This window comes from Pagrus major, chromosome 4 (genome assembly GCF_040436345.1).
Source record: "Pagrus major chromosome 4, Pma_NU_1.0".
Classification (NCBI taxonomy): Eukaryota; Metazoa; Chordata; class Actinopteri; order Spariformes; family Sparidae; genus Pagrus; species Pagrus major.
In genome coordinates, this window is record NC_133218.1 from 31,017,754 (window position 1) to 31,089,842 (window position 72,089).

Genomic DNA, 72,089 nt, shown 5'->3' on the forward strand with positions numbered 1-72,089 from the left:
TATTTGGCCGTTTACTTGCAAGCTTCCTGGTGTTCGGGTCACAGAGTGAGAGTTTAGATCAGATCGGCCATCATTATTTCCCTAAAACCTATAACCCACGATTCCCTGCCAAACACACACACACACACACACACACACACACACACACACACACACACACACACACACAGCCTACAGTCACTCGCAGAGAATACGATGCCCTCCAACAGCTCAGGTCGCTCCAGATTGCATCAAAGGTCCTTTAGCGTTGACTTTATCACTGTACATTTTAATAAACCGTGGCTGGGTTGTGGTTTAGGGTCATGGTGTGTATGTGTGTGTATTCATGTGTGTGTTGGGGGTTAGTCTTTTATCTCCCTGCGTATCTGTCCGTCCCGTCCCGCCTGTCTACCTGTATCTCCCCTCCCTAAAGGTATGCCTGTCTGTTAGGTTGCGTGTCTCTGCTCTGAATGTTTTAGGTCACTCAGTGTTGTCTGGCATGGCAGTTTGAGGAGGACTGAAGGAGAGAAGGTGAAGGATTCAGAAAAAGAAAGTGGAAAAAGTGTATCAGTAAAGCAAATGGCTGCTGGGAATACCCTTTGTGTTCTATCTTCACACAGCCATTACAAGGTTGTTTTATGAGTGACTAAGCCATGAGGTAAAATATAGGAAAATAATGAAAGCACACAGAGTTTATAATTTTTACTGTCTGATCAACGATGTCTCATCTTCTCACCTTTTTCCTTATATACCTCCCCTCCTCCTTTTGAGTCCTCCTCCTGAACCTTGGCGCCCCTCTGTCACCCCTTCTCCCTTTTACCTCGCTGCCCCCTTTCAGCTTTACGCCAGTCTCTCTGGTGCATTTTTTAAAATATCCATCTCCTCCTCTCGTATTGTTCATAGCTCTTTTATTTTCTTTATCGCCACTCCTCTCCTCGTTGTATAACCCCTGAAATCCACCACCCCCCTTCTCTCCCTCCCCGTTTACCTTTTTCCCTGACTTCCTTTGACGTTTGAAGGAGAGTGGGGATCCACTCAGCTGACAAAGAGAGAGGCGATGACGTCACAGCAGACATGATACACCAGCATCTGCTCTGGTCTAAAAATACACACCACAGGGCACACACAGTCAGTCTACAGCTGCACTCAGCATTTGTTTCCACCTCCACGCTCTACTGAGATGGCCCAGCTTTTACACAACTGGGGCTTGTGGGCACGCTGGGTTACATGCCGTTGGTCCACGACTGAGCAGCTTCAGTGTATTTGGATATTAAGGTTTAAAGACTCTCGGTGGATAAGGGTGGAGGTTTAGTTATATGAACACAGAGGAAGGCGAGCACGGTATATCCAACCTGTCATTTAAATGTTTTTACTGTTAATCACCTGTTAATCTGTTCATTGTAAATTCCATGAATTTAAATTAAATAAATAGAAAATACTGATCAAAAAGTGTGACACATATATGCAACACATAAGACATAAATACATTCTACATTCATGAATGGCAATACTTTATTTGATTTACCCTCAGAGGCACAGTTGGGACACATATGACCTGTCCGGTCTTGAGTTTTTAGTTTTTTAAATTTTACTCTTTTATAGCTAGCTAACATTAACTATAGCTGTGGACGAGCTGTTGCCAGAACTAAGTAGCAGAGGTACTAAGTAGCATAACTAGGAGAGATAGAGGCTAATTGCATGGTTGGTAATTTGATGGAAATGAGATTATAAACATTAAAAACTTTAAATGACATTAGTGTGGCATTAATTTAAAGGTGCAATATGTAAGAATCCTGTGGAATTCATACTACAAACAAACAAACGGGGCAGCATATCACCAGAGTAACCGCTAACTGCTGTTACATGAATCTCCCAAGCTCAGCTAGTATCACCTTTTAGTCCTCAGCCTTCCTCAGTTTGTTTCTCGTCACTTCTCTTCCTCTTCACAGCTTCCATCTATCTGCGTTGTTTGTGTTTTGTTGTTGTTGAATCGAGCTTGTCGAGTACCGGATGACAGTGGCTCAGTTTTGTCGACCGGACAGTCGCAGCAATATGCACTCTACCTACAGTAATCGCTTGTCTTTGAGCAAGGCAGCGTACCTGCAGCTCCTCTGCTCCTCGGCAGTGGACGATTGTGTGAGTGCTCAGCAGCTCCCTGCTGCTTGAGTGGGTGTTTGTGCGTAACCCTCTCTGACCCTGCGTTTACTCCCCGAGGCCGTCACTGTAAATAAGAATGTGTTCTTAGTGAAGTTGCTGGGCTGAATAATTAGTCTTTTTTATCTGCGCTGCTTTTGTGCTCGTACATTTCCGCTTCTTCAAGAAAAACCCCGTCTGTCCTTTTCTTCCCCTGCTCCGTTATCTAGGCTGCATCTGCTACTTTTATGATAATTGATGCATGTCATTATGTTGTGGTTTTGATATTTAAACTATTGAAATTTTTACCCAAAAATGGTAAAAAGGGACGGCTTTTTCAAGACATTTAACCAGAGATTGAAGCTAATGTAGCATCTTTCTTCCTGTAAGTCAGACGATTAAATTCATTTTAACGGTGTATAATAATTCTTTACACATCCTACAAATCATTTCAAAGTAATGTATGTTTTTTTTCTCTCTATTCTGTCTCCTTCTCGTGCTTGTGTGCGTGTGTGTCTTCTGTCTGTGTGTTGCTGGTGGTGGCATGTAACTAGGGAAGTGGAGCAGGCAGGTCTGTCAGACTTGGAGATCATCTCCCAGCCAGTGGAGGATGAGAACCAGTGCTTGGCTCCTCCGGTCCAGCTGGTGAGTTTTGGCTACAGAGATCTGCCCCTCGCAGCTCTGGACCTCTCGCTGGCTGGCTCGCAGCTCCTCTCCAACGCAGACGAGGATGAAAACAGGGACGGGTGAGTGAAACTTTTGTCGTGTAGCAAGCCTTGTTCTCGTGATGGAGTTTGTTTTTTGATGTGTGAGTGACACACAGGTGGTATTTTTATGTACTGTAGTTGACTTTTCTGAAATGATTGTTAAGTGGCACAAACACACTCACTGTCAGTGTTGAGTCAACAGATTCCTGCATCTTCTGAGCACTGGTTTGCTTTAGGACCCTCAAAAACAACTTTAAAGCCCCACTGAATGTAACGCTTCCTGCCTGCCGGTGAGCTTATAATGTGAATATGTTTGTTAGAAAAACTGACCAGATTTTTACCTGCACAGCTCTTCTTCAATTACCCCGCTGGCTTCAGATCCCCCCTTTCTCTTGATGTTCACTTTTACTACATTATGTTTTTAGAGATTTCACATAATAGTGTATCCAAGCTACTAAAGATGTATTGACTCTGAATTTGATATCAACAAATGAACAGCCTGCCTTTGAAACATCTTTCACATCCTTCTTCTGATGTGATTCAAAGAAATATTGTGGAGTTGATTAGCAGTCGATTACCAGGTTAACTGAGAAATTTGCATTTCTCAGTTAACCTGGTCATATTGTATCGTCCTTGTACAACCAACTGCACAGTAACAGACGGACATGAGTGAGTGTGATTTCTTGTGTGTGTGTTTGGTTTGCTCCAGGATTAATTCAGCTATTTTGAATCCTAATAAGACTCGTTCAGGCCGTTTTGTTCTTGACTCTTGATACTTTTTGCTTTTTATAACAGTTGAGCGGCAATATGTAAGAATTTTTGTTGAAAATGTTCAAAAATTGAATAAATAGAATGGGTAAACAAATAACAGTTTTAGACAGATTTTGATGATGTTTATGTATTGTGTTGCAAAGTTATCTACTGAAGTTAGCACGCTAACCAGCTAGCCTCAGCCCGGCCGAGTCCAAAGCTCCAATGTGAACACCAACACTCTCCTTGTGCTCCAAACTCCCTGTCTAACTGCACAGTTAACTGAGCTAATTAGCTAACTGCAGCTACAGTTAGCGTCAGCTAGCGGTAACTTTGGTGATATGCTACCACCTATTTATTTTAAATATGAATTTGAGTGGCCAATTCTTACATATTGCACCTTTAATGTTATTTATGAAGTTAAAAAAATTCACTCAGCTGCTATGAGCAGCTCAAATTAACATGATCATTTTGCCTATACATTGCGATAATATCTAATTAAACAGCGCCTATTATTTTCATTTTCTAAACATAACAACATCCATCAACAAATGTTAGTGTTGCGTGTTGAGACATTATTCTTACATCTGCTGTCAGGCATGAATCATCACAGATGTTAAACAGGGTGAAATGCAAATTCATTTAAATGCGTTATAACTGCAGCATCATCTGATTCTAAATTAAATATAAAGATTAATACGTTTTTCTTTTTGCACGTGGATGTTGTGGAAGATCTGTATGTACCCTAATGTCAAAGACTGTTGTTAAAGAGTAAGTACTTACATACAGGATGTGAAAAATGACTCAGAATAAAACGGCTCTCTGACACATATTAGTACTCAGAGCTCGTCATGTTCACCCTGAGGTCATTACATTGGCCACAACATCAGACTGAGGAGCCAGTGACAGCAGTGGCCAAGCCGTTCATTCTCACCGGTCCTATCTGAACATACAGCTCTATTATGAAGGCGTCCATCTTTCAAATTCTCCTGATTATGAGTGTACTGAAGACTTGGTTGGTGCAAAGTAAACTTAACTGATCTTCCCACTGTCAGCAGTATACCATGATGTTATATTTCTTTATGAATTGCTGGCACAAAAAAACTTAGAGGGACAACATGTTAAAGTGAAAACACATCTCCAACATGGTCCCGGGATGTTAAAATACCAGCAGAAGCTCGGAGAGACAGCAGGCACACAGGTTGTAAATTCAAAGACAGTATGCATCATACATGGATGGTGAACCACACTGCTTTAGTGAAACTTCAAATGACTGGAGCTCTGCTGGAACTGTCAACTGAATGGATGGGCAGGTGTTCAATACCTTTACCTCTGATGATGGTGAAAGAGAAGTAGACACATGGCTGCAGTGAAAACATATTGAAGAAAGATTATTTATGTAACATTTACTCCACCAGCTCATCATCATGAGCAAATAGGAAGCATGGGAGAGCTGCAACCTCCAGGAGAGACTTCACTTCACTTCACCTTTTATATGTGTCACACACATGTTGTGACCCCAGCTGTAACAGGCAAGGCTGAATTATAATGCATCAAAATAAGGACTTTAACTACAGCTACAGTAAAAGTAAACTTTTAGATAAAGATTGTGGTGATGTTATCAATATACTAAACCATATTATACAATACAATACTATACCATACAATATAGTAAAATATACTATATATATACAAATATTTCCAGAGTAGGGCAGGTCTATGAAAAGCATTATGAGTTGCATTGTGGGAAATGTAGTGCCCAGTATTTATGGAGTTTGCTCGGACACATGTAAGGGACTTAAAGTCAGGACATTTTAGCTCCATGTGCTTTTATTTTGAAAGTTCCTATTATAATCTGTCTCTTGTAACCCATTTTTATGTAAATGCAATTTTTTGCACTTTTTGCAGTGCTCTGACTGCACTCTATAAAAACTAAAATATTTCTAAACCCTCCTTGTTGTAAATATTTAGTAATAGTCATTTTTAAAATAGTTTTTAGTAGTTTTATTGGTCAGTATATCATAATAGTTTTATTCTCTATGGTACTGTATATGTATGAACATGTCTACAGTACACATTTGTAAAAGGGGTGTCATCATGTTCTTGGCATGAACAATCTTTGCTCTGTTCAGAAGACCATGATAGAAACTCTGTGGTGGCACAAGAACCTGAAGCTGTTATCTGCAAACATTTCATGCACACACACACACACACACACACACACTTTCCCCATCACACTTGCATTAATGCCACATAGTATGCATGATCATCATCCATCATGTGTTAAGTCTCCTTCCCCAAGTCCTTGACTTGCTGTCCCCGTTGCTCAGTATTACGTCCATTTATCATTAAGTGACAACCTCTGGGTTGTACAGCGTCCATAAGTTAACTGAGATCAATTCATCATTTCAGACTAAATACCGCCCTCCTCCCACCGCCTGCTGACAACGGGAGCCTTTATTGTAAGTGACATTTTGCGACGCATGTGCCAGAAGCCGATAATATCACACTCTTAATTTCTTGTAAGTCTTTGGTGCTGTCTAACTATACATGCCGTCACTTCCGATTATTTTATTTGGTGATCAAAAGCAGGCGGTTTAATGTTTGTAGTGCAACGTACCTCCAGTTGATGCCGTCAACGTTTTAAATAATTTTAAACCTACAAATAGTCACAGGCTGCTCTTGTGTGTTTTTAATGGCGTGTATGTAATCAGGCATCAACACTTGGTGCTCACTTTTTGTTTTTTATGATTTTATTTTCCTTTGACAGGGAATTCTGTCCGGATGCATGACGAGGAACGTTTACGTCTGCCTACATTGCGCCATGCAGGCTCAAAGCTTAGTCAATAAATAAACTTCAAGTTAAAGATTATGAAGAAAGACAAACAGCCAATAGACTAAAAACAGGCTACGCAGATTTCAGCGTGTCGTGACTCAGTTTTTTTGATTTAGTTAGTACCTGTTTTATTTTGGTAATATTATATTTCCCACTCTTTTTCTGTGTGCACCTGTGTCTCATTGGTTAATCACTCCCTGTGTATTTACGGCTGTATTTTCCCCCCATTCTTCGTTGGTTTGTCTGTTTTGTCCCGTGTCACCTGTGTTTCTCGGTCCTGTCTTCCCGTCGCGCTCTCGTGCATTTGCTGCCTGTGTCCTTGTGTTATTCTCACAGTCGTATCAGTCAGAGACACATTAAACTTATGACCTGCTGATAACAGGTCTTGTTTTTCCGCTTTACCATGAGTGTGAAATGCTGCGATGGCATATGGATATGATGACACATCACAGCCGTCTTTTTGATTAGTCACAGCCTTAACAGATTTCTTTGCCCCGTCGTTAAAACCTGCTCACCGTCCAGTCTTTCCATTCCGTCCAGTAACCGTGACTCAAACCTGGCTCTTTGCACGAGCTCTCACCAGGATGCACATAAACACCATAAGCTGTAGCACAGAATCCAATACACGTACGCACACGTACGCACACGCCAAATCCATACACGCCGCCTCATCCAAGTACTTCGTTTGACACCAAATCAGGTCTCACTCCATTGGTTCCCTTCAGTCATGGCCAGAAACAGATGGATTTAACAGACGCACCGTCAACAGAAGGCGGTGCCGACACTCACACTGCGCTTGTATCACAAGCAGTACACAACTTCATGTTTTCTGTTTCATATCGGGGTGAGTGATAGCATGTATTTCCATCCCTATGCATAATGGATAGAAGTGAGCGTGTTTACTGTGATTGTCCTCACTGTCTTGAAGTGATGAATTATGCACGAGACATTTCCTATTGTAGCTCAACCTGTGAAATACCTGTAAGTCTGAGAGTTGGTCAGTAACTGGGTCACAGGCCTGTTGTTGTCGAGTAATCAAAAAAAAAAAAAAAACACGAGACCACCAATATGTTCAAATGTGCTTGGGTCCGGGGTTCTTCCTCTGGTCCCGTAGAAACCCTGCTGCAAGAAGCACTAATAACAGCCTCACCAGTCACTGCGGTGAAGGTTATTTTACCAGAGAGCTCAATTTACTCAAACTGTGCTTAGTGCGATGGGGTCACTATTTCATATTCAAGTCATTAGTGTGAAATGTCTGCCTGTAAAAATGCTGCCAGTGGGAGTTGTAAAAGTCATCATTCTTTCTTTTAGCTCTAATGAAATCCCATTTAAATCCACCAGGCAAGAGCTCCAGTAATGTGTACGTTACATCTCCGCTATGCTTTAAATGCTATACTAATCTCCCACATTAATCACTATCACCGGGCCTTGTGTCTGGCCTTATATTGGGAAGTTTCACAAGGATGCTTCGACACCTCTTGCTCTGCGATAACAGAGGTGAAACATCAAGAACCCCCGCTGCTCATAGGTCTCGCATCACGTCAGGTGTTTCTGCCAAAAACAGCACCGACAGGGAAGCTCCTCTGACATTAAGGCCACGTCATTAGAACCAGTCAGATGTAGGCAGAGGGCGTCTCAGTGAAGGTGTCAGTCAGGACCCGATGCTATTCTATTCTGTGGATTTCAGCACCGCTGGGCTTTTCGGTGATTACGCCTGTGCATCAGTCTCCTCATTACCGTATCGATCCACCTCTCAAACAGACAGCGGCCATTAGCCTCCTTTAATGACATTCACGAGCACCACGCCCGTGCACCATCATCATGTTGTGCGATGGTCTCCCATGGCTCCTTAAAGGTGCACTATGTAGTTTTTGGAAAGAAATTTTAATCAGAAGAGAAACATCTTCACTGGCTGATTTTTTTTATGCCTAGACAAACTAAATAAACAAACTGTCTTCGTTTTTGTGACTGAATAAACAAACTGACCTTAAAGGACGACCTTAACCGCTTTACTTTGTTTATATGTGGCGGACCCTGCCACTTTTCTAGCTTCAGCCAGTGTTCTCGGGACCTTATTTTCCTCCGAGAACAGCTTGTTTATTCACTTATTGAAAAGATAAATATTTCTGAGTTTGTATTATTACATCATTAATATTGTTAATATTTGTTAATAATAATAGTTAGATTTTTTTCTCCAAAACTACATAGTGCCCCTTTAGGTCAGAGCTCTGACATTAGCTACCTGTGAGTTGATTTTGTCGGGTCATGACAGGATGTAAGCACCATCAGGCTTGTATTTGTATTTGCTGTCAGAGTGCAGATAGGAAATGCTGGAGAACGATTGCCAAACTCACCTAAAGGGAAATGGGGCGGAGGAAATGAACCTTTTTATGGGCGTGTTGAATGATGAAGTGTTGTAGAGAGAAGGCGAGACAGCGATCCACAGCCATCAAAATAAAAATGCATGTGGGAGAGGAATCTATTGACTGCTCCGCTGACTCTACCTGGAAAAGTGGATTGCCCCAACACCACCACCACCCCACACATACACACACCCCTCTACTCCCAGTCTGCATTAGCTGGCTCATTGGCTTTGAGGCAGTGAGGGAGCGTGATGGAAAAAAAAAAAAAGATGCGCGTGGGGAATGTTTAGACATGCTCCGTAGTTATGTTTGGCAAAAACGAGAAGGTGCGCTCCTGAAAGTGAAGTAGAGGTGTTTCATCAACATGGCGACGGCTCATTGGACGAGGCCTGGAAGTTATCTTCACCGGTAATGTCACTGTCAGCAAAACTTTTCTCCTCTACTCACTCCCAGGAAGAAGTGAACAGTTAAAAGCTGACATCAAATTTAATATACTGGCTTGTAGTGTGTGTTAAAGTTATTGAACTAATCAGTTTCGTCGACAAGTCCCTGAAATTGAAACTCAGAGAAAAACTGCAGGTAGAAAAATCATATATTTAGACAACGTGCTGGCAGTGTTTTTCTCCCCACACGTTTACAGATTAGATGGTAACCGAACAGAGCCTTGTGTTATTATGGTTTGCCAACACTGTAAGGCTGCGGCGCGTCTCATAGCAGGAAGCAAGCAAAGGAGGATTAATCAAGAGAAAAGGCTCCTGTGTCAAGCTGCCACTGTGTGATGAAGCACCTACTGTCAGCCATGTTTGCATATCATAGCCTGTAGCATTGTGAAGGTGGAGCTGACCTTACTGCTATCTCTCGTATAGTGCGCTGCCCTCACTTCACATGACGGCAAAGTAGTCACTCGCATAGAAAAAACCCTCTTCTCTCTCTCTCTCTCTCTCTCTCTCTCTCTCTCTCTCTCTCTCACACACACACACACATATTTATGCATGCATGAACCGAAACACAGCACATAGAGTATTTATACACAGAGAGAGAAGGAACGGGCCTGAAAAGCTTTCTCACTGCACTACATAGTGGTTGTTAATCTAATCCTCTGTAATCATGGTTCACTTCATATTCCAGTTTATACTGGGCTGTCACATCTCATTAGGAACAATAGTGTTCCTTCATTGATGCTTCTGCACATTTAGATCGGCTCTTCTTCCTCTCCCTTTCACCACCTTTTCTTCACATTTCTATATTTCTCCTGATTTTTCCCCTCGACGTTATCACTTCTTCGTCTATTCCAGTTTCACACTCACCGTCTCATCTTTTTCCATCTTTTTCTGCCCTCGATTTCACACAAAGCATCCCTTCCCATACTGAATACCAATCTGCACTGTAACTAAACTAAAAGCCAAGAAGCAGACCGTGTTTTCTCATCACTCCACGCAGTTGTCGGCGCACCACGCTGACCAAAACTACCGTAAGAACCTTCGCAAGCCTCCAGGAGCCTTTTAGGTTCGTCGTCCTGTGGCGAGGGTGAAGGAGGGTGGACAGGTTGGAGGTTTCCAGCACCCGTTAGCTGTATTGTTGCCGAGCACAGTATTCCTATCAGGAGAGACGTGGGCGACATTGTGGGAGGTGGTTGTTCTAGCTAGCATCAGGGGGCAGTTGCAGTGTTAGCAGTTTTGGCGTCATGGTAAGTGGACTGTAGTTATTAATAGAGTTGGGCCCATCCATCTTCCTGTCTAGGAAAAATGCTGGGAGGACCAAGGTGGCGTGGGCTTGTGTTCAGCACTTTCATGGCCGCCCACTCTCCTCCTAGTCATCAAGCTGCTTTTGTTTGTTTGCTCACTTTTTTTTTTTTTTTTTTTTTAGGTTGAAGAGTTCTTTTGGTGCATTTCAGCTTGTATTTGTGTAGGCTGCTGCTGGTGGAATAAAATAAAAAAAAAAAAAATAAAGCCAGTTTTAACAAAGAATGACATCAAGGGAGATTTGAAGGGCCTGGCCTCATCTGCGGCTCACACTGATGGTTTAAACTGGCAATTAAATGAATATTTAAATAGAGCAGCGGCTGATCAGAAGGCATATTTCGCTGAGTTTTGAAAGTTTATGTTAAATAATTAATTAATAATAATTAATAATAATTAATTATTTTGTAAGTTAAAAATTGTCACATATGGTACATCTCTGTCAGAGAAACGACAGGTCAAGTAATGGAATTTTGAATATAGGCAACGACAACCAAAGCCATGACTCTCTTTGAGTAATGTGACACTAAACTCTGAGCTACAGCCAATTAAAACACCACGTAACAGCCGCTTTTCAGCAAAACACCTGACACTCTGCAAGCTGCTGCAATACAGTGGCAGAAAATATCCTGCTGCCATCGCCTGTGGCACGACACACACATAAAAAGGTGTGGAAAAGGTCAGGGTGGAGAGTACGATGCCGACAGTGTGATAAGGGATAAGGAGAATTACCTGGGTTTATTATTGTCTGACGACAGGGGATAACACCTGGATAAAAGCACGCAGTGTAGACATATCTTAAGATTGAAGTTGCCCGACAGGCTCACCAGACCAACCCTCCCACTGCCATTACAAGTGCACACCTGAGCAGTGGAATGATGTCACCTCCCATCCCGGTGATGGGTGTATGGTTGCCAGACGCGAAGACAGAAGCATATGTTGCTGATACGGCTGTTCCAAATGTGCAAGGAGTCCAGGGTTAGGCACCGGCACCAGATGGTTCGTCTAAATCTGTAGTGAGCAAGGGGGTGAAAAGAGGAAAAAACAACTTCTCTCTGCCACCCACCAGCTTTAGGCCAAGGGTCCAAATGTTCCATTTTGGAAATAACTACTGGCCCATTTGCAAGTTTCATAATGTGGTTAAAGATGGAAAATACACATCAACTTTGCATAATGATCACAGCCATCTCTGGGGAATTTTGTGGCGGGCATGGAAACTCGACTTTTGTAACCCGGACATGAGCTAAATTATAGCATTTTTGCATAACAAGGACATTTGACGGACACACAACATGATGTCCCCCCGATTAAAGGGACATTGAGGAACTGCTTGTCGCATGTAGGCATGTTTTTTGGCATGTGGAGTTACTTTCAACATTGTATCTCTTTGTCAGTAAGGAACACTATAAAAGCCCAGCTGCTCTCAGGTTAAAAAGTTAATTGTTTTGTCATCTTGAGATAAAAAGCTTTGTTTTCTCAAGATAAGAGCCGTGTGGATGTCATGGCCCTCCTCGGCTTCCATTCAAAACCAAAATAAACCTGTATAACAATTTTTTGTGGGTCCACCTCTGCATTTTTACTTTACACGCTGCAACTTTGTAAGAGGAGGGAAATCAAAGTCAAATGTTGAAGTCTTGCATTTTGAAATAATGCATTCTCTGAAGGCTCTCACCTGGTCGAGCCAATTTGGCCTGATTTAATTAGAGAGCACAGGAAGTTGTCTGAGAGAGCGACCAGAGAGTGACCGGCCTCCCTGTTATCTCCCAGGCTCCTTAATTCCTCTGCCACAGGGAGGGCTGCTGGCCCATGTCAGTGTAGGAGCTAAATGTTCATCATTTGTCAAAGAGATGTTTTCTGTCTGTCTTCAGGACAAATGGACGTCAGAGATTCCCCAAATGATGAAAAAATACTGAAATAGTGCTTCTTTCTATAAATACACCAATACTTCAAATAGACCTAAAACTAAAATGCTGCATTATATTGAGTAATGTACAGTATGTCCTTGTTTACATTTAAATATCAAGGTAATCTGTTGTGTATTTTGCGTGCCCTGACATTAGCTTCATCTCACACTGTGTGTCCGCAGGCTGCAAAACCTCAGTATTGATAATATGGTAATGGTTACAAAGAAAGACCTGCAGAGCACCATGTGTAGCTCAGTTAACGCCCATCCTCACACCCGGCCCCTAAATCGCCTTCAGAGAGGAGGTGCAGAGTGGTGGCAGAGTGGTTGATATTCACACACACTGGTGTGAGGTGTGAGGCTGCTGTTCTGGCTATTAAGGGAGAGGGATCAAGTGCCGGAGCAGAAACCTTTTAGTGGAGTCCAGCCTGACGGTCTCAGTGCAGATGTAAATAGATATATTTGTCTTTACCTCTGTGTTAAAATATAGAATTAATTCTGAAGATGAAGATGGGCTTAAACTACATTTTATCAGTGGGCCTCTGCGTGGATAATAATGTCTCCGATACTGAGCAACTCACCCTGTTCACACCTTGTTATTACTGGTCACCTTTGGGATAATCTTTATAAATATCATATGAATGCAGAATCCACATGCAAGGGACAAGAGTTTGGTATCAGAAGTGTTCTGGTTTCCGTTTGTAGTCCGTTGTAGTCCAAGGCTTTGTTTGCATGCGAGTTTATAGTCCTCGTGGAGAGCAAAAGAGGTAGAACACTTTGGCAGGAAAGCAATCTCGGACCCATCGGTTATTGTGTGACAATGTAGATATTTTATTAGCTATTTTAAACTTATCTGCATTCATGTGCCCTCATATTCCGCAGTTATGCAGTTTTTTTTGTTTGCTGTATCTTTTAAATGAGCTCCAGAGTGGCTTCTGTTCCAGATCAACTCACTTCTGTCACCTCAGCTGACATCCAGAACCAACTGCAGTCTATAGGGTACTGATCTCGGCTGGCTCTGATTGGACGCGCACATATGAATGCACACATATGGTGTATACACACACAGAATACAGAATACACCCTTGCAGTCTCTCTCACACAAACACACACACACACATTCACACACACACTGACCTTCCTGTCCCCTTGTAACATACAAATGAGTCTTTTCCCAGCGTTCCCACAGGACTGCGAGGGAGAGCTGAACACCAGTTGCCCTTGTTCATTGTGTTGTGTGCACGAGAAACTGCTCACAGTAAACTTAACTCACTTAACCCTATAAGTTCTTTCTTGTAGTTACATTACACATCACATTAAATATGATGCTGTTCGACATGAGGGGTTGAAGCTAATTTGACCGTTAGCTCAGCACTCTTCACCGTGCTGCTGTGAGACGTAGCTTCAAATAATGTTATCAGGTGTCTGTATAAACGTCTATACAGAGTACCAGGGAACTACAGTCTCCAGTCAGATTCCATCTTTCTTCATGAATGAGATCTGTATATATAAATGCGCCCTGGGTGCCTTTCAGTTTAATGTTAGTGTCTATTACAAGTGAGAAGAAGATGTGTTAAGATGCACAGAGCAGCAGAGTGCATCCAGTCAACTTTCAAAATAAAACAGGCTGTGCAGACTCGTGCAGCAGCACAACAAAGTCAGAAATAAGTCAGGCTGCAGTCAGGCTGATAAACAGGAGTGAAGATAAATCAACTTTAACCCCGAAAGTTAGAGAGTAATCTCCGAGCTCACATCCTGTCGGTAAGCGGTTTTCGTTCAGAGCAGAATCTGAAGTGACTCCAGGTGTTTATTCTCCAGAGGGTCTGGCACTAATCCAGACTCTCTAGCCCCTAAGCAGCTGAGCTCTTGTCCCACCGCTCCACCTGGCCCTCCAAACACTCGGCAAACATCTTTTGTTTCGGTTTGATAGAGAGCCCCCCTAGCGGCAGATGTTACATATTGTACGTTTAACTGCGTAGCTTACTCACCCTAGGTAGAAGCACACCTATCAAGGATGAATGAAGAAATAAACACGACCTGAACAAGTTAACATCAGGCAGGACGCTCTGCTTCTGAAACTTTTCCGGTGGGGTATGAAGCTGCGTGGAGGACAGAACAAAACTGCGTCACACATGCAAAGTCACAGAGACGTGCCCGGTGCAATGAAGGCATTAACCTTGTAAACTGCATTTTACGCAGGGCATTGTAATCAGTCCAGATTGACAATAGCTTCAATCAAACTTTAGATCCAAATGCTAACATTTGAAGTGTCATACACAGTACAGTTTCAGCCATTGCTGCTAGAATGACTTGGAGTGAAACTAAGAAGCTGTTATGTAACTGTCACACATAAACAAAGGAACAATTTGAATAAATAATACGCTTGCCTGACAATACTGTTGATGTATGAAGGTAAATACTGTTTAGTAATAATTCACTTGTCTTATTTCCTTTTAGCTATTGCCAAGTTAAAAAAAGGAAACAAAAGCTGCTCGATCTTTGAGCAGAAGTCAGTACCTCAGATTTATATCTGACTCCAGGGTCAGTCATTTATTCCTTTGGTTCTGTTTCCCCTGAAAGTGCTGCAGGAGTTTTGTGGCTTGCGTCTTCCCTGCTGATGTGTTGTGATCAATGGTGCACAGGCATTGGTAATGGGGAACCTTTCAAATGTAAAATTAATTACCTGCAATCTGACAGCATCAGGGAAACTCAGCATGTATTTTATGCTTAGTTGGTACTCCCTCCTTTTCCACGCTTGCTTTAGCATGAAGCATTGTGTATGTGTTTGTGAGTGTGTGCATTGGTTGAAATGTGGAGCCTGCTGGAGACACATTTGTTTCCAGGAGATGATAGTCTGCTGGTGGCAAAGTCAGCCTCACCTGACAGGCAGCATCCTGTGATGTTGCTTGGAGGGACACTCGTAATCCTTCCTTCAGGAAGAAGAGGGTCTTCTTGGACCTGTCCCTTCTCTTCTTTTCCCGATAAAACAGAAGTCCATGAGCACTGAAGTGTTTCTTGACAGTTTGGCTGTAAGTACAGTGATTTTTACATTGAAAAACGGTGGGCCTTGTGCCCTGAAGCCACTGCTGGGAGCACTGGCTGTAGGAGGTTCTGGTTGGGCAAGAACACAAATAAAGAAACAAAGATGGTGTGTTTAAGCCAGACACATAAAAAAAACAAAAAAAACAAACAAAAAAAACAACAAAAACTGAAGGCAATAATCTATACCCAAGTTTTTCTTTATCTTGAAATTGTACTCAAGGAAATCATTTGTTTCTGTTAGGTGTTAAAGGAGTCAAGCTTTGAGGTCAATGCGGAGAGCAGAAAATACCTTAAATTACAACAACACATTCTTTTCTTGGGTGACAGGTGGCCAGAAGGTATCCCATGCTTTTATGTTTCTGCTTATATTTGAATAATCTAACATAACTTGATAAGTAATTTGTATGCAAAGATTGTTGGTGTAAGTTTGCTTTTGTGTCACTTTCTGACCTCTAGTGGTCAGAAATTTCCTAATGCAGCTTTAAAGGCCCACCAGGATTCTGTTGTTTCAAATACCCCACCAACTATTGAGCTGGTTACCGTGAAATATTCTACACACATTCATGATCCCGAGAGGATCGAGACTACTGACTTTATCTGAACTGCTGAAACATCAGAGCTGTTGGTGTGGCTGTAGGATCCTGTTCTTGTTTTTGATCGATTGATTGGAATCTTTATTTCGAACATGTAGGGGTTACGACACTGGACTATCTGCTGAGACTAGTTTGACCCCTGCCTGATTTAAGATTACGGTTTTTGGACTTAAAGTGCACAAACTAGTGCCCAGCGAGCCACTAGACCTAAACTAAACTAAATTGTAAATGTAAAGGAGACATAGGCTCATTTTCAGGTTCATAATTTTATTTTTGGTCACTACTAGAATAGGTTTACATGCTTTAATGCTCAAAAAACACACACTGTACGTTTTCTCATACTGACCAGTGTTGCAGCACTTTGTTCCCCCCTCTGTCTGAAACGCTCTCAAACTAGCCGCGAGGCATAAATTATGCAAAAGAATGACATGGTGACGTAGTGTGATGTCATTAATTCGGACTTAAAGGCGGGACTAGTGACAAGACATTTCAGGAGCAGTGTTTTCTGTGGGAGAGAGGAGCTTCTGTTGGTGCAGACTTTGACATTGTTTAACTTTCAAGATAACGTAAGCGATAACATACTGAAGGAAAAGAAAAAAATGAAAAAGCATAATAGGTCTCCTTTAATGACCTTGATTAAATACATCTTGTCTCTTTTTCTGTTTCTCAGTAAGGGTGTAAATTAGTTTCATGAAGTCACATTTCTTGCGGAGCGATGCAACATAAAAAGTGTCAAGATGATCTCACTGAACTTCTTCATTCACGACCGCACCTCTCATCCCAGGAATAGTTGTCACCACCAGACTCAAAGCACCCTAAAAGTGAAATCGCCAATAATAGAACTCAAGTCAAAGAAAAAGACGTATGAGTAGTGAGTAAAAACTGAAAATTAAAACAGTCATTGCCTTGATTCATTACACTTGATTGAGTTTGTAAGGATTGGATATGTTCTTTTGAGTTTAGAAAAACGGAGTGATCAATCCAACTTATTATGAGTCTTCAAAGGACTCGGACTGCAGCAGCATCAGCTGTACAGTGAGCTTTTCCCAATTGTTTGTTGTTTGGGCCAGAATATTATATATTAATGATGAAATGTTAAACATTTTTGGCTGCTTAGCTCATGGCTAATTGGTTTTCTAACTTTTTAATTTTGACTTGCACAGCACACAGCAGGGATACACTTTTTTTTAAAAAAAAAGATATGTTATAATACTTCAGACATCATATTAACTTTGCACACTACAGCTTGAAGATTTCTCTAGAAATACAGAACTTCAGCGTCTCAATTAGGGGCCAAAACGAAAATTTGATTACCATTACCTCAGTTTTACGGGATAACTGTTGTACAGAGAGTGGACTTAAAATATGATTTTAGACAGGCATCAAATTAGCAGTGTTTGCCCCTTTCAGAGCTAAATAAAGGTACTGATATTAATATCATTAGCATTTTCTTATATTATATTCTTATAGTTCTTAAGTTTCTGATAATACACAAACAAGTCAGTAGCAAAAGGCAAAGTAGAAATAAAGGCATCATACTTCCCATTGAGGAAACCTTCAAATTGAAGGATTTGAGTGAAATGATTTATTCTGTATTGTGTTCGATCAGAATAAGGATGGATGGATGTTAAGCAATACAACCTCCTGCACTGAGGTGGAGTACTTTATCTGATGAGACCATCAGGTGCTCTGAGTCTGACAGTCCCAGTGTTTGGTGGCTCCCTGGACATGCTGTTATCGATTACTTTGCCTGATTTAATCTCCCTCCTCTGTTTCCCTGTCCAGCCCCACTCAATCTCACCGACAGTGCGACAGTGACAGCTATATCAACCTGCTCAGCGAACGCTGGCAGCAGAGAGGATGGAGAGGACAGACGGGGGAATGAAAGCAGGAGAGACAGAAATGCAAAGAGAGAGCAAATGAAGGGAGACCTATCGTGCTCCATGTTTGTGTCCAAACGCTCTTTGCGATTTGACTAAAATGAGATTTTGCAACATGGCTTTTAATTTTCTAAATCAATATAAGGTTGCTAAAAATGTTGATGTGAAAATCCATGAAGCCAAAGTGAGTTTGAAAACAGGCAGTTTGAGAGGTGACCTTGTCCACTGTTTGTGCTTGTCTACTAGTGACTTGGGCCAGGTGGTTCTGTCAGGCCGTCAGGGCTGAGCGGGTCAGAGAAACAACATTTGCTACTGTTCTGTTGCTTTAATAAGACTCATTAATATACTGCATGTGTCACCAGCAGCGTCTGACTGCGTCCCCTCTGGGCTGGGCTAGTTTTGGCATGACATGAAGTAAGGACACACACATTCACTGGATTTAGCCTATTTGTCTAACGCATCAAAGCTGAGTCTTTGCACTGCCTGTGAACTCGGACCCCTTGTTCTTCTGTGTGTGTGAGTGTGTCTGATGAGTTGGCTTGTACGGTGGAGTTAGCCCGTTAAAAGACGGTGCATGTTAATATCCCAAGGTGATGGATTTGATCTTGGCCTGGATGCTGCCTTTGAGGTGCTGGCTACTAGATGTTGTGCTTATTTTTATTTTTGGGGGAGTTGTGCTTTTTTTTTTTCTTTTTAACCAAAGATAGACAAACTCACACGTCTGTTTTTGACCCAAGTAAATGGTTGTTTATCGGATCAGTAAGGAAAGGTAAAGGAATAGTTTGACATTTTGGGAAGTATGCTTGTTTACTTTCTTGACAAGATGGTCGATCTCACCGAGATGCATCACTGGAAATAGTTTTTCTATGGTTTCTATTGTTTGCGCCGTGCGTTGTGGTTTTTTTTTTAAGCGTTTTTTAAAATGTTTTAATATTTTCACCTTGTCACCTCAAGGCCCTGGGTTGCACTGCTTTTTCGATTAATTACAGATGATGGTCGGTTGCACATGCAGACAGGCACACCACGCTGTTTTGCCCATGGTCTCCATACCATGCTCATGTCTGTTTGCTAGATATGAAGCTACCTCCAGTAACCCATTAGCTCTGCATAAAGACTGTAAAGTATAGTATAGTATGATAATCTTACTCATTACTAGAATCAAATTATCTCCAAAGCCCCCCCCCCCGAAAGATTATTTCGATTCCTGTGGCCCCTCCCATGATCCAGGGACAACTGACCTGGTGTCCCCCCTCTGTCGATGGCCCTGGTGGGGGAACTTAAGATCTCATTGTACCTAAATCTTTGGCTTTCGCCCTATTTTGGGGGTAGGGAGGTCAATAAAAAATGACCCCTTAAGTGGATTTTCTCACCAAGTGTTATATTCAGTCGCATTCATTATGATTGGCTGCACTATGCCATGATTCCTGGAGCCACTAAAGCCTGAGGAGACCGTAGCTCTATAAAGTTTGTGAGATGAGTATTTCACTTTTACCACTTCCTTTTACTACTCCCACTCATGGAGGTTTATTGTTCTGGTAATTTTTTTTCTTATTTTTTACTTCCCCGCAGCAGTTGAATGAAGCATGAAATCATTTGATATAAGATGCACTTTGATTGACTATCTAATCATATGGTGGAAGTTTGCCAAACCATAACCTCTGGAAATGGAAGTTTGTTTGAACCAGTGAAATGTTTGGATGACTCAAACGCACAGATTTTCTTTTTTCTTCTTTTTTATAAAATAAAAATTAAAACGTACTCCAGAACTGCCTGCAGTCTCACTTGCACTAACATGACTCACCAAGGAAATACTATTGTTGGTGAGACATTTTTGAAATCTATTCTCTCATTATTCCATTTATTATATTTATATAATCAGATATGATTAAAAAGGCTTTTGTTAAATGAGACTCTGCTGTGCGCTGCTATAAGTAGCCACAAATCCATAAAGGTTAGAGAAGGTTATTACTGGAGGTTTACTGGTGCAAATCCCCAGAGTCTCATGTAAAATGTGGGTGGAGAGGGTGAATGAGTAACTCTCCTCACCTTCAACGACTATCAAGGTGGCCTTCAGCAAGGCACCGAATTCAACCTGCTCCAGTAGAGCGGATCAGTGGCTGTCGGTGAATATTTGAATGGAAAACAATGCAAAGCTGATGGAGATCATTCACTCAGTTCATGTTTAAATGGTGATGTTTTATTTTCCTTGTTTAATGGCCCCATGAACAAAAACTCAAATGTTTCCCAGTGACGATGGCTTCCTTTTATTGTATTTGTGAAATTAACCATCAGTCACCAGCAATCATTATTTTTAAAATCAATTTCTCATCGTATATTTTTTTGGGTTGAACAAAAGATTTTTAACAACTGCCTCACAGATCATCAGCTGTTTTCTTTGTGGACGGGTGTCGCTGGCAAACATGCAAAATTCACAGCTGCATATGTCAACCCAGTCGGCGGAATAAATGTTGGCAATGTAATTTTCTGCAAAATGTGGAAATGTTGAAACTTTACATTTCTTTATGAGGAAACTTTATGATCTTTTAGTTTACATTTTGTAATTTATGTTGCGACACTCCCATGCTTATAGACTTGTTAGGTGAAGGCACAAAAACCACTTGGTTAGGTCTAGAAAAAGATCATGTTTTAGAATAAAATATCTTTATCTTTATATCTTTATACTTTTAGTCACAACAAACACAGCTGGAAATTGTCCTGAGGTCTCTAGATAAAAATATCTGGTGGTGTCATGCTTACACAACACTGTGGTTCCCCTAGTCAAAAACATCCAGTGGTTTCACACACAGTCACCCTCCTCACCCAAACTTTCTGATTTGGGTTCAGAGTCATCAGTGAGGATCTGTTTCTCCAACAGACCAGTGACCACAGCATGTTTTACTGCATCTTTCCTGCTTCCTGCTGTCACTGCAATGCCAAACTGGTGAGCAATTTATAGTAGGTCGTAGATAGTTAGTATAGTAGGTCTGTCTTTTTGCATGAGTTGAGTACCTCCCAAGTGGGATTCTCAATAAATGAGCCCAACGTGGACTCCATGGTTTGTGCAGTGAACAAACTGTTCAACAATGCAAAAGCGGCAAACAAAATACCTTCAAAACAGTTTTATTTCCTACCCTGGACGAGCCCCTCAATTGTTACGTTTCCCTAGAAAGCAAAACCTGTAGGACAGGGGTCGCAGGTTTGGAAACTAACCTAACTAACACTGCACAAATCACATAAAGGGTTTAAGCAAATTGGTCCCTTGGTATCCAAAAGGTGGTGGTGGGAGTAAAACTCACAGCCACCCACTGATTCTATCAAAATGATAGATGAACAAAATGATTGGACCCAAAAATCAAAGGTGAAGTGGGACAAAGGGGAAACAAAATGTATGGAAACTGGCCAAAAGAAAAATCTCAGACGCACTCAACTGATTGCAGTCAGCCGAGGGAGAACATCACAGGTGCACCTAGCAGCTCCTGATGACCTGTGACCTAGATCTTGGAAAATCTCTGTTCACAACCGGGACTCGGGGGAATCTCTGATCTCTGTCCATAACAATGTTTAGAAGCGGTCTCGAACTGCGTCTAAACTCCACCATCATTCCCGTCTACCTCCCAATATGAAAGTCAGGTCATAAACACGTAACGTGAACGTGATATGACACATTTTGTAGAAATGCCAATATGGTATGTGGACCGTACAAATGTGAAGGTATCAGTGGTTTAACTTCCAACATTTTAACCTGGCGACTGGGCTGCAAATGTATTGTTGAAATGAATATTGACATTAAGTGTGGACACTGAGCAGATAAAGGATTGTAGCTGTGACCAGTGGTCAGTTTGTCCTTGCTCATAAAGTAAAGTTTACTCATTAGAGCTACACAAACTACCAAAATCACTCACAATACTGAGGTGAAATCAAGTGATTTTTAGCTCAAGTATGTGTCCAACATTTCTTCGGATAATTCTGCAGATTCATGCAAAATATTCGGTGTCTTTTATTATTAAATATCTCAGAACATTTCATCAGTTTGTCCCTTTTAATTTTGTATATATACAGTATATAGGTTGGCATGTTGGTTCTCAAGACGACACGATACCTGGCATCCACGGAGTCTCGCCAAGACTCTGGAGGAGCAGATTCTCCACCATCTGGAGCTCGCACATTTGTGCCACCCCACCCAAAGCCAAGAAGATGATTGCTATCAGCATGATTACGCCTTTATTAGATTAGCTATGCATTGTTTACAGGCTTGTGGCTCTGCCCATGCCAACCTTCGAACAAACGCTTTCCTCTGAAAAACCAATGGGAGGGTGGAGCAATCAACTCAACAGCTGCTGGGAACATTTCCCTTATTACTACATAAATGTGTTACTCTGGGAGAAAATCATAAAGGGAGCTTTAGAAAAATGTTCTCAGTTTGATTCTTCAGTGATGTCCTGTCTCTTCAGAAATCGTCCTTTCTTAGGGTCAGACAAATTTCTATAAGAGGTCACGGCAGCCATTTTAGCCCCCAAATCTTTCAAATTGATGTCAAACATGAGAAATACGTATTTTGTGGTCATTTGAAACAGGACCTTATAAGATTGTGTGAAAACTGTAGTTGGAGTATCTATTTCCATGTTGTTTATCGTTGATCTGTTGTGAAGGTCGTGTGAAAATTCAACAGTTCTTCTTGATCAAATAGCCAAGGAGCCACACACGAAGTAAAAAAAGACACATGTGTGGCCTCTTCCACTGACTGAGCACAAGTTAATATGTCAGAGATGAGGCGGTGACACGTAAATAAAAAGTCTTCCCCTTGGGATAGTTTTGCAGTTCAATCAACCACTCGGGGTCTGTTTTCATGTTCTTAGAGTGGAAGCCGGCCAGGAAATCATCCACCCCATATCATCCTACGTACAGAACAGACTTTCACGTGATCTGCCGTAGAAGGAAGTCGATATATTTCATTAAAATATCATACAAATCATTTCAGAGCTTAATTTTCTGAAGTTAGTTACACAGCAAACATGATGGACTTTTATTGTGGCTGTTGGAGTTAATGAAATGTAATGACTTTGCATCATCTCATTCAAATACAGCTCTTATACAACGCAAGGAGAGAACCTGTCCTCATCCATCCGTTTGTGATGTGCTTTAATAGGCTATAACTGGTATTAAAACAGATAAAATATCCCAAATCTTCCATAATGAGTGCAGCATAACCAGATTTGAAGCCACAGAGAAAATAGAGCCATTTTGCCACCGTTGCAGCTCATATTAGCACCACGCCAAGGAATGAAGACATGATCAGAGGAGAGAAATGCTCTGCCAACGTCTGTCTCCTCCATGCCAGTGCATGGGGAGAAGGGAAAGGTAGTGGGCAGAGCCAACTTTCCACTCCAGCTGGAGAGCTGGTGAGAGGCATTGTTTCTCTCATCCCCTACTGTCAGCCCTTGTAGTGGCTGGTCTGTAAGACTAGCCACTATTTCAAAATAGCATTGAGTCATGTTGCCAGACACTTTAATGGCCTAAATGCTGGATTCTTACGCTGCCTGGCAGGAGAAAATCTTAGAAATGTTCACCTGTTTCCTCTGGAGCATATTATTTCTACCTAATGATGTCAAAATATCAGGGTCAGGCTATGACATGTAGATGTGAATCTAATTTAGTTTCTTTATATGTCACAGTCTAACTTGTGTTTCAGCCCCCCTGATTTTGCAGAGACCCTCCCTTCTAAGCAGCATCCTCTACAGTGACTCCCTTCATGGCCATGTAAAAAGGAGTCCATCAATATTCCAGTCACACCCACGGCTGATGGTCGAGTCACTCGTTCACAGAGCCTCACTGTCCCTTCTCTCTGTCAATGCTGCCTCTGACCACACTTCCTTTCCTTTATCTCTGGCTGTATACCACCAAACTTTACTTGGGTTGAAGACATCACCTCTCATAAGTGTAAACTACTGCCCTCTGTTGGCCATGTCAGGGAGTTCAAATATCAAGATCAGAACCACTGAAACATTGCACTCAAGCTGGGAGTCAGTGCACGAGTAGATTCATCCGTTAGTCAGTTTAAACATGCTGTGCTGGAATATAATTAATTTAAAGTGTCACATTTCCGTATGTTTTTGTTTAATGGCAAGACCTCAAATCATTTTATTTGAGGATGTCAAGGATGGATTATCTTTTTTTGAAGGTCCAGTGTGTAGGATTTAATGGGATCTATTGGCAGAAATGGAATATAATATAATATAGCAAAGAATCATTTTGTTTTCATTACCTTAGAATGAGTTTTCTATATCTACAGAGGGAGCAGGTCCTCCATGTTGCACCGCCATGTCTCTACAGTAGCCCAGAATGGGCAAACCAAGCAATGTACCTATACTGATACTGATCTGCTTAATATTTCATAAATCCTCTGTTTTTTTTATTTTTTTTTATGTTTGTTCTCTTCAGGTCCAACTGGCTGAAGCCCTGCTGTGGCCGTCGAGTGGCCCTGTGGCAGGTCTGTCTGCTCAGCGCTGGCTTCAACTGTATCCTGGTGGCCTGCGTCATCCTGGTGGTGCTCTTCCTGTCCTTGGAGCTGCTCATAGACACCAAACTCCTACAATGTAAATACTGTGCATGGCTGCTTATTTGTTTATTTCTCCTATTTTAACCTTTATTTTTTTTTTATCAAGAGAAGGTTTGCTGAGCATGCATATTCACCTAACAAACACCTGGGAGGCATCTGGTGCAACACGCACCAGCAGCTCCAGTGGAGCAGTGGAGACAGAAAAGTGTCCTTGAGCATCCACCCACTGCATCCTCACTGCATCCACTGGTGCCATCTACCTGTCGACAGGGTCAGATTAAGAGAATTTGCTGATTATCTACACTGATGCAATCTTACACCTGCGATGAAGACATCAGGTTTAGAGGCGTGGTCCACATGATGAATGTAAGGAGGAGCGCATTATAGTGAAAAGGTCCCGTTTCTAAGTGTAGTTTGTTATATCCCCTTGTGCCAACCCAAACTAACTATACTGATACCCACTGAACCACTTGGCTTGTGACCTATAACAAAAAGAAGCGTCTGTAACACTTTATAATAACCATCAATAATAAAATGGTACATTTACAGGATGTATGTAACAGATGAATGTATAGTTATTTCTTTAACAAACAATGAGATGCTTTATAATCCACTTCCACACTCACATCCAACATCCTCACATCCAGTCTCTCCATCACCATCATCCTGGGCAGTCCTGCCAGTCACAGACGAGCGGGTGGTGCTGGTGATGGTAAATGGTCGTGATGGAGAGTGATGGAGAAAGGTGATAATGAACCGCGTCTCTTGTCAATGGCAGCAGGCACCGGCCCCATCGATTACTGGCCAGCGTCCATCTCCGATGATACCTGAGTCTCGCTGCGGGGACTGCAGGACTCCAGTCACTTTAGATCTGTTGTAATCTACTGCTTTGTCTGCTGCCAGTCCCGCAAGACAAATAGCGGAGTAGGCAATAAGGCGGGAGCGAGTGACAGAGTGCACGGAGAGATTAGTGGCATACATGAGTTTAGTGCTGTGGATTAATGGATGGGGGAAAAAAACTAAAAATGCTGCTGGACAGAAGGCCAAGGTGAAAAGCGGTATGGGTAAATGTTCAAAATTAATTCAGGCAGTGTTTGACCTTCTTGAAATCAGATGAATGGCACATGCTTTAACAAGATAAAAGCTAGAATACACAAAGGAGTTTAGACAATTGTTAGTTTTTTATCTTTATTTCTCAACTTGAATTCATTCGTGAGCTCATCTCACAGACCTTGCCTGCTTGTACCGTTTCTCATGTGCTTGTCTTGGTTGACATTCGCCCGGTTTCTTCTCTCAACAGTTTCCAATGCTTTCCAATTTGCCAGCATTATCCACTGGATCAGCCTTATCATCCTGTCGCTCTTCTTTTCAGAGGTAAGACGTGTTTATTGTTGTCCATTAAAATGTATGCCTGGTATCACCATTGATAAAAATCTTTCTTCGTATTGGTAACCACAGTCACAGGAGTACTTCATGGGTACAAAAAGCCTGACCAGACTTATTACAATTTGTATTTTTTATGTTTTTTATTAGTATTTAATTTTTAATTTTTGTTTTCAGTTTAGTTGCAGTTGGGTTTGTTTGTTTGAGTTTTTATTATTTAAAAATATTTAGTTTAATTTTATTATTTAGTTGCTTCAGTGTTAGTTTTTTTATGTGGCATATTTGTCAGGGACACGGTTTAACAGGATAAGTATTACAATACAAACAACACAATGTGAAGGCATCTGACTCACAGTCATGACGCCCGTCAAGTTTTTATCATTTAAAAGGAGACTTATTAGTTTTTTCATTTTATCCTTTTGCTCATTTGGGTTCTTATGAATAAAAGGTCATGAAAGTTAAAAAAGCCAAAGTCCACTTTAGACAGGAGCTAAAACAGAGCGTTTCAGACAGAAAAGTATTAAAGTGCTGCAGCAATGGACAGTATGAGAAAACTGATGTGTTTTTTGAGTTATGAAACATGTAATAAATGTAATATATCTCCTTTAAGTGTTTTCTTCACACCTAGTTTGAATTTTTGTTTTAGTTTATATATATATATATATACACAATAAAACGCTTAAGTATAAAATAAAATAAAATACTGAGGTAAATAAAAATAAAAATAAAATGCTGTGGTATCTTGGAGTAAAGGTAAGTGAAACATAAGGTGCAAGAGGATAAGGTGCAGTTTTATTTACATTAATAATAATTTAAAGCGCAAAAATTATTCATGTAACCTTTGTGTATAATAACTTTGACTCTGACACGTCACATTTATTTTAAATTCATAATTGAATTACAACAAACTGAACTTCCTAGATTATACCCTATCTGCAGCAATGCAAACCAGGTACAGGCCTGAGGGAACCAGAGTACGTGGCTATACCGTGTAATTTCAATCATTGTCTCATCACGATTTAGCTTTAGCTTCAGAAATGCTTCCTTGAGGCTGGATGGCCGGTAAAAAAAAAAATCAATCGTTTGAAACATAATTGTGATTAGTCGTAATAAAATTTGAGCCATTGTTTGATAAAATAATGTCTTATCATCACTCGCGGAGAGGTGAAAAACAAAATGGAGAGGGGAGAATTTGGCCCAAAGGCCTCCACTCCAGTGCAAACCAATTACCCTGACAGCCTCAGCCCCAATGCCCTAAACCAAACATTAATTACCAGTGAGCCAGCAGGAGCAATAATTAAAGCTGAGCTTAATGAGCAGTGGGGATGGGGTTACAGTGATACGATCCATCCGAACACCTCGCCCACTGACATCACAGAGGAGGAGTCATCTGGGAACGGTGTTAGATAGATGTAGCATGTGAACAACCGCTCCCTCTGCACCAATCCGAAAGCAGGATTCCAACATGTGGGCGGAGTTCCAGCACTTCTCACTTGACACCAGTACTGTTGTCCAACATGCGCTCTAGATGATGGATTAGCAGGACTGCTCGTACATGACACCCCATGCTAATTGGAGTGTAAATCAATGGCCCCGCTTCAACAAAGGCTCCCACACAACCAACAGAGCACAACGTAGAATTTGATAGGTGATCGGCTTACAAGTGTTGTCCTTTTGTAGGTCAGAGATCAGGGAGAAGATCTACTAGTAGCCTCATCGCAGAGCTATAAGTGCTGTTAAAGGACTTCTTTTCTGTCTTTTTTGTGATGTGTCTCATGCAAATTAGTTTCTCTGCATGCATTTACTACTTTGCAGGTGGAATATATTTTACACTAATCAAATACATTTATTCTTTTTATTTTGGACTACTTTTAGGGTGTCTAGCCTCTTATAAATCTAGCTTAATTATTATTCTATTTGAAAAAAATAAAGATATTTGGGGAAGAAAACAGGCCTTTTCTCAGTTTTTAGTCTGTTCACACATCTTGACGAAGGTTGTTGGATGTGATGACAACTCAAAAGACTAAGAATATCACAAGAGCTTTTGATATGTATTAGCATACTCCTTCACCTTTCTATTTTAACGCTTTCATTCATCTCTGTCTGTCTGTCTGTCGTAGACTGTCTTCAGAATTGTTGTGCTCGGGATCTGGGACTACATCGAGAACAAAGTTGAGGTTAGTGACGGTGCTGTGTGTTTATTGGCAGATTTTGATGACCAGTGTCAGGTATAATTTTCAATTTAGCCACCTGTTCTAATATTATACATCTATATTTTCATTTTGTCCCATGAGTTCACCCATAATAGTTGCACATTTTGGGAAATACACTTATTCGTGTTCTTGCTCAGAGTTAGATGAGAGGTTTGATATCACACACACCTCTGTAAGGTAACAATGAGGCTGCAGCAGTACGATTGGTTAGCTTAGCATAAAAACTTGTGGCTCTGTACAAAGGTAGCAAAATCTAACTATCAGTAGCCTTATATTTACCATACAGGCCTTTAAGTGGTTTCATGTAATCTCCAATGTAATCCTATTGGAAACAACAACAATTTCACATATTTGATTTTTCCAGGTTTTTGATGGTGCTGTCATCGTGCTGTCCCTGGCCCCCATGGTGGCCTCCACGGTGGCCAATGGGCCCAGCAGCCCCTGGGATGCCATCAGCCTCATCATCACTCTACGCATCTGGAGGGTCAAGAGGATCATCGATGGTGAGACGGGGCAAAAACCTCCATCAAAGTTGTCTTGTCTGCATGCGAGACCGATGCATTCTGTGGAGCGACTCCAGGAAATACTCAGTCTTTCTTAACTCAAAGGGCTACACAGATGCATAAAGATCAGCTTGCCTTGAAAGAGCTAAACGACCCCATTCTCTCCATGATTATACAAATTATTTACTATTCAGAGCAATATAGCTATTGATCATCCTTCATGGTAAATTGCTGCCCCTCTGCTACTCTAACTTGTATTGATTCTAAGGGCCTGGTTAAGTAGATTCAGAGAGGCCATAATGAATATAGTGGTTGTTGTCCCCTATGCTAATGCTGACTGGTTCGATATCTGTGCGGAGGTCACCCTCACCACGGGCCCCAGACTGCATACACGATCAGCTGCAGGGAGACATTGGACGACAAAACGGCTGTGTCTCCATGAAGCAAGTTTTTTGGAAATACACTTATTTGCTTTCTTGAGGCAGATTGTGACAGAGCTAGCTTACCTCTTCCCAAAAGTAAAAAAAATAATCTAGCAGCACTGCTAAAGCTCATTAATTAACATGTTATGTCTTGTATAGAAACAAAGGGGGTTTGTGCTACAGTAACTGTATGTACAGATCTTCTCATCTAACTCTGCCTGAAAGGGTATGAGCATGTTTCCCCGAACTTTAAACTATTCCTTTATATCTGTAGTCAAAAATGATCTGCCATTTTGTTGCACTTATTCAATATCAAACAGATGGTTATTTTATTATTTTAACCAGTGCAGTGCCTGTTCAAAACATGCTGTTCAGCACAGATTATCTGGTAATGTGAGGTGTTTACAGGTCCATGTACATGTTTGACATTTGGGTTTTCAAAATCTGGATGATTACATTGGTAGTTTCCAAGCTGGACCACAACAACCAAGGACAAAGTAAACCTTGTGTCCCTTGAGGCTAATGTTGCGAGAAACGTAATATCTCACCTCCGGTTCTCGCTGAAGAATAGAAAACCCACATTGACTGCGTCTCTCGACTCATTCAGACTTGTTAAACCCTTTGCTTCTGTGTTACTACGGGAACTTGTCGTACCACGCTGATCTCATTCTCATCAATTTGTTTACATCTGCTTCCCCATGAGATTGTGTGAGAGGAATCACTTGAGGTGGTACATTGCTCCCTCTAGATCAATAGCTTCATCATTAGTGTGTGATGTGCCACTATTGTGAAAGTGGTTGTGAGCCCAGCTTCAGTCTGCAGAGCCATGAAGCCAGAGCTCTGAAGCCACGCCCCCTCTGCTTGCTGTTTATTCAAAATGTATTAATATTTAACGTGTCGTTTGTCCAAATTGCACCAAATTCGACACTAGGTCCTCACTTACACACCTGCCAAGTGTAAAGTAGATCAGATGAACAGTTCGAGATATGCTAAGTACAGACAGAGATTAAATGAAAAAACATCCAGTCTTCATGTAGTTAAAATGTATTTTCCTTTTACATACTATTTTTGTACATACAGGAAGTTCCTTGATAGAAACGTTCTTAATCATGCATGAGTACATTATCTTAAAGGATCTTAATCTATTGAACTAAAGGGACACGTCATATCGACATGACTAATAATTTCAGGAATCGATACATTACAGCTTTCAACATCATTGATTTACGCCGGTGTAACACGTTCAGCAGGAGGAGCGTGTTTGCTGCCTATTAACATGCAGCTGCAGTGTTGGTTTCCAGGGAATGAACTGATGATTTTCCCGCCGCACACCTCGACCTGTTGGGTTTGATATTTGTGAGTGATTGAGTTTCTTTGCTACGCAGGCGGCAAAACACCACAGAGGATAAAAAAAAAAAAAAAAAAAAAAAATCACACTCAAACCAATAAATGTACAGCTGAGGGACCGGCTCGGTTATTGTAGGAGATAGATTGAGTCTCTCGCAGAATTATCTTGATGTATAATAGTGGCAACGTTTGTGTCAGTCAGATGGGAAATATAGAAGAGTGAGCTGCAACAGAATTTCTAAGGATTAGAAAATCTCAGTAGAGAAGGATGGAAAATATCAAAAAAATAAAACTAAATGTTGAATGTCTTCCTTTCCAATCGTCTGAAAGGTGAAACGCAGTTTGTTTTTTCTGAGCAGTGAAACACTTGACTCCAGGTGAGAGTGCAGCAGGGCCTTGTGTGAGCCTCTGTGGGGAAGATTTGGGATCGGTGGTGGTGTGAATTACACTGTTATGCATGTACTGCCAGCAGCTGTCACACCACACACACACACAAACACACACGCTTGTAAACACATACTGATACAGTGCTATATGCAGGAGCACACATGTACTATAAGTGCCAAATAATCAACCTGTGACTGTGCCTTTCATGCCTGTTTGGATGCCGACTGGACCGACCCCTTCTGATGTCCCCACTTTTGCAAAATGTGTGTGCGCCAACATGACTATAAATAGACACAAGGAGCATGTGGCGATGGCTGTGTGCTGTGGCGAAGGCTTTTCATTCTCCTCTCAGTGTTTTGACAAAGCCGGCAGTTCAGATCCACCATCACAAAAACAACAACAACAGAAATATTGGAATAAGACGAGTATAAATACTGATAGCGTTTCACCTCTTTATACTGGCCATAGCAACATTCCCCCATCAGGATACACAGTATGTGTGATATCATGTGGCTGGCTTACAAATGTGATCACAGAGAGGTGTGAGGTACTGACTGTCTGCCACCTGTGATGACAACAGGTATCCAAATTTACCCTCGGCGTACTTTTTTTAGGTTTACTTCCCATCCGGCTCCAAAAAGTGTGTCATGTATAAATAAAATGTGCAGTCAGATTGTGAGAGGTGGACTTAGTGATTGATCTGCCCCTCTGATATTTTGACGCATTACACCTTCTTATACCTTACCAGGAAAAATGTAATAATAATTAAAAAAAATAAACAAGCAATCAGCTGCCGTTATGTGTGAAGAAAACGATTGGTGAGTGATGATGAGAGTTGAGGTCACAGGGAAGAAACAAGCGTGATTCAAGCCTAGCCAAAGTATGCTGGCAACACTTCAGTACAACGCTGTAGTAGGAGGAAGGTCACGTGAGACACACTACTCGTACATTACTTTGTCATCTGGCAGCGAGAAGATGAAGCTCAGATGACCATGTGACCACCAAAACTATACAACCAGGAAGAGTTTGGTACACAAAGAGGCATTTGAGTGTCATTTGAATGCAGAATACTATGTTCAAATGTTATTGCTGATCAAGGCTTGTCATTTTCGGTTTTCACTGATGTGCTGTTTTTTTTAAAGGAGAAGTTTGATTAAACTTATTTTCATTGTATTTAACAGTATCTCACATACATCCAAAGGTTACTGTGTACTATAAAAAATAAAAATTGGGATTACCTGCAAATTATCTGCTATTTTTTCACCCCAAAATGAAAATTCAGTCGTTATCTACTCACCCTCATGCTGATGGGAAGTCAGATGAAGTTTTGTAGTCCACAAAACATTTCTGGAGCTTCTCAGCAAAACAGTGCTGCAGCGTTCTCCTAAACAACTGAAGTAGATTCTTTTTAAAATGCAAAAAAAAAAAAAAAAAAAGCAACAACACCGGCAGGAGGCTGAGTCGATAATGACTGATTTTCTTTTATTTTTGGGTGAACTTATCCTCTAAAGTAACTGAAACAACAATAAACTGTGTTTGCACGTTGATATTAAAGATTTTTCACAATTTTTATTTTCTAAAATATCAAAATATCAGTATCAACACAGATAAATTCTCACCTTTTAAAAATAGTTTTGAAAAATCAAATTTTTATCCCTGTCCATCTTGTACCCCGACGACACCACCATTGTTACATTATCTAAAGACAATCAAAGGACTGTGACCTCAATTTATCCAGATGTTTTAAACCCCAGATGTCAGCCCATTAGACACTTTTTGGATGATGTTCACAGCGTTACTTTGGGCTGAAAATTTACAAAAACTTTGTGACACCTTCAAGTCAGCATGAAATAAGATCCCTGTGGAACATTTTCAGCACCTGGCTACCTCCAGTACTGGTATAGGATTACTGGTGGTAACTAGTAATTAATGAGGTTTTGCATATGTGATGACAGACATATATGGAGCAAAGGAATAATGGTGCACCGACATCGACCTTTGACCTCAACGTGCTCAATGTCTATTAGCATCATGACCTTAACCAGCTGTCTTACCTAAAAAACTTTTCTCTTGATGCCTCCTCGACAATCCTTTTCAGACCATTAATGAAGTTTAATGATCTAAACAATTATTATTATTATTATTATTATTAAGTTTGTTTTAAAACTCTTCTACTCTCTCCTCTTTCATGAAAGCTTATGTGCTACAAGTCAAAGTTGAGATGGAGCTGGAGATCCAGCAGTGTGAGAAGACCAAGGCTGTGAGAGAGGAGCAGCTGGAGCGTCTCACTCAGATCTGCCAGGAACAGGCTGTGAGTACCAAACCACCTCAGATTTAACCTCACAGCCCAGCCGCATTTCCCCCATACATGTCCACAAAATTTGCTCGGAAGATAACAGAAATGGAGATGTTAAGCATCTCCACTCAAAACGTTGGTTATACTGTGTGATCGCAAGAGCTGTATATGGGCTTCATGCACAAAACAATGGTCAACAGCTACTACGAGACATTTACAGCCACGGTTTAACCCAGAGACTGGGTGCATCATACTCAAATGACAGAAAGTGAGTAGAATACAACTTATTAATCAGCCATGTGGCCACCCTGTCTTTGAAACACGCTACACAACTCCATATTACACTTGTGGCCATGTGAGAAACAGTCATTTCATCTGCCACCAGAGGAGGGCAGCAATACCTCACAAACAGGTCCAGTCAGAGCTCACACTGTGATGAGCTCATACAGGAAAATGCAGACTACAATAAATATTGATCAAGATTTAACCCTCAACTGACCAACTTAGATCGAAATCTGACACCAGACATGAAGTATATAATAAATCAGTGAATAAATTATCATCAAGGGAATGATCTTTTTTCAGTCTCTGTTTTAAATGTTCACTTTAGGTAACATCTTATCCTAAAAAATCATATATTATCTCTGTCAAAATGTGATTTAAGTGTAGGTATATTAAAAATACAGGCTTCATTTGACACAAGAATGATACGTATATCATGCTTGTACATTTGTAAAAAGTAGTTGCCGCAATGCGTTTTCATTATTTTGTATTAACTTCCTTTTAGAAAATTCACTCCTGCAATGGTTTCTTGTCGATGAACAAGATCCTCGGGGCCAAAAACCTTGAAATAAATACAGACAGAGATCACAGCTGTACATCAGTGAAGCGCACCAGTTCCAAAGTGCTCAGGACATAATTAGATAATGCACTTGGATTAATGCTGAAAACAGTTCACTAGTAATTAATCTTGATGTCTTCAATATGTGCTGTCAGGTCTGGAGTAAATCTCAACATTGATTTGAGAGCAGACCATTTCAACGATTTCTTTTTTGTCTATGCTTACGTTTTGTATCTGGGATGATTTTCACTCCATCCTTCCTTGTTATCTCTCCTCCTTCCTTCTCTCCCTTCCCTCCAAATCCATTTCTGCTTTTCTCTTGTTTTCTGTGCATGCACTCCAACTCTCTCCTCCAGTTTGAGATCAGGCAGCTGAGGGCACATCTGGCCCAGCAGGACCTGGACCTGGCAGCAGAGCGCGAGGCAGCCATGCAGATTCACCACGTGTGGGGCAAACAGGGCCGGAGTTTTCAGGTTGTAGAAGGCTTGACTCCCGGGGAGTCTGACGATGAGGGCGGCCAGAGAAACCCCAGGGAGCCTCATGCCACTGCAGGTGCAGTATGGTTTCTAAAGCAGACTTTTAAGGGACTGGAGACTGGAGAGGTTCCTAAACTCTGATGAAACCGCTAATTTCATAAAACTTCCTTGCTGCACCAGTTCATCATGTATTTTGAGTCTTGAGACACCTAACCCTAACGAAATAGGCCTTTTCACATGTGAAAAACACAATTTAACGTTTTAACATTTGTGAATAGTGATTGACTATTTTCAAATACATACTTTGATACGTGACTTGCTTTTTTAAAACTCGATTTCACAAACTAAAAATGGATGCATCTGAGACAAAAGCCTGTGGCATTTAAACTATAGCTTATCTGAATACACTCCATGCCAGGTGCAGTGTTTGCTTGAGAAAGCAGCATGACAAACCAGGAGAGAGGTGCAGCATCAAGTATGTACATAATTATGTGGAACAAAAAGTCTCTAACGGTGTAACATCAGGTGAACTGGGTGCCAGAGCAGTGTACAGTTAATCTGGAGCAGTAGCCCTGGAGCATCTTCGAGGCCAGCCTCTTAGCCCCTGCACGCTCGCACACAACACCCATCTGACCGCAGGCGCTCTGGGATCAATACGAGGGCAAAAAAGCTTTTAGGATCTGGTGAATCCTGGAGAAAACAAGCATGTTCTCCGACACTACGTCAGCTCGCATGGGCTTCTGTCATGCCCCAACTGTCTCTCTTACTGCCCCCCTCTTGGCGAGGCTGGCCTAGCCAGCCCAGACCACTCGGGCTATTTCAGGTACAGAGTGCTCTGTGCATTGGGCCTTGTTAGGAGAGAGTGGGCTCCTGTCAACATCTGTTCCCCTTCACCTGCAAACCACAATAGGGCACCAGGAGGCTCCATGGCGGCCGCAATATTACCCCAAGGGCATAGTGGGAAATCTGGCTCTCTGAAACAAGTGGGGCTTTTTACAGAAACATGGACACTGGGATGCACGCTTAGGCCACAGGTCTCAAGTCAAGTCAGGACAACTCAAAATCAAGTCAGCTGAATATTGCACATGGGCTTCTCTCACACTCACCTGCAGAGTGCCATCAAACTATCAAGAAGTCTTGGCCTTCATAAGAATGAATGATCAGCCTTAACCAATGAGCAGGCAGAAATCACAGCTGTACGAAGTGCCCCACACATTATTAGATAATGCACTTGGATTAAAGCTGAACACAGTTCACTAGTAATTCATCTTGATGTCTTCAATATGTCCTGTCAGGCCTAGAGTAAATCTCAACATTGATTTCAGAGCAGACCATTTCAACGATTTTAAGGAGCTTTCTTTCTTTTCTTTTTTTTTGTCTATGCTTATGCTCTGTATCTGGGATGATTTCACTCCACCCTTCCTTGTAATCTCTCTTCTTTCCTTCACTCCCTTCCCTCCAATTCCATCTCTGCTCTTCTCGCCGGTGGAGTTCCCTCTCAGATACTTAAAGACGATTGCAGTGACAGAGCGCAGGACAGCAACAAAAGAATAAAGGCATTGCAACACAGAAAGATAGACATATTTGCTTTGAAGGAACATATTGGCTCTGTTGAGCATTGAGCTGAGTGCACAGAGTGCTAACATGCTGATGTTAAGCTTGTATAATGTTTAACATATTCACCATCTTAATTTAATGCAGACAGTGGGCCAAATGCAGCCCTTTAACATCCTCATTCTGGCACTTTGATCAGTTTTTTTAGCAGGCTAATTGACCCATTCATTACTTATGACTATTTCATTAAAAAGTTTTAACTCAGGCTGTTTAAGCAGAGGGAATTTATGAGAATCAAACTGACCTCCTCAATTTAAGATTAAAAAGGTGCATTGTTCTTTTCATTTTCAATTGTAAGAGGCTGATTGGTCCAGGATTGAGTGGCATCTAGTGGTGTGGTTACAGATTGCAACCAACCGAACACCCCGTGTTTCACCCTAACCTACAGTGGCTGCAAAAACACACAAAAGATTTGAAAGGTCGTCACTGGAGCCAGTGTTTGGTTTGTCTGTTTTGGGCTACTGTAGAAACCTGCTCCGTCTGTCAATATGGTATCTGATGTCGCTGTGTTGGTGTTGTTCTTGGAACATCATAATTAATTTTGTCCCAGGAGCATCATTTCAACGTCCACATCTGGAGCAACCAGTTGTTGCTGAATGGGTGAAGTATAGGACTCTCACTCAGCAGACCTGGATATGTATCTTATTTGGAACATTATACTAAGTTCACTTATTATTTTCTATTTCTTTTCAGTTTTCTGTCGCTGTTTGGTTAGATTTAGGTGACAAAAATACTTAGTTAAGGTTTAGGAAAATTAAAATTGAAATAGACCCTTTCACAATGTGAAAGCTTTGACATTGCAAAAATGTGATTGACTAGTTGCAATGATGGTCTTGGAGCGACATTAATTATGAACGTGGCAATATAAGATCGTGCTCGTAGATATAAAAAAGGTCCATATAATGAATATCCATTTTTCATTTTGCGTAGATTATATTCCATTTCAGCTCCTAAATCTTACAAACTGGACTGTTAAACCAAAGCACTAGACAAAATTTTAACTCAATGATGATACAATGTGGATAGTCAGAGAATCATAAAAGAAAAAGAAAAGTCATCCTTAGAGAGACATGAATGAAATATCTAATAGAGTCTTGCTGCTAACATGGATAAAAAGCCTATATGGTCTTTATAGGATATGAGAGAGAAGAGAGGAGATATAAATCTTCCAAATTATGTTCTAAAATTATACTTTATTTCTTTTTAACCTTAATAATAACGGCCTGTTCACTTTGTTTCTGTATTTTTGTAACATCAGCTGCAGTGGCTGCAAATCTTCCTCGGTCAACTTTCATACCACTTCACTTGTGGTACCGAACTCATACTTCAGCCATCAAAATAGTAGTTTAGATTTGAACTAAAAGGACCTCAGCGTGTCACCTCTCTTCTTCCACAGACAGCTGACAGCCTGGTAAGTCGACTGTCACAGACAGAAGAGGGGAGTCTTTTATGTATGCTCAGCCCATTCTTTTTTCTTAAGACTCATGTGTTATTAATTGTGGGGTGATTGTCTCAGTCTTGTTTTAGTGAGTGCAATGCTTCCTCTCCAGGGGTGGCTCAGGGATTAATATTTTAGACTGAAAAATAAATGAAATTACCCATCAGAGCCTGCAGCCTGTCCCAGGGGACAGGGGCTAGCACTCAGGGTACTCTGGGTTCGCACTCAGCCAGCGGACAGTGAGCTGAAGGCCAATCAAGCGGACAGAAGAGCATAGCAGATCACGGCCATTCACCACGCACGCTGAGGCCCGCTAGACTGGAGGGATCTGCGTCTGAACAAAGAGATCCCACTCTCTCTCCCTCTCCCTCTCATTCCCCCCCATTTCTCTCATCCCTGAAATCAACCCCACCCTGTCCCTGTCCCAGTTTATTTCTGGTGCACTAGGGTGCAGCTAATGCACAGCGTAGCAGTGCGTGATCCTGACCACTCGCCAATAAAGCACCTGTGGCCTGGGGCAGAAGTCCTCTCTGTCAATATTGTGTTGTAAACATAAGAGATATTTTCAATCTGGACTAATTTGCCATGTTAACACTGAAGTGGACCAAAATGTTTACAGACGCAAAGGTGTGAAAATCACTGCCACACAGAGTATTGGTAGTGCATGAGTCACACTACATTAAACCGTAATTGACAGGACACTTTCTGATATCCATTTACAATTCATGGTGCATTCTGTATTAATACCATAACAATATTAATAAAAATAACATGAATGTAAGAAATGTTGAATTAATTATTTTTGTCTTTATTTATGCATAATGCAATATTTCACTGACAAGACAGTGCAGTCCAAAACTGTGATAACACTGAACTAATAATAGTAAATAGTGTTAACAGCGACAACATGCATATCAGGCACACTGTTCATATTCATATAGAGTACATCACAGAAATTAGATAGCAGAGCATATGTGAAAATAAATGAATTGTTGGAGATTTTTTTCCCCTTTAGTTCTGACGCAGACCCACTATAAGAACACATTTAGGGGTTGCAACTTTTTTTTTTTTTTGCTGAAATATCACATTTTTCTGTCTTTATTTTGAACTCAGATCCAGTTGTACGTGATGACATGAACAACTACATCAGCCAATACTACAGTGAAGCAAGCAGTGGTAAGTGACTGAACGCTGAACTTATTATGCACCGTGCACAGACAAGAACTGAACTGAACTCTTCTCACATACATGCAGAAATCTCCACTGTTAAGCTCGATCTATTACAGATCACTGTAATAAGTGCTTACTATTTATTTATATCTATTTATTCTTTTCTTTTATTCTTTTTGTGAAAAAAGTGTTGACATTCCTTTTGATGTCTATTTTATTCTCAATAATCATTTTATCTTTGGCTTCTTCTTCAGTACTGCTTGTCTTATTTTATCCTGTTTTCTTATCACTACTTTTATCTCATTTTCTACACTATGCAGCTCAGGGAGATGCTTCGCTCTTCTGTTGTTTTGCACAATGACAATAAAGACTTGAAACATGTAAATACATTCAGGAAAAGCAGTTACTCAAAACTCCTTTTGAGTGGTTATAAGGCCAAGGTCCAACTTCATATGTTTGCTCATAGATTTGGCTGCAAATAAAACATTTTTACCTGTGTTGTCTAACTTTCTCTAAATATATACAATGTCTTTCAAGATGCTGGAGCTTCTGGCTTAGGTGCACGGATCATCACTACGGCAGCCATTGACGTTCACCTCCCCACCAGTCCAAATCCCATCCAGTCGAACCCGATGCTGGCTATGGAGCGGGTGGGCAGCGCCGTGAGTGATGCCTCAACCAGCATATCACGGTCCAGTGGCAGCCTGACGGCCCGCCCTCACAGCCTGAGTAGCCACACCCCGGGTTCATCCATGACAGACTGCAGCAGCAGCACAGCTCAGGACCTCAGTCTGAGCTACAGCTCCCATCGCTGCTGCCCTCCGTCCTTCTCAGGCAAGGAGCCCTGCAGGGACCCCAGCATGGTGGTGCAGGAGCTACTCTCCTCCCTTTCTGAGGACTCCTGCCTTGCTCAAAAGGGCCTGGCGGTGGACCCTGTCAACCTTAAGCTTCCCAGCCCAACTGGCTCAGAAAAGGCCAGCCCTGAGCTGGACAACAGAATAAACATCTTCAACCGCAGGAACCAGGAGGAGAGGCGAGGCCGGGGCAGGGGTTGTGTGCTGTTGCAGACCAAGCCGCTGATCCACCTGCAGGGCAGCAGCACTGAGCCGTCCCTGGAGGAGAAGTACCGGCTCCTGGGACCAGCGGACACACCTCTGGGTCACATGCCTGATACATAAGCTACATTTACACAGAAACAGAAGTCTCTTCTATTTTTACTGCCACCCTGTTTGGCATTTATCTGAACTCTTGTGGCAGGTCAAAGACCACACAAGACTTAGGATTTTACTGTCGCTGTGTAAATCCAATCTTAGCCAGTTGAGAGCAAGCTTGAGCTTTAGCTTCCAGCTAACACTGATGCTCCTTAACTTGACGTGTGCAGAAGTCAATAGTAGAAAATGACAAACAAGAACTTGTAGGCCCTTTGCCATATTGTCCAGCCTCCCCCTGTTCCTCCTTGATGGATTTTCAGAAATGCCCTGATATAGCACAACAAAGACAGTAACATCCCGGTAAGGGGGCGTCTAATGTGTTTCCGGACACATTCTTCATCAGGAATTCTCACTTTGAATAGGTCCTAAATGCACTGAACTTTACATGAATTAAAACCAGCAAGGGGCCATTCAAGCCTATACTGAACAAAAAACTTCACTTCTGAACAGTGTTGCAAACCAAGACACTGTTCTCTGTTCTTTGAGGAGTGTTTTCTAACGCTTTTTTTTTCGTTTTTGTTTTTTGTTATGATGTTTCTTTTAATTTGTACGATCAAACGTTAATCATGCTGTTCCTTGTTCAAAACAGCCACAGGGTACATAAGACTGGCTTTACTATACAAACAGCCAATTTGTTTTTTACCTTTGCCTTTCTGTCACCTATTTGTTTGATTTGAAACCATGGACCATCAACAAAGTTTATTGAATAGCATTTCTTTGTTTTACTCGTTGAAAAAAAAAAACATTAGTAGGGTATATTTGTGTGGATGAAATTGAAAAGGTAAGTTGAGTGGATTCTTCACATGAAACTAGATCGGAGTGCTTGTAGCATGAACCTTTAAAAAGATATGTGCCCTACATGGCAAGCAAATTCTTTGCACTTTAATGTTTACAGACACTTTTTGTAAACTTGATATGGAGGAAGTTATTGCCAAATGCAGGTGTTGTCATTTGAATGAAAATAGCAAAAATAAAAGTTAGTATTTCCTTAAGTGCTTTCGGTTTACTGAGTCTTGTTAATCTGTCGTACCGGAGATACTGCAGCAGGATAAAACCTTAAAAGGGCAAACGAACAGGTCTCAATCATATCTAAATTAGAAAGACTAAGTGGGCTCTGATCAGCTACACACTGTACTGTACAGAGTTATTTCATTAGCGTCATCTCCGTATGTGCATATGATTTCGAGAAATCTGAATAATTTAAGGTTATTAACATTGGAGGACCTGTCACAACAACTGCTAATTGGTCGAGTCATTGTAAGTGTGTCGTGAGAGGACCCCGCCTCCCTAATTACTCTCTTCATATCATTAATTCAGAAGATAAACTGCTGTACCATTTTGTTGCTTGTCAAATGTTTACAAGTATCCAGAGAATGTTTTAATTGTTAATAACTATTACGGCTGCAATTAAGCCATCAACACAAGTGTTTTAAGTTTGGAGTACCGAGTGGTTAATTTTCAGAGCTGGGTAGGAAGATTGTAACAGCCTCGTTTAATTCACTCGTAAATGACACAGTACATATGAGGGACTATTACAAATACTGTTGTGGTACACAGAAGAATATTAATTATCTTTATAACTTTACATAAAGCTCAATTTGAAGACCCAAAACTGAAGACTCATCGCTCTGAGCAACTGATTTGAAGCCTTGATACTGTATTCAAATAACAACATCCATTAGACATATGGGCTTGTGAGTGGAAACATTACATCAAACTGCAGCTTCTTCTATAACGGTGCAGCCCAAAAACATCTTAACACCATGAAACTGTGACAAAAAGGAGGCAATGACATTTCTGTTTTATTTCATATAGGGAGTGTAGCGGGTGTATTTGTGACAAGGCACAGGACACCTATTCAACTATAGTCACTGAACTACACCAGACCACTCTCGGGATGTGCATTTAAGCCACACTGGTTCTACGTATATCATAATTTATCTTTTCACAAATAAGTGCTGATGGTCAGTAGCCAGTGCTGGAGGCCTCTTATGAAAGAGCCTCTATACTGCAATATTTAGTGACACACAGTGACACATTACTCTTCTTTTGAAGCCTACAACAATAAGGTGTGACCACAAAGCTATGAGTGGACCACGGCATAAATGCCTTTGTGGTCAACAGTCTCAGCTTCCTACTGTATCATCACAATAAATGCAATGTTAAAGCAAATGCAAACATTTTGTTGCAAACAATAGCTTTACTAAAAGTATTAAAACACTTAAAAGTAAGTGTTTTAAATGTAAAAAATAAAAGGCACCTATTTTAAATGCAAAAGAATAATATCGTTGAATTAAACTTGTAATCACATCATCGAAGGTTGAGTCATCAATGAATCGGCCTAAAACTGACTAAACAAATAAAAAATATAACCAAATAAAACACATTTTAAACCTCTAGGAGTTGCACTGGATATGAAAATGTATACTGAAATGTTTGCTGTTTCAAGCCTCTCATTTAACTGCAGCCATCATGAGGAAAATTGGAGCAAATACTGATGATGTGACACAAAAAAAAAACTAAAAACAAAAACAAAAAACCCATTTTTTTGACTGTCTTCGGCATCAGCCAACTGTGTTGTAAGTTGGTAACATAGCTCTGCAACCTTCTGGCTATTACTGAACCCATCACATCAATCTAGTTTACAAAAAAACAAAAACAATGCTTATCGCATGCCATGGAACAAGTAAATAAATAATGATCTACTTGGCTCTCGACACACACAAAGGAATCCTGTTGAATATGGGTGCCAAACACTGGCTCAGCCTCTGTCTGTCACAGCTGCCTCGGTATTAATGTCTCAAGTGGAGGTGCTGCGCCTCTAATCTGAACCCCTTCCAGCTCAACCAGCCATGTAAAAGAAGAGATCACTCATACGGTTCAACTTGCAGCTCCAGCCAGAGCAGCGCCGCTCAGTGATGAAGATGTCAGTAGGAAGATATTTTCACTGTCTTTCCTTTACAACTCAAGGCCAAATGAGAGGCGAGCCTAAATGATTCATATGAACCCAATTTGTCAATACGTATCATACCAGGACAGCCTGAGTTAAGTGTTCAATTTTGACAGGCAGGGACACGGAGCAGACCTATAGCAGACATGCTTAGAGGTAAATTGCTTTTGGGACGTCTCCGACGAACCACGAGGTACGGTCCCTGTCATACTCACAGGAAGCTAAGTGAATTAACAGTGACCATTAGACACTTAATAATTAAAATGTTTTAATAATGGCACAGAGGGAGTCACTTTAGCTGCATTAACATTACATGATCATTGTTTTCATTCTCATTAACAGAGGGAACATGGACCAGTGATACATTAATGTTCTTTTGAGGCTGAAAACCATGTGAGATGAGCAGTAACCAGGTGCCATCCTACCAGCTATGAGACAACCACGGCATAGATGGCTTCTGTAGGCGACATGAAGGCCTCTGACATAAGATTTATCTACAGACTCTTAGGTACAATAAGATAATTATTTACCTTCTTCCTTCCTTCTATAAGCGTTAATTCTGCAGGTATGAAGAGCTGACGTTAAATTGTTCATTGCCTTTAAGAGAAGAAATGATTTTAACTCACTGGTGATGGACACTTACTGAAAGCTTAGTTAAACCTTAATGTTTGAATAATGTTTCAATTCACACATTTTAAACACCACAACAGTTTTGTAGATGTTTCATTTTTAAAAAGTACAGCGGCACCAGTTCGGTGGGTCATGTCAGGGTTATGTTTCCTCTGATAGAGTCCAGTATTTTCTGTCGGGCTGCACAGATAAAAAAAAAGAAAGAAAAAGAAAACACTGAATTTGAAATGCCACTGTGAATCACATGCACTGGAGTTTGTCTTTTGGTTCACTCTCACAGCTCTCATAGTGTTGTTTCTAGCAGGAGCAGGCAGCCATTTTTCACATAAGGAGCTCTGAAACAAACTGGTTCTACACGTCGAGAGTCTCGTATTGATGTCTTTTGCCAGGTCAGGTCTGAAACTGATTTGGAGATAATTGCAGGTAACAGTATGTTGCTGAAGCTGAGCTTTGCAAATGCACGGTGGGTTTGCAAAACTGGAAACGTGCAGGATTCTGGACAGCAAACAAAAAATGTCTCGGGGAGCAAAACATTTTTTTTCCTTATTTCTTTTCTGCTGCACGTAGGCATCGCTGAAAAACTGTATGCGTTCATGTGTGGTTGATGTTATTGATTGATCTATTTCTGAAGTGACGCCCACCACTGACACCAGAAACAGATCTAAAAGGAGACTTTGATTCATCAGGTGGTCAGAAACACTGACTCCAAATTAATGCTTACGTTGATCCATATCTCATTTAACTGTTTGCCATATTAACTTCAAATATAAGTCATATATTTTTATATTATTATTATATATATTATATGTCAGTGTTTACAGCTGCCCTCAAGTGGTCGAGCAATAGTTATTTCAGGATTAATGTTTTAATCATTGCACCTTTCAGTGGAACTTACGATACATTTTGATGTAGCTGACAATACCAACCATGTTAGCTGAGTGCAGCTTCAACTTACTGAAAACTGAAAATATAGCTGCAAAGTCAATTAACAATCTTCACGCTTGGTTTCTTCTCGCCATGCAACCTTATTGTGTATTGCGATAGAAACAAAAACTACTGGAGCATCTAGTATGATCAACCTATAGCAACGAGCTGGTGTTAACACACAGCATTTGATGGTTTCAGTCGTCCGTCCGAGAGGAATTTACTGATTCACATCTAAGTGGTTTTGTTTGTGAATGTCGTTTCTTTTCAAGTGCGTTGAAAAGATTTTAAATGTTGCCTTATGGCACCGAACAGCTGGGTATATGTTAAAAAGGCTCAATCTCATTGAGAACAAACACATGTGGCGAGTACGGCTGCATTACTGCTGCGGTCTGACAGATTCAGAACACCTCTCACACAGGGCCCTCTTTCAGGAGGCTCTGAAGCTGGAGGAAAAATACAAATAAATTATACATCGTTCTTTAAAAAGCTTCTCAGGTTCTCTTTTTGAAACATATTTCTTAAGTGCACAGGATCCAGAGGTTCGCTTGGTGGAAGAAATCCACTCGGGAGACTGTTGTCATGGCTACAGAAGACTTTTTTTTCTCTTTTGCATTTACATAAAAATACAGTTTTCTTGTGGTGCCCTTCCCTCAGATGCTTGTTATGCTTTGTAGGATAAAAGTGGGTCAACAACAGGAGAAAAAAAAGAAGAGAACTAGAAACAAGACCCACTGAGTGACCAAGCTCAATCACTTCAGTCCTCTTGAGACATAATATTAATTATTAAATCTGTTTTTAGTAAATGTAAATCACATTTCTAATTTGCTAATAAAAAGAACACCAACAAACAATGAGCAGAAATACAATTAGGAATCAATTCTTGAGTCTAATTTGCTTAATTTCAAGTTCTTTGGGCTTTTCTATGATTTCCCATTGAAAGGAAATAAGAAAATATCACAGCTAAGTTCTCTTGTTGCTCCTGCATATGTTATAAGCAATCAGAAGAAGCCGTACGCCAGTAAGTCATGTGATAAACACGAGGACACAACTGAGATGGTCCTCTGGGAGGTGGGACGCTACATCACGCTGTGCTCCAAAGAACTGAATGAAATAATCTACAGAACATCAAAATTAATTCAGCAATCCGACGTGTAAGTATGTAGTTATGCATGACTTGCTCATGAGGGGTAAATTAGCTGACATTTTTGAGTAAAAAGCCCGACTCTTCAGGGAGATGGCTGCTACAGATTCAACATTTTTCTAAATCTTACTGAAGCCACGAACATAATCATATTCAGTGAGTTGCTTTTGTGAGAAATGCATAAACATCACACCCAAACATATACAGCAACTTACGTACGTAGTTTTAAGAGGTAGAAGTAAATGATTAACAAACCTACACACAAATCTTTAAGTGTTTTCCTCGCTCTCTGACTGACATGGGCTAACTTTTTGAATTAAATAAGAATTTTGAGCTTGGTTTTGTGAAAAGCTTATGCTATATTCATAGAGAGTACACTGCATATTTATGAGGGGAAATACAAAAACAACATAGATAGATCACAAACGCGTCAGTGTAACGGCTGCGATGTAGAGCTCCTGTGTGCTAATAATAGGACATGTAGAAGTATTAATAGAACTGATCAGTCCTACATACATTCACAAAAAGTTGATTTTTGAGTCTCATTGCCAACTTGTCAAATACTGACGCTTTGGGATTGTAGCTCAGGTCGGCAGCCATCCCAAGGTGTTAGTATTTGATGAACTGGGAATAAGACTCAAAAATCTACTTTCTTACAGATTGGACCTTTAAAATTGTAATATCACTCCTTCAACCTTTATTTAAACTCGAGAAACCATTGAGGAAACTTGAGAAACTCAGTGCTGTCCCTTAAATCTCTTCTTCAGACTCACTTTTATTATATGGCTTTTCCTTAACTGATGCTATGTATTGTTAATTAAAAAAAATAAATCTTTTTCGTATCTTTAGTTGTTGGTTTATTGCATTTACTATGTTTTATTATATGTTTTTATTGTAAAGCACTTTGTAACTTTGTTTTTGAAAGGTGCTATATAAATAAAGCTTATAATTATTATTATTTATTATTATTATTATTGTTATTATTATTATTCCTGAGGGGTGACCCTCCTTTACAATAACATTAAGTAAATTATAAAACAAAGAAAAAGAAACATAACGAAGAGACACTTAGAAAGAAAAGGCAAAACCACAATTAGCTAATTAAAAACAAACTCATATTATGAAGGATGAATCCAGTAATAAATTACAATAATTAAAATGCAAAATAAATAGTTATGTAAAAGCCCTAAACTTTTAATCACTGATAATCACAAAGTATCTGAGTATGTAACATTTCCATCTAATTCATAAAATGTAATCCCTGCTGACTCGGATCCCTGAAATGTTTACAGCAAAGTCTGACAACTTAAACACCAATTGGAGATTTTTGTACCAGAGAGTGGTTTTTCTTTAAATATGATTGTTTAATGTTTCCTAGAATCTTTGATAGGATTTCAAGTTGCCAACTAGTTTACAGCACGACACACTGAGGCAGACACTGACGTCAGCCGTCCTGAATCCGGTAGCCTCCAACTTCGTCTGACTCGGTAGCCTCCTCGGCTAAATCACAATCACTGTCCGGGCCAGAGCTCAGGGTGTCTGCCAGCGCGTGCTGGGGCCCTGCAACATTTCCATTTGGCGTCTGGGGAGTCGCACATCAATTGCTCTCAGCTAAATGCACTCACATATGAATATTTCAGTACAATTTAATGTTTCAGCTACAGCCCCAAAGGAGCAGAGCATCAATTTGTGAACACAGTTCTCCTGGAGTTAAAAGCCAGGCCGGATAATACAGTATGAAAGGCGCTGTCAATCCAGAGGGCCTTTTTTTCACTTGAGAGACAAAAAAAAAAAAAAGAAACGCACACCCCTTTGCCTTCAGTATCCAGCCGCATACAAACAGCTTTCCAAAGTTTCCTCTGGAAAGTAGCCGACTGAGGCAGCAGCAGGCGGCTTTTGGTTCACCAGAGTCACAAGTCGATTTGCCAAGCTCGGTCAGTTTTCCCAGAGCTCTGGTTGTCTGCCATTTGGTCTCCACATGCTCTCACACACACACTCACACACACACAGACGCAGGCAGCTGGTGAAGGGAGCAGGTCAGGGAGTCGTGCACCTGCTGTCCTGTTAATAAAATACCCCAAAGTGATGCTGAAACCTCTTCCTTCACACAGCAAAGCTTCCCTCAGGTGTGAGAACATGAGTGCTTTACAAAAACACGCAGATTGTGACACAACTGAACTAATCAGCTGGTCAGACACTGGAGCACATGGCAGAAGACTTAAGCTTGGACTGTTGTACACATTACATTAAATCAGTGGTTGTGTTGTACAGCTAAGAAAGCATTCAGTGCGTTGTCTTCAGGGTTAAGCTGCTGATTTTTCATCTACGACCAACAGCCCAAAACTGGCAGATATTTAGAATAAGAAAAGAAGAAAATCTTCACATTTAAGAAGCTGAAACAGAGAATTATTGGTATCTTAGCTTGAAAAAATGACTCAAAGGTGAAATCAATTATCCAAGCAGTTGCAGATTATAATATAATATTCAGTCAGTCACCAAATATATGATGATATATATCGACTAATTGTTTCAGCTCTGCTTAAACCAGCAGAACCATCAGAATAAAAATTAAAATAAATAATTTAGTCTATTGCTGATGAAAAGAGATGATCAGATAAACAATAAGGCAAATAAAAACAAACAACTACTGCTCTCTTGCGTTACATTACACTGTAAGGTGTTCCTGTTTTTTTGTCCACCCCTGACACAGACTAAAATATTGGCTTTATTGCCTCAGATCATGTTGTTCAATTTGAAACTGCTCAAGCGAAAACTATAGTAAACTGAAAATGCAACTAGATGACTGTTAAATACGATATATAAAACATGTAATGATAAAACTGGACCGGTGAACAACAGTCTTCACATTCAGCTGTTTCGGTGCGTTCAGAGGCGTCATGCAGGAGGGGAGAGCATTGTTTTGACTGCTCCAAACAGAGATGCTTCTTTCCTCATTTAAGTGACACAGCCTCTTGTTAAAGCTGCTGATAAGCAACAAGACCGCTGCTCTGTGCTGATGAGAGCAGCTGATAAGAAAATACAAGATGTGCATTTGTAAAATAAAACAGGCGGCTGACAGTTACACTAATAAGGTAATAATGGCACAGGTTCTTCAGCCCAACAATGCAGAACTGCCCCGGGGGCACCAATCAAAAATTAATACTAATTATCATGTGAATACTGCATTAACTCTGAAGAATGATGAATTATAAATCTGCAACATGGTTCCCCTCTCAGAATGGCCTTGCTCGCATGATGTGATTTTTTTTCTCTCTCTCTCGTGGAGACATTTCTGAGGACCTGTCATAAAATAAATAACTGTGCATGCAGACATACCACCACTGTTGCAATACATGTATAAAAAAAATAAATAAAAAAAAGTTAAATATACTGTTATTATGTCTTACTTTACCTTTTTGTCTTGAATGTCATTTTAAAATAATCTGAAGAGTTTACGCTTTCTTAATATCTCATAACCTGAGTACCTATATTAGCCTCACTTTTGGCTGACTCTGCACATCCGAGTGGACTCGGAGCACTCAAACTTATTGGTTCAGGTAAATCATTTAGAGCTCTCAACCAGCCACTAACTACATTTAAAGAGGTTGAAGCGTTACTCAAGTGTCTCTGAGAGTAAGCAAACACAAACCCAATTAACTTATTTACATGTGTAAAAATTGAAACAGTTAAACATCATACTGCACATTGCAGTTTAATACAATCACACTTAGTGATGTTAGAATTGTTTTAAATGGTGCTACTGTGTGCGTTATGTCTTAAGAAAAAAAACACACACCTTTAATATCTAGTGATCATAGCAATTACACGGTTTCAATCAATAAAATAAGCAGCAATAATTATAAAAAACTAAATATGGCAGACCAAGACTGTTTAAAGAGTACAGCAAGGAATCTTTGTGAAGCATTTTTCTCATTTTATAGGGAAGATAAGTACCAATGTCCAAATATTTTTATGTTTTTACCAGTTTGATACAATTGTGATAAATATACATTATGCATTATATGTATTTGTTGTAATTCAACAGTATATAGATCGGCTTGGTTTATTGATCAAAATAAAATATCTAATTTTTAATAAAATCTTCACACACTCTACAAGAAGTTGATATGAATAATTAAATATCTACTTTAAGTCCCTCTCTTAGTTTTTTCTTCTTATTCCTACGGTTTAATGTTTCAGCTTCGCAGTGTAGAATGATGCATGTGGAGTTTGACACTCGAAGGCTGTTTTCACATTCAACATCGTAAATGTTCTGAGGTCATCGATAATCTAATTTTAAGAAGATGATTGCATGATTTATGACATCACATATGATCTGGAAGCCAATCCTGATCCACTATTCAGCCCACACAAATGTGTGATGTGGAAACTTGAAGCCTCCAGTGCACAAACACTGAGAATGGACTTGAAAATATATTTGCATGTTCAGATTCTGGAAATTTTTATGAGGAAGAAGGAGAAGGAGCCATTTTAAAGGATAGTGATGTGGTAATTATACTTTTGTTCTTGCAAAACATGTTTATGTGGAGGGGATCTTGAAATTGGGTTTTGAAGTTTTTTGTTTCATTCACTTATCAAAATAGGATTATTATAGATCCTTTGGTGAGACACAAACAAACAAAGCATGGATGTGATGAATGACTCACAGGAGCAACAATCCCTCAGGTTTGGCTGACCTGTATGTCCGTGCAGATGAAGCCAACATCTACAGCAGCTGTAGAAGCCCTCACTGTATTTCAGTAGAGATGGTGATAAAACTGTCTGTCTCTCTCTCTCTTCCTCACACAAGGCAGCATTCGGTTTATCAGCCAGCTCAAAGCCGTCACTGCTCTTCAGGCCTAGATCTGAAAAACACAAAAGCATTACAGGTCAGCCGGGGTGAGGTTTGAGTTTTGAGACCACATACACTAATGCTGCATGTACTTTTGCTGTTTCAGGTACAAATACACACCAAACTGCACATGTTTTTTCCACATCAGTTTACCCTGACAGGCCATTAATAAACAAATAAACATGTGCACTGAACATATTTCTCAGAGTGAATCAAACTTGGCCTCAAAAAGGTTTTACAACCTCGAGTTCAAGCTCTTCATTTGTCACTCTCATAATACACACTTGGCATGGGCCTACATGTGAGAGAAATATTGTTCTCCACAGCAGAAGCAGCATTCAGCATGATGAACATGATGCTGACTACAACAAGAAAGGGTCTCTGGCTCAAGTTTAAAAAAGAAATACGGAGATTTAAACCAAATGTAAATGCAAAATTGAGCATGCTTTTTATTTTTTAAAGCGAAGAGAAAAGTTACTTCCATACACCAACACTTTAGCTTTAGCTCAGGTGTGTCTGGTTCTGCACTGGGAGAATGAGTAAACTGTAAATAAATTTAAAATATACAGTGTGCAGTGTTGCTTTTGATATCTTACCAAGAGCGTCACTTTGTGTGGAAACGTTGTTGGGACGACAGGGTTGAGATGATGTCACTGACAACCTACAGTAAGTACAGAAAACATGTCATAAGTTATGTTTCAGCAAATTCATTTGGAAATCTCTTGGTGCAAGCTCTTTTAGCAGATTTTTCTTTTTTTTTTAAAAAGTGATGGGGACAAAATCCTCAGTGTAATGACACCTACTGTATGTATCTTACTTACATGAGTAGACAAGGACGGTCCATATAAGCATAATTTATGGAAGAAGTATCATTTATTTGATGTGGTCATTTATGTATAGATCAGACAGCCAGAACTCTCTTGGTTTCTTTCAATTATTCTTTCATCCACAAGTAAGGTTTGACATGTCGTATTAGGTCAGTTTTTAAATTCATCTTAGTTACGGTTAGAAACTGGGAACTAAATGGTTATGGAAAAAAATGACAAAAAATATTTTTAAGTCTGTTTAAGAATAATTTGTAAAATGAATAGTTATGTAAGAAAAGTGTATTATTCTGTACAGTAGAAGCACTTTCATAGGTGCAACCTCATATGAAGCCCCAGTGACGACCCCTAACCTTCTTGTTGCACTTCACCGTGCACAAGCAGCACAGCAACAAGATCTCACACAACACATCTTTCAGCAGGCGCGCCACGTAATAAACAGGCACTCTGCCGAAAACATTCAGTGTTACGACATGAGTTTGATTGTGTTTTTTTATGTGGAAAAAAATAAAATGAAGACGCTCCAATGGACATAAGCAAATTGGCACAACTTCAGCCGAATCAAGCTTGGGGAGTTCAAAGGAATTGGCATAGTAAATTACTCATGCGTCTGACAATAAAGGCAAAGTGCCATAGAACCCTAAAACATTCAAGAGACGAGTCACTGAAAAGTTCGGTATAATGCAGCCCACGATAAAAAACCCTCCCCCCGCCTCCTCTGAATTCCAAACAAGAACATTTCGCTCTTGCCAAAGTTTAAGTGGATGATTTCAGTCGCACATATATATTTCATGAGGTTAATGGGCCCCATCAAATTGTGATTAGAGATTCTTCTGGGAGGCTTTTATGCTGGAGTGACAGCTAGGATGGCTGGGCTTGATCTGGCAGTCATTAACAGGTCACAAACAATAGGGCTGCATGTGATATTTCTTGTCACTGCGTATTGAATATACTACTGTATATGTGCATGAAACAGTAAACTTAACCTTTGACCTGTAGAATAACCCCGAACAGTGAGTGCGCATAATCATTTGGTCTACATTCAATATTTCATTGCTAAAAGGTTTAATAGATGATCAAGTGCACCACATGTGATGCATGCTTCTGTAGAATTAATCAGGCTACGTCTACGCTCTGTTATATTAATGAGTTTTCATAATGTCTGGGTTTTTCTGAGAGTCAGAAAGAAGCTAGGAGCGGCATCATGTCTTTCACGTGGTCGGTCTCACTCCTCTTTACATTTTTATTGTTGTTTACGCCACTTACTGCATTTACGACAACAAGAGGCTTACCAGCGCGCACGATCCCGACAAAAGTGTCTCGGGATTTGACCCCAGTGATGTCTGAAATAGTAGCCACATCCAGCTTAGCAGACACTCTGGGGAGGACATTCTGTAAAGGGGAACCACAACATGTTAAGGCTTACAAAGCTCCTGAGTGACAGTGACTATAAAAGTTAAAGTAATGGTTATAATGAGCTCTCTAAGGGGCCGGGGTGGAAAGGTTATGTAAAAGCATAAAAGAAGCTCAGCCTGGTTTTAAAAATATCCTCGACAAATTTCTATTACATTCAAGTTTCACAATGAGAAATAAAAGCGGCTTGAATATGACACGACTCTCTCTGAAGAAACAGCGTACCTCTTACAGTTTAAAGCGACTGGTGCGGGTGAGTCAGTCACATTGAATTAACCGCACACTGCACCTTGTTCTAATTCTAAACAGAGCAAAGTCTGGCCTAGAAATAAAAGATCAATATGAGCTGTAATAAAATACCTAAGATTTAGTTTAATGCATCCTAATTCAATTGAAATGCCATTAGACCCACGAGCTGACGGCTCTATTGAACAATCACAGATTACAGAGTGAGGTCACTTATTAAAAAGAAAAAAAAAAAAAAACTAAAAACTTTTAGATGCATTAGAACACCGAGACATAATCGTTGAAGTTGCGAAATCCAATTTGCATAAAACAATATCTGATTTTATTATGCGTGCGTGCTCAAACACTTCACTATATAAATGAATTAGAGAGAATTCGTCTGCTGAGAGCGAGTCGGGATTCGCTAAATTTGAGTCAGAGCTGGTGAAATTCACTAGCCGACGACTTTCATGGGTTTCTGTAAACTCATGATGTATAACAAAGTTTTTAGTATATTGGAACTGCATTTTTAAATGTTAAAAAAGGTGCAATATGTAAGAAATAAACACACAACAGATAGATGGCAGTGTATCACCAGAGTAACCGCTAACTGCTGCTAACTGTAGCTGTTGTTAGGTAGTATGCTCAGTTAGCCGTGCAGCTAGCGGTCATATTTGCTGACTCAGCCCTAACCGAGAGCTTGTAGCACAAGTGGAGTGTTGTTGTTGTTTTCTGTCAGGCAATTACCTCTTGATGTAGAAACTGGCCAGGGTCTAGCTGGTTAGCAAGCTAACGTCAATAGATAACTCACCTACACATTACAAAGGCACCCCAATAAAATGGGGCAGCAAAGAAATCTCAACAGGAGCCTAAACAGACCAGAGTTTCTGGCTGACAAGCTATCGGGATAAGGTCTGCAGCATATCAGGGGACAGATTCTGAATGAGTCCAACCTGAGTCCCACCTCTCTTTAGCCTTCATAAAAGGGCGTCGTCACACCCTGATTGGCTGGGAGGGGAATGCCCCAAGCTGCTTCCACTCATTAATTAGGAGTCAGTCCCCCCACCCTGCACACAGGTGATCTGAATCCACTGCAATCAGTCCAGAGGGATTTTGAAATTCAGCCCAAAACAAAAAAAGATAGCAAGTCTTACACAATGAGACAACAAGCTGACAACATGCACATTAAATTAAATGTCTTTGACACTGTGGTATTGATTATAATAATAATATGTTATTCAGACCTGAAAAACAGAAAATTCAGGATATGCACATCATGAGTGAGAGACAAAAGAAATCACCTTCTTTTTCTGTGTGTGTGAAGTTTAGTCCTCATTGTTCATTGTTGTCAACCACAAACAGCTTGGTGGCAGGGACATCCAATCGTAGACCAAAAATGATAACAAATTGTATTCTCATGACAGCATGCATTATAAACTGTAACAATAACATTTTAATATAAATGATTGTAATTCTCTTCTGACAAAATCCAGCATTTAAAAAACACATAAATCATCTGATAGAAGGTTGATATGAATCATGTTGTACCACTGGCATACTCTTAACCCCTCTGACATCACTAATCTCCTCCGCCAACTTCCTGCTGTTTCACAAATTACCTCAGTGAAGGGAAGTCAGTTCATGCATCCTAATTGAACTCAGTCACGTCAGCTGTGCTCCAATTATCGCTTTTTGCCTGTGCGCTCTTGAAAGGTCTGAACCAGTGCCCTACTAGCTTCTGATGTTAGTTTCATCTCTTGTACTGCTGGCATACCTTAACAGGGTGTTGTAAAAAGTACCCCAAAGTCATACTTGAGTAAAGATATTGTGATAAAATATTACTTACACACCTTACTTAAACTATCTGATATTAAATGGAAGTGTCAAAGGTACATTTCTGGCAGTGAAGAGTATCAAAGCATTTACTGTAGACTATAAATGGACCAATTATTGGCTTGGCCGCATATCGGATTCAATATTCAGGATTTCTCTGTCTGGAATCAGTGTTTCTATTGCAGCATGCAATCTGCAAAGTAACAGGTAATTAAAATTATCACATAAATGCAGTGAGTATAAAGTACAATATTTGCCTCTAGTGGGAGTATAAAGTAGCAGAAAATGAAAATATTTAAATGAAGTTGGCTACAAGTACCTCAAATTGTACTTAATTACAGTACTTGAGTAAATGTGCTTAGTTACGTCTCATTACTGCCTTTACAAAGTTGGTACCAGCTATCAGCCATGATACATCAGTACTCCTCCTAACCTTGCTGGCAGTCGGTGTAATACGAGTCAGTTTGTTGCTGTGCTTTGTTGCAATGACCAGCATGCTCTGGGCTGTTTGGAAAGTTTTAGACACATGTCAGTATATATATAAAAACAAGATTAGGAGTTATAATATCATCTAATACAAAAGACTGCCATCACTCTACTTTCAGTGCTGGGGCAGTTTGTCACGACAGCCAACAACCTGCAGTGAGGTCAGTGGCCACGCTTCTTTTATAGTTGAATCTAGTATCAATAAACCAGCTGTGTCAAAGGCCAAAAACATTTTCTAACAGCAGATCTGATGTCAGGAAGACTAAACCGCACTGAGTGACCCTGTCCTCAAACATGCAGTAGCCAGCTAGCAAAGCAGCGGCTAAGCCAAACGAGGTCACAAAAGATAAATCTTTAAGGTGAGACTGTGAAACGATGGTTATTGATTGTGTTGAGACATTTTCATCAAATTTTGTGAGAATTTAATTGAATAAGCAGAGATTTTATTTAAAATTTCTACCTGACACCAGTGGCAGACTAATGTGTATCCTTGAGTGCTGCAGTGGGCTGATAATATACTTAAATGTGCTGTCTGGAAGGTGGGAAATCAATCAGAAAAATAAATATTACATCTTTGTTTAGCAGAAAATGCATTTACAAGCTTTGTGAGAGCAACCGCAGCTCACCTGTAAGGAAACACTGAGGGACAAAAGCAAATCAACCCATCCTGATTTGACCCTGCAGTGACACATCCATGCTGGAGAGCAGCATCACTACAGGTTCCTCAGGTCAGCTCGTGTACGAAATAGCAAACAAACAACGACAACAAAACCTCTCTGTTTCACATCGTGGTCAACAGCAGGGCGCATTCTGTCTTTGCTTGAGATGCTGGTCAACAACAACATCATGGGAGCTGCAGGAGAAGCTTGATATTGCTCCTGCAGCAATGATTGAAATGATCGAGAGGACAGAAAAATGGAGAAGTGTCTCTGCGAGTTTGGTTTACTGACTGTGCTCTACAGGATTAAGGAGGGAAGGAGATAAGAGGTAAACAGTGTTTGGACAGAATAGCAAACAGCAGCATTGTGCTTTAACAGTCTCAACATTCAAACACACCTATCAATCAATCCTATAAAAAATATTGAAAAAAATGATATAAATATGCTTTTATTTCTCATAACAATGTATTTTTAATGTGGAATACAGAATGTGATATAACTCCTTTACATGAGTAACCTCTTAACATAAGTTAATAGGTTTAATTCTCAGGCTCACATAATTATAAACAGATAGATACATGGATTAAATTTAAGTCTATACTCATTCTGTGCTCAGCATTTCAAAGATCCTCCTCCTCCTTCACTGATGACTGTAGTTCTGGTTTTCCTCCAATAGATGGCGTTGTTCTCGAGTAGATGAGCCAGCCGGCCGGAGCAGAGGGGACCTGTCGACTGTCCTCAGATCCTGCTGAATTCATGTCGGGAAAAAACAAATTACTGCAAAGAAGTTCTAATTTTGGTGAACATGTTTTTAATTAAAAGACCAAAAGCAGCAATTTGCGATGTTTTTGCCCCAAATTTAAAGTCTAACGATGCGGCTCATGGGTTCTGAGGAGATGTAATTTCCCCATCATGAAGATTTATTTAAATGTTTGACCAGGATTAAGTGAAGAGCTTGAATAAAAATAGAAGATATGATAATCAGTTTATCTGTACATCGTCCAAATAACAGCCTGCATTTCATGTCAGCTATCAGTTTTAGACTAGTTGTGCGGGATGAACCACAGAAAACAACCTTTCAGCTCTTTTAACTGAACAATTTTCTGATTTTTGGTGATAGGTGTCATATTTTTAGATGCTTTGCCACATTTGATGATGATGATGGTGATGATGATGATCATCATCACCATCACGAAATTGATGTGCATCTTAAAAAACTACACAAAAACATTTATTTCCTTCAATCTCTGTTTAAAGAAGCAAAAATATGAACATCTGCATTCTTTCAGATTTCCTCATGCAAGATTATTCTCCGGCTTTATTATTTTAATTTTTACAGGTTGGAGACCCTCGAGAAGTGCGGGAGCGCGATTGGAGAAGCGCGAAGTTGGCGTCATGACGTCAGAGCGGCGGCGTGTAGGGACCCTGCATCCTCCTCGCCCGTCCCCCCGCCCCCCGGTCCCCCCCTGAAGTCCGGAGAGACACACGTTATCAGGGAGGCAGCCGAAGGGCCAGTCATCTCCTCACATCTTTTCTGCATCGACCACAATCCCCTCTATCCTTCCTGTATGGTGGATATTATTTTCAGCTCTTCTTTCTTGGGTGATATGGGGGATCATTCCAAAAGTAAGTACGCTTTTAAACCGGCTGGTGCAGCTTCAAGTGGCAGATTTTTTTTGTTTTTCGTCGCAGTGGCATTATGGAGCTACATGATAGATCCAGCAGTGCACCGATTGCTGAAGTTAATTCTTGCTAATTGAATACTGTGCAGCAGCGTTTCTTTAGCTGTGCATTTTGCAGGCTATTTTTGACAAATGCAGAAATTTAGTGTTTTTTTTACGAACACTGGCAAAGTCTTTATCTGTTACATAACATCAAGACTTGTGAGTTCACTCACACTCACAGGGTGGACTTTAAAAATATATATATATTTTTAAAATGATTAAATGTTGCAGTTGTTTGTGATGATGTGGCTGTGTCAGTCAGTCGGTTACAATGCTGTGAACTTCTTTGCAGAGAAGCCAGGATTCGCGATGTGTGTAGGATGTGGAAGTCAGATCCATGACCAGTACATACTGAGAGTCTCTCCCGACCTGGAGTGGCACGCAGCCTGCCTGAAGTGTGCAGAGTGCAGCCAGTACCTGGATGAGACCTGCACTTGTTTCGTCCGGGACGGCAAAACCTATTGCAAAAGAGATTATGTAAGGTAGGAGTTTGGAAATATTACCCGTATAGGCTGAATCATGTTTTAATCACTTTATATGCAAAAGATGATTTGAGTGCAATGAGACGTTTTGTCATAAAGAGGCCACAATTCATTCAAAAGGACGAATTGGATATTAAAGGAAAGTGCAGAAAAAGCAGAATAACACAAGTTAATATACAGTTTATATAAAAAAGAAAAATAATACACACCAAACTATTATTATCAATTCAAATAAAAAAAGCTACAACTCACACTTCTAAGTTATCAGCCGAAATTTTCCTTCGTCTTTATTTTTTACATTTCTTCCTTCATTTTTAATAATTTCTTCTTCTCCTCTCATTTTACAGGCTGTTTGGAATAAAATGCGCAAAATGCAACCTGGGATTCAGCAGCAGCGATTTGGTGATGAGAGCCCGGGATAACGTGTACCACATCGAGTGTTTTCGGTGCTCGGTGTGCAGCAGGCAGCTGCTGCCGGGAGACGAGTTCTCTCTGCGGGAAGACGAGCTGCTGTGCCGGGCGGACCACAGCCTGCTGCTGGAGAGGAGCTCCGCAGGAAGCCCCATCAGCCCCGGACACATCCACTCCAACAGACCGCTGCACCTGACAGGTCCGCTCACTGCTATTACTGTTATTACTATTATTATGATTATTCCTATTATTATGATTATTACTATTATTACAAGTTTTCTGTTTTACTTGAAGCAGTTTATAATAACACCAGAACATAATCATAAAATATATTAAATAGGCTACATTTTAAAAGGCCTCCGTTTAAAGAAACATATCAAAGAAATTCTTATTTTTTACTCTTCAATAACACAAGTCAACTAATAATAGTAAAAAAAATTATTGAGTTAAATAAGAGAAATTAAAACTTATAAGAGATTGTGACCTAAATTATTTTAGTATTTTGTTTTTGCTTCTTTTTTTTTTTTTTTTTTTTTTTTTACATCCACACTGTTTGTTGTGGTTGTCGGGCTTGGTGTGTGTGTGTGTGTGTGTGTGTGTGTGCTGCGACCTTTTCTTTAGGCTAATTTCATAATTGATCTCATTAGCCTAACCTGCTCTGTTGCCATTATCTGAATAATCTGGTATTTGAGTCTGTGTGTGTGTGTGTGTGTGTGTGTGTGTGTGTGTGGGTGTGTGTGTGTGTGTGCGCGCAGAGCTGTCATTCCTGAGGGCGCATGCCAGCAGAGAGAGAGAACAAAAGCAAAATGTGTGAATAATGTTCACCAACTTCCTGCTCAAAGCGCTCAGTTCAGTTCAGTTCAGTTCAGGAGAGGTTTAGGCGGCTCGGTTCGGGGACCCGCAGGCCTGCAGCGGTGACAGCGGCACGATTTCATGTTGCAGCTGAGTTTTGGATCAGAGGAGGAGGTTTAGATTTAGTGTTATACCGCGACACAATTAAGGATTATTATAGGTGACCAACACAACAAAGCGAGACGTGATTGGTTAAATTGCAAAACGCAGCCTTAAAAAAATAAATCTTTTAAAAATGTAATAATACATTCAGGCTTTCGAAATGTGCATAAACAGCTATCTGATCTTTGTTCGTATGTTTTCATGCAAGATGTAAATCTAATTAATGTTCTGTCCTCCCACAAATATTCATATTTTCTCCTCTCATCTGTCTGAGTCTTTGATTGAAGCTGTTGCAGACATTAATCTCCAATATACGTCAGATTGATGAATATAATCGGCCTTTTCCTGCACGAGATAAAACAATCCAGGAGATATAAAAAAGGCAAAACAGCGCAGATTGAGATTAACGAGCTGCAGAGTAGCTCTATCAACATCTGAAGGCTCTCTGAGGCCTTTGTACTCTCCAGCTTCAGTATATATATGACAGCTCCTGACCGTGTTGTCTTCTTCTTCCGGGCTCTGCAGACCAGGTGGCGGTGCGGCAGGCCCCGCATCGGAACCACGTCCACAAGCAGTCGGAGAAGACGACGCGGGTCCGGACGGTGCTGAACGAGAAGCAGCTCCACACGTTGCGGACCTGCTACAACGCCAACCCGAGGCCGGACGCGCTGATGAAGGAGCAGCTGGTGGAGATGACCGGCCTGAGCCCGCGGGTGATCCGGGTCTGGTTCCAGAACAAGCGCTGCAAAGACAAGAAGAAGTCGATCCTCATGAAGCAGCTCCAGCAGCAGCAACACAGTGATAAGACTGTAAGCATCTTCGTAAGTTTGGCCATTTGATTACTATCATTGATTCTCGTTTTTCTTTTAAAATCGTGATGAATGTGAACCCAGTTTCCACAGTTTTACTACCTGAGGCTGACATGAATCTTTGTTAAATGTGCAGAGTATATATATATATATTCAAGGATTCAATGATTCAAAAACTTTATTGTCCATTAATGCAGGCAGTAATGGGAATTTGTCTTTCGCTCATATAAAAATTCATATATAAGAACATCAGATGCACATAAAAGGACACATGTGATGAAATGTAATGCAGTAAAAGGCAGTAAAAAAACAAGCCATGTGAACTTTATAGCTTAATGATATTTTAAATGATAATTTAATCATTTTCTGTTTATACTGGTGCCTCCAGGTTATAGTCTGCTCCCATCCTCCTCATGGATGAGGAGTCACACATATAGCCTATAATCTGACTCTTTTCTAAACTTTATCTTTAACTTTACTTACACTAAGACACAGTCGAGCTGTTCCAGTTGGCTCTTGTGTTATTCTGTATTCAAACTTTAGGTCAATGAATAATGAATCAACTGCGTTGGCTTCAGTTGCTTTGACCTGGAAGATAAAAACATCCTCTGCAGACAGGCTGAAACATCTCTCCCTCTGAGCCCACGGTTCAATCTCTGGAGACTATATCTGGGGAGAAAATGCTGTTTGGATAAATCCAGATTTAACATGTTTTCAGAAACCATCAGTGCTCTGTGTTGCAGGACACAGACAGATGATCCATATGCTTTATTTTGTAATGTTTGGATTTATCTTGTGTCAGAACCTGCAGGGCCTCACTGGGACGCCTCTTGTGGCCGGGAGTCCTATCCGACATGAGAGCACCGTGCAGGGGAACCCGGTGGAGGTTCAGACCTACCAGCCACCGTGGAAAGCCCTGAGTGAGTTCGCCCTGCAGAGCGACCTGGACCAGCCGGCCTTCCAACAACTGGTGTGTGTGTTCAGGACAGACTGAGACAGATGATGTACACAAACACAAACACACACAGACCATCACTATCTATCTATCTATCTATCTATCTATCTATCTATCTATCTATCTATCTATCTATCATAGACAGACCTGCTTTTACAGCCAAGTTTTTCAAAATAAAAGCACACATTTCCCCATGTTCTGACACATTGCCTGTGTGTGTGTGTGTGTGTCCAGGTGTCTTTCTCTGAATCGGGCTCTCTCGGGAACTCCTCGGGCAGCGACGTGACTTCTTTGTCCTCTCAGTTACCGGACACCCCCAACAGTATGGTACCCAGCCCGGTGGAGACGTGAAACGGGGCCCCCCTCCTCAGACCCATCGGTCCCTCGCCGCCTCACCCACCGACCCACCTCCTGCAAGGACAATTGCAGCATGATCCCAGTCTCCCCCATCCCTCCCTCCCTCCCTCCCCTTCCTCCCCTACTTGCATGTGACCAGCTCATCACATCGCCCAAAACTACAGAGAGGAGAGTTTTTTTTTTTTTTTTTAAATGTCCTGACATGTAGGACAAGGAACGACGAAAGCACCGATTGACTCCGAGTTTTTTTTTTTCTGCCTTTGTGGAGCTTTCATTGACAAAAAAAAACTAAGCAGAACAATTGTTGCATGACTCGATGCGGAGAGAGAAGATGTACAGAAGAACCTCCCGATGGATATACTACTACAACCGAACCTCCCCCTCCAGAACAAAAATTGGGAAAAAAAAACATTTCCATGTCGGTACCGACGGGACATTTCTGCGATTTCATTGTGATCATATTGTGTCTTGTTTCTTCAACATGAGAATTTTTTGATACATTTATTGCGTTGTCGAGTCCAGTTGGACTCTTTGTCTTAAAGGTCAGAGCATGATAATCTGCCAACTATTCGTGTTGTAAAAAAAAAAAAAAAAAAGACAAGAAAACTTTATCTTAAGGGCAGGATACAGGCTGTTTGAGCTCCTCGAACAAAAAAGTAAATTATTGTTATATTATTTATTGTTAGGAAAGCGATTCGTAAAGGGATTATTAACTGATAAAAAAAATAAAAAGCTGGATACATAACGTGTCTCTGTACAGGCGCAGTTTGTTTTATTTATTTATGTGATTTTGCATTTGCAAGCCAATTTCTTAATTTATTTGAAAACCCTTCTTTTGAATTAAAGATGCATTTATGGTGACAAATTCACTGTTCACGAGAAGAAGTTCCTGATTTTTGGGGCGAAAAAGCTTCTCAGGCCGATTTAAAGACGAGATCCAAAACGTTTAAAAAGGATTATTCATCCCAGTTGCTCTGAATATGTTGTTCGTCCTGTTCAACCTATATCAAGTTAAATCTTCCCGAGGCTCTGTTTGCCTTTATCATCGCCCTCCATCTGCGCTGTTTTTCTCCCCCCTCGGTTATGCAGCAGGACTCGGCCAGTGGTCATTTACTATCTTGGGGGCAAAAATCTGCTGTAAATTGTGCTCAGTCCAGTTCCTCTGGTTGAGTCACAAGCCGGTCTAGACAGCGCGGAGGGATCGGCGACCTCTTATCTAGTCCTGGCATCACCTGCAAGCGATACACTGACTGAAGCCACAACAAACTAACTAAACACCCCCCTCCTCCACACACACACACACACACACACACACACACACACACACACACACACACACACACACACACACACACACACACACACACACCCTCCCCGAAGCCCCTCGTATGTTGAGGGGAGCAGAGAGCAGCTCGTAAAGGGTCACTTCTCCTCCTCGGTTTATTTTTCCTTCAGTGAATTGCGTTATTGCGCACGGGTCAGCCGAGATGACAGCTCGGGCTAAATGAACTAAACGAGCTGACCTTCCTTCACACGAGACAAAGCTGCCATGTATGCACTGGAAAATCTGTGGCTTAACCTGTTGGGTTTTTTTTGTTTTTTTTTGACGGATGTTCACACGTAATTTATTTCTTTTAATGTATATTATAGATTTCATGTTATTTAGTCATAAAATCACGCGTGAAAAACCTGCCAGTCAGGTGAGATCATTTCACTTTTGGATTAAAAAGCAGGAAAGTGAAAACAAGAAAGTGGATCTTAATTTGGAGACAAACAGATTTTCACTGGTGCACTGATTTTCCCTGTTTGCTGTATTTGAACAAAACTGGACTCAATAACACACAAAATCATTTTATGGACACGTTTCTGATATTTGAGCGTTTTTTCCACTGTGAAACAATTCAACAGATTTTTTTTTATTTGTTTGTTTGTTTGTTTCTACACTGTCAGCGTCTTAATCGGAAGTTTGAATGACAAAGGACAGATAATAGATTTGTAATTGAGCTATTTCAAATAAGATAAGTCAACAATGCGAGCAGATTAAGATAACAGAGATAAGTGAAGAATAACAATGGCGTTTACAGACAGGAATGCAGGGGCCTATTACCTCTCCCCGAGAAGAAAATCATTGTGGGGCCATTTATGTTTGCAAAAAACAGCTCGTTTTTCCAGCACGGACACTGTTGTAACTCATCCCCCTATAGGCTCACACGAGATAGACTGGAGCAATTTTTATTAGCCTGTATGTAAAAAAAAAAAAAGAAAAGCTGTGTGCAACAAAATAAAGCTGTGAGAGGGTTTTAATAGGAAAAAAGGAGGATTTTTAAAGGTTTTGTTGAGAGATCAAATATGGGGAAATAAAATAAAAAATAATTTGTCAGGAAAGGCTCTTAAAATGTCTCCAAAATTCAGAATTTGCTAAAAAATAAAAATGAAGAAAGCAAAAGAAAAAAAAGGGGCAGATAAGAATTAAATGCACAATTGCATAAACTCAAAATAAAGTTGAAAAAAAAAAAAATGTAGTCTGTGTCGCTCACACAGATCAGAGATCTCGTCATCTGACAGCCATGAAATGACTCGTGAGTACCTGAAGGCCACATGATCTCCCATCAGCTCGGTCAATGGGCGTTTCCCCTCTGCGCGTTAAACAAGGACCAAAACAAACAGCGCTGATCTCTGTGGATCAGCAGCGCTCATCAGGTCACTCTCCTCAATACAGACGCGTGTTTTTCTTTTTTATCCTCACTGTACTGACCTGCACGCAGATACAGAAAATATCAAATACACCCGAATTTATTTCCAACCTTTTTTTAAAACAAACAAACAAAAAACAATTTCTCCTCCGTCGCGTTATTAAGGATTAACTCGGGACTGTGTCGAGTTACCGCAGCGCAACTAGACGCTGTCAGAGCGAATGACACCGTATCATTAATGATTAAGAGGACGAGTCCATTTAAAGGTGTGATGTAATTCTCTAATTGGCGGAGGGGTGGATGTAATTAGATCACCCGGCGCTGCTCGCGAGGGCTGCAGCGCCGCCCACGAGCGCGAGTCACTAAACGGCCACCGACTGACAGACACATGGACATGGATTATATGTGTGTATTATATTTTGTGGGGTAAAAAAATAAATAAAACTAGAAGGATAGACTTTGAGACATGCTGCTTTTTGCTTTTCACAGTTTGTTTTCTTTCCAATTTAAAAAAAAAAAAAATGTTTCTCATATTTTGAGTTTAACAGAAAATGAGTCACATAATTATTTCTAGTCTTTAAACCAACAAGCCAAATTGTGCTTAGAGAATAACTCTACAGCAAAACAAATTAAAATTTTTATATTTTTGTTAATTTAATGGGGGAAAAAGCGGTGGGAAGATACACTCAGCTGCCAGTTTATTAGGTACATCTAGCCAAAATAAATGCAGTCTAATACAACAGTCCTGCAATAAATCCTTCATTTGTAAAGGTTATAATGGTCAGGCTGTGTTGAAACTGTTAGGTGTTTAATTGTCTGTCATAGCTTTCTTAAACTAACAATTGTTTCAAATATATATTTTTTTAATCAATGAGACTGGATCAAATATTAGAAACACGTCTCGGTGTAACTCAGTAAATTGTGAATCTATTTTGAAGCCGGTCGCCAGCTGTTTGTCACCATTGTTCACTAAACAATAATGAATTGATGAATTGGTAATTGCAAAGCCAATTACCACAATCCAATTTAGCAATTGAGCTGGGAGGTCTGCTGTCTATTAATTGTAACATTACCAAGGAGAACATGGGACAAAAGATTGAAGAAAAAAATTAAATCTTTTGGTTTACAGCAGAAACTCTAATCTGAAAGTGAATCTTACATGAATAGGTCAACATGCACAGATGCACGGCTGTCTTATTTATTTTGAATCAGCCATAACAAACGCTTTATGTATTTGGCAGGTAGCAAATAGGAGCCATATAAACTGGTGCTGATTCAACATTTATTTTTTCAGATGAATTGAGTCATGACAGTTAAAATACCATTAAATTGTTATATAAAAAAATGACACCCTGCAATATAATTCACATGTATTTGTATATTGTATCTTGAAGTAAAATTCATATCATGAGGGGGATTACATTTATAATTTACGTCTAAATCTCTGAGATTAAATAAATAAATAAATAAACAAATGCATGGATAATAATAATAATAATAATAATAATAATAATAATAATAATAATAATAATAATAATAAAATTAACATTATGTTTTTTTTTATTTCTAACATTATTATTGCCGCTGTTGCTGCTTACACGAGATTAATTCTTTTAAATTCTTGAGCTGGCAGCAGAGTCCACTCACATGATGATTCATATTATAAATATGACATATGACAAATTCAACTTTTTACATTTTAACCTCTAGAAAATTGGTCCCGTACTGTTGGGACAGAGGTTTTGTGCATCATTCACAGGAATTGGAAAATACACAAAAATAAAACAAAAGCAATATGTTTTGGATTTATTGTCTTCCATAACAATTTGCCTGCAATCCCTCCTGAACTGTCCTGAGACTATTGAATTAGCGTTACTGACAAACATTGTGTAAAAATAAGTCTGCCGAGGCTCTGTGAAAGTTTCGACACTCGGGTCCACTGTGACCTTGCTGCTCCAGTGGGGGCCACCAGCAGAGGAACTTCAAGTCCAAAACTCTCCTGGGAAGCATTCTGACAGGCTGACTTAATGCAGAGGCTGAGCTGGGAGCTTTTCTTTTTTCTGCAAGAAAAAGAAAGAAGGAATGGGGAGGGGGGTTCGACAGAGAGTGTTGCACTTCACTGGAGAAACAACAATGTATGGGCTGAATAACTTATATAAAATGAAATCACATTATGAGATGGATATAAAAAGATAAAGCTGTCTGTGGGATGAGCGTGTCCCTGCATGCTGGTTCTCCACCTATGAAAGGAAGTGAGAAATTACACAATTAGTAAAGCACTACAAAACAGGATCTATCAAAACGAGACAACAAATCTCTTTCTTCTTCTTCTTCCTCTCTTATAATCCTCACAGTACACCCAAACAGATCTTTAACCCCTGTGTCATCATCATAATAACCGTGTACTGTGTTTGCACTGTGTTTTCTCCTCCTCTTGTCAGGTGTTTTTAATGGGAAATTTAAGGACCAATTCATCTTGGATGGGTAATGGCCAATTTAACATCTGGTGACAAGAATTTAATCCTCTCTACTCGTGGGTTACACTGATAATGAAAGGGCAGCGTCAACATCTATGCGCGGTACCCGGCTACTTGTGTACTATCGATCCTGGGCAGTGAATGCTGCTTTTATGGGAAACTGACACAATGAGTAAATATCCACATATTATCCTTTAAACTTTTAAAAGCACTGGGGCCAGCAGGGGAGGCGGTATTTTAGAGAGCTGCATTAAAAACAACAAATATTGATTTCTTTTTTAAAACAGGACTTTCTCTTTAAGTGTTGTGTTGACATAGTTTTTTTTTCTTTCATATTTTTAAAGCCACAGTTTTGTCTAAATTTAAACTGCACAGCTGTTCAGTATTAAACTTAAAGGAGCACTATGTAGTTTTGGAGAAGAAATTCAAACACAGAATTTTTATATTTATGTGTGTGTGTGTGTGTGTGTGTGAGGTAATAATACAAACTTGGAAATATTTTTTTTTTTCCATAACTAAATAAACAAGCTGTTCTCAGAGGAAAATAAGGTCCCCAGAACACTGGTTGAAACTAGAAAGGTGGCAGGGTCCGCCACATATAAACAAAGTAAAACAGTATGAAATTGTGTTGTTCTTTAATGTCAGTTTGTTTATTCAGTTTATTCAGTCATGAAAACAAAGAGAGTTTGTTTATCAGTCAGTGAAGATCTTTCTCTTCTGATTACAATGTCTTCCCCAAAACTACATAGTGCACCTTTAACATTCAATGCCTGTAGGACAGTAAAACATACCCTCTTATCCTCCTGTACTTCAGGTGAACCTAAAGGGGAGGAAGCTGCAACGGTAGCAGATTGCCTACTCTATCAAAACTCAATAACTGAGTGTGTGTGTGTGTGTGTGTATTAAAGCATCTGTGTGCTTTCATTTGTGAGTTTCAGGGCATGTAGCTCATGCTGTGTGCATGTGTGCGAGCATGGATGGTGAGCAGACCTCAAGCTCACCTGGAACACACACAGAGAGCCACAATCAGCCTCTCTGGTCCCGCCGCTGAGACAGTGTCAGAGCTCTGTAAATCACAGCGCCCCACCCACGCATAAATCTACAGCAAAAACAACACACCAACGCCCATTAGGAGAGGAGAGGAGGGTTGGAGCCGCCCCACTCGACAATGACTCGCTATAAAACACAATGAGGGTTCACCTGTACTTGCCTCCCCCCCCCGCCTCCAGTCTTTGACAGGACCAAACTGTCATTAGCCCAGTGAGGAAGACAAACACGTGTCACTGGAAGCAAACAATGAGGCATCGAGTGTGAGTCACTTGAGATGAGAAACGGCATCAAAAGGTTTCAGGGAGACTCTCTGGCGTTCATCAGGGTCATATCAGTGTCAGTTCAGGAGTTCAAGAATGTTTTCAGGAAGTCTTTGTGTTTTAGATTTAGTGCTAAAGTTCAATTAACCTTGTGACTCGAGAGTTGGGATGGAACAGAGACAAACTTTAATTATAGCATACAGAGCCGAAACTGAAAAGTAAATGCCACTGATATACTGCTCCTGTCAGATGAAAACACTGTGAGTCAAAAGAGTCGCTGATTCACACGATCAGGGAAAATTACCTCCTGTTCATATTGACAGGCTTTCATTCTTGATGGGCCATATCCTGTGAAGCATACAGTACACAAACATTCATTGTTGTATGCTCATTGATAAAATGGAGTTATGCAATTTTACATCTGCACACTAACCCTTTATGAAAATGTCACAAGAAATGTGCTTTTTCACATGTAAATTGTTAACTCACATGCGACTGGCTATTGTCATATTGTCAAATTTTAAAATTTGAAAAGGAAGTAACTGCATATGTGAACTGGACGAGCTGTTAGGTTTGTTTTCATATACTAATGAAAATGTCAGACAAAACAATGCACAGGAAATCACATGAAATGTTGCTTCTTCACATGTGAATTTCACATTTTCCCACATTTTCCCATGCATTTGGCTATTGTCACATGTGAACTAAAATTTTAACGTGTGAAAAGAAAATGTGACATCAACTGGACATCTTCTCAAGTGATTGAGTCACATGGGAATGGAAATCTCTACATGTGAAATTTACCTTTTCACATGTAAATTACATAGAATATTTGCTCGTTTTTTCACATGTGGATTTGAATTTCCACATGTGCGAACAAAACACGGCACACAAATTCCCATGAAATGTGCATCTTTACTTGTAAATTGTACATTTTCACATGCGGTTGGCTGTTTTCACATGTGAACTAAAATTTTAACATGTGAAAAGAAAATGTTTGCATGTGTGCGATTAGCTTTTTTCACACACAAATGAAAATGTCCACTTGTGAAACTTACTTTTGCACATGTGAATTACATACATTCGTGTGTGATTGGCCTTTCTCACATGTGGATTTGAATTTCCACATGTGGAAACAAAACATTGCACAGGAAAACACATAAAATTTGTCACATGTGAATTCCACATTCTCATGTATTTTCACATACGATTTGGCTTCATGCACATGTGAGCTAAAATTTTATCAAGTGAAAAGAAAATGTTACATGTACATTGTAAATGTTCAGGTTAACTTTCAATTTAGATTGAAAAATGAAGCAAAACCTTTCCAACAGGACAATAAACACATCCCTTGTGTCCAGTGACACAGCAGCAGTCCGAATCTACACAAATAGGACACAAGGACATACATGGAGCGACAAAAATGGTCCTGAATCAGTGAGAGATAAAGAGAGTCAAAAAAAAGGGAAGGGGGGGCTCTGGCTGCCAACTGCAGCGATCCCCTCGTCCCAAGGCGTTCCTGCCACTTTAAGAAATGAAGCAATATCATTAATGGAGGCCTCTGAGGGCTGACATCTTGCTCCAATTCACCAGTCCCCGTCCATCACACCATTACAGTGGGCCCAGCAGAATTAAAATCCAATCACTCCTCTGGCTAGTTTGATTAAGGAGGGCAACCGCACAAAGAAGGGGCTCTGACCCATTGTTGCCTCTGCCAGGGAGTCCCCAGAGGCTGGAGCAGGTTTCTGGTCCCAGGCAGCACCCAGACAAGGCCTGGTCACTGTTGAAGCTTCACAGTAATGTAGTTTGACGCCTCACTGTTGAATGTTTTGAAGTCCTTTCTGCGGCTTAGCAGGGGTTTATATACAGTGATGGTTAGATATAAAATACAATTAAAATTTAACTCACGGTGGATGATGAACAGTTACAAAAGAAAAGAGGGGTTGTGTTTTTTTTTTTTTTTAAGAAAATAGCAAAGTCCAAACATCATTTTTAATGACGCCTACATCAGGCAAATGTGATGTGAACTTTGCGCAGGTTGTATAGAAAAATGACAGCTCCGGCTGCAATTAGAAGGTCACATGATACAAAATAACATTCATTTAAAATGTGTATTGCTATAGTTGATTCTGTAGGATATGTATGTTTTTTATGTGCATGGTTGGGTGGTCTAGACTGAAATATCTCAACAAGCATTTGATGAATGCCCATGGAAATTTGTTCAGGCGTTCATGGTCCCCAGAGGATAAATCCCACTCACTTTTTGAACTACCAACTTATCCTGTTACAACACCAGCATCAAGCAACAGTCTGTCTATATCTACTAGATGAACTGGCACAAATATTGGCACACATATGCATTGTGCCCAGATGATATATCCTAGTCCTCAAAGCACCACTGTGCCCAAGTACAGCCTCACAGAACATCTACTGTGGATAATAGGTGTTGTTTGGTATCATGTCATCTCCTAACTGTAGATGGAGCTGTCATATTTTTCCCTGCATAGCCTGTTCTTGATCTCACAGATGTCTGCTTGGCAGAGAAATTGTAAGTTGAAACTTTGCATCAGTTAAATCCTTTTGAGAGCTTGACCTCTAATTTCCCAAGCTGCTCTCTGTTCACCTGCACCCGACTGGGGATGGATGTGCACACTTTCTTTGCTCCTGACACACATTTACAGACACAATATTTCTTTAACTTAAAAAAAAAAACTTTTAATTTAAGTGCCTTGCTCAAAAGTACATCAACCTCTGCTGTTACAGGAAGATGCACTAGAGCTTTTCTGCCTCCCTGATCCAAACATGTTGATTTTATTTCTGACTTCTCTAAATTTGAGGCTACCATCGCCCCACTGAAGGGGTCACATCGGTCAGATTGTGTCTGGGAACAAACCTCAGCATCACAGGTACAGACCCCGGAGAGCAGAGCCTTCACCAAATTAAAACCAGAAGGCCAGGGTGAGCCTCCTCGAACACAGTGACATAAATTACGGGGATTTACAAGATTTTTAAAACACTTTTAACAATACTCCCCTTTTAATGTGCTCTCTGTTTAATAATGCACTTTAGGTTTTAAGAGCATGATAAACAAACCAATAATTCACTTTTTTATCATCTGAGGGTGAAGCCCTTCAGGACCGCGTTCTACAGCAGCGTTCAAAGGGGTCTCGACCGGATCAAATGAAGGGCTGTCGCAAGATGTTTTGGACAACAGTTGAGACGTAACTGGTGATCTCTTTGCTCTCTTGAGGATGAAAGTACACCGAGGTTCATCTTCCCAAGAACTGGCCAACATTTAAAAGAGACACTGATGCTAAAAAAGAATAAACACAAGATTTTGTAACAGAGGTCACTGGGCCATGTCATGGGATGAGACAGAAAGAGTCTTGGGTCATGTGGATGGCACAGCGGTTCCACATCAGAGAAGGATGTTGCAATTTTATGCGAAAGAAGAAATGTTTTTCCTCATGAAATAATGACAGCAAAGAATTAAAAAAATACATTGACACAAATGCTTTCAGTGAAAGATGAAGTTTCCTTGGCTTATAATATTCAAGAACACATGCCTCCATCTCCCGTCCTGCACCCGTTTGCTGGTGTGTCAGGGAAGTCTGTCAGTGTGAGATCTGGGAAAGCTCACAGTAGCATTTGGCTGAGTTTTCAGCGTGTGAAGCTTCACAGGCTAAGTCAGTGATTCTCCCGGCTGCCAAAACATATAAAGAAGACTCGACAAGAGGAGGGTTTCATAAATCTTAGAACAATGAAATTCAACGATTATTAATCTTTCAGCAGGCAATGAATGTTATGGTGTGAAAAAAAAGGACAAACACGTAACAAATGTCTTCCTATAGCGGCGGAGACACTATTGACATAAATGTAGGAAGAAGCAGAGTGGAAGACAACTGACATCTGTGTTAGAGCGAGGACCTGGAACTGAACACACATAGACACATCCAAAGACCCAAAGACTGACACGCATTCTCACTGTATGTCTGCGCACACACTCCCTCACACGCACCAACACGTATACTTACGCCAACCCACTACCAGCCACCACAAATCACTGGACCATCTCATATAATCCTCCACCAGCCAGCGCCGCAGCATTTAACATCCAAACAAATTGTCCTTCGTCAAGTGCTCGCTGCAGGAAAAGACATAAAGCAAAAGCAGATAGCTGGGCAGGGCCACGGGG

At 40.4% G+C, this 72,089-nt stretch overlaps 2 protein-coding genes across 2 annotated transcripts; both read left to right on the top strand.

Moving 5' to 3' along the window:
* Nucleotides 1-632: 632 nt before the first annotated feature.
* On the top strand, nucleotides 633-39,749 carry LOC140994296 (transmembrane protein 266-like). Its single transcript, XM_073463865.1, has 10 exons — nucleotides 633-637; nucleotides 2,667-2,858; nucleotides 24,364-24,518; nucleotides 25,782-25,855; nucleotides 27,985-28,041; nucleotides 28,442-28,580; nucleotides 32,932-33,047; nucleotides 34,230-34,425; nucleotides 38,515-38,577; nucleotides 39,109-39,749. Exons 1-10 carry the CDS (start codon nucleotides 633-635, stop codon nucleotides 39,747-39,749), a joined length of 1,638 nt encoding a protein of 545 aa, XP_073319966.1.
* Nucleotides 39,750-57,272: 17,523 nt separating this feature from the next.
* Nucleotides 57,273-61,408, top strand: isl2b (ISL LIM homeobox 2b). The gene is made up of 6 exons (XM_073465034.1): nucleotides 57,273-57,348; nucleotides 57,739-57,928; nucleotides 58,276-58,538; nucleotides 59,819-60,102; nucleotides 60,905-61,072; nucleotides 61,292-61,408. Exons 1-6 carry the CDS (start codon nucleotides 57,291-57,293, stop codon nucleotides 61,406-61,408), a joined length of 1,080 nt encoding a protein of 359 aa, XP_073321135.1. The 5' UTR covers nucleotides 57,273-57,290.
* Nucleotides 61,409-72,089: the final 10,681 nt, after the last annotated feature.

Bases quoted from the DNA above. Each gene is read 5' to 3' on its own strand.
- LOC140994296 (XM_073463865.1), top strand. The intron at 2,859-24,363 runs GTGAGTGAAACT...TGTTCTCTTCAG, and splicing joins GAGGATGAAAACAGGGACGG to GTCCAACTGGCTGAAGCCCT. The intron at 34,426-38,514 runs GTGCAGTATGGT...TTTTGAACTCAG, and splicing joins GGAGCCTCATGCCACTGCAG to ATCCAGTTGTACGTGATGAC.
- isl2b (XM_073465034.1), top strand. From the start codon at position 57,291: ATGGTGGATATTATTTTCAGCTCTTCTTTCTTGGGTGATATGGGGGAT. The intron at 57,929-58,275 runs GTAGGAGTTTGG...CTCATTTTACAG, and splicing joins TGCAAAAGAGATTATGTAAG to GCTGTTTGGAATAAAATGCG. The intron at 61,073-61,291 runs GTGTGTGTGTTC...GTGTGTGTCCAG, and splicing joins AGCCGGCCTTCCAACAACTG to GTGTCTTTCTCTGAATCGGG.